Source organism: Rutidosis leptorrhynchoides, chromosome 1, assembly GCF_046630445.1.
Source record: "Rutidosis leptorrhynchoides isolate AG116_Rl617_1_P2 chromosome 1, CSIRO_AGI_Rlap_v1, whole genome shotgun sequence".
NCBI classification, from domain to species: domain Eukaryota; kingdom Viridiplantae; phylum Streptophyta; class Magnoliopsida; order Asterales; family Asteraceae; genus Rutidosis; species Rutidosis leptorrhynchoides.
The window spans coordinates 540,807,536-540,879,624 of record NC_092333.1 but is presented as its reverse complement, the minus strand read 5'-3'; the positions used below and the strand labels follow the sequence as shown (position 1 = coordinate 540,879,624).

The 72,089-nt window shown below is 33.2% G+C and overlaps 2 protein-coding genes and 1 pseudogene across 2 annotated transcripts; 2 read left to right on the top strand and 1 right to left on the bottom strand.

Annotated features, from left to right (window-relative positions):
* The first annotated feature begins 35,090 nt into the window (after positions 1-35,090).
* Positions 35,091-39,337, top strand: LOC139842931 (protein ALP1-like; annotated as a pseudogene).
* Positions 39,338-45,479: 6,142 nt separating this feature from the next.
* Positions 45,480-50,912, top strand: LOC139878215 (uncharacterized). The gene is made up of 15 exons (XM_071865356.1): positions 45,480-45,818; positions 47,213-47,470; positions 47,561-47,685; positions 47,780-47,996; positions 48,085-48,210; positions 48,299-48,555; positions 48,725-48,832; positions 48,932-49,073; positions 49,185-49,347; positions 49,440-49,597; positions 49,674-49,997; positions 50,083-50,157; positions 50,247-50,316; positions 50,400-50,557; positions 50,636-50,912. Exons 1-15 carry the CDS (start codon positions 45,537-45,539, stop codon positions 50,783-50,785), a joined length of 2,613 nt encoding a protein of 870 aa, XP_071721457.1. The 5' UTR covers positions 45,480-45,536; the 3' UTR covers positions 50,786-50,912.
* LOC139878231 (protein FIP1-like) lies at positions 50,871-56,108 on the bottom strand. The gene is made up of 14 exons (XM_071865358.1): positions 55,787-56,108; positions 55,562-55,653; positions 55,361-55,465; positions 55,187-55,236; positions 54,733-54,799; positions 53,928-54,000; positions 53,709-53,764; positions 53,494-53,590; positions 52,703-52,787; positions 52,496-52,558; positions 51,839-51,898; positions 51,559-51,651; positions 51,175-51,237; positions 50,871-51,096 (listed from the first exon to the last, which is right to left on the bottom strand). The coding sequence occupies exons 1-14, from the start codon at positions 55,840-55,842 to the stop codon at positions 51,007-51,009; spliced, it is 1,050 nt and encodes a 349-aa protein (XP_071721459.1). The 5' UTR covers positions 55,843-56,108; the 3' UTR covers positions 50,871-51,006.
* Positions 56,109-72,089: the final 15,981 nt, after the last annotated feature.

Here is a 72,089-nt window from a genome sequence, read left to right as displayed (position 1 = left end):
TAACTACGTCATCGGTTAAAACGATTCAATATTTACTCATTTCACTCTTTTGCGATAGCTTCGCTTATACTCTTCGCGTTATCAAATTATTTTATCTACATTACTCATTGATGATAAAACTCCATTATCACCTCATATTCGTCATGAAAACATTCTTATTGTTATTCATAACGACCTCTATCAAATTTCGGGGACGAAATTTCTTTAACGGGTAGGTACTGTAATGACCCGGAAATTTTCGACCAAATTTAAACTATAATCTTTATATGTTTCCGACACGATAAGCAAAATTTGAAATGTTGAGTCTCGAAGGTTTTGAAATCTATATTCATGTAATCAATTACCCTTTGACTATGCTCGACGATTTATGAACAGTTGTTGTAAATAATAAAATATATATATATATATATATATATATATATATATATATATATATATATATATATATATATATATATATATATATATATAAATATTAATTATTCAAATATGTTATTTTATAGAAAAAAAAGTATTACATAAGTAATGAAATGTAAAGTTAAAATATTATTTATTACAAGTTAGAATATAAATAATATATCAATATTATTATCATTACTTTCATTATTATTACTAATGTTAATATTAAATATTAATATCTATAATGTTAATATTATCAAAAATTATATAAAAGGTTGTTACATTATTATTGTAAGTGTTATTATGATTATTGAATATTATATAAGTAAAAATATATATGTAAATATATATATATATATATATATATATATATATATATATATATATATATAACTGTTATAATTACTTTCATTATTATTATCATTAAATACAATGATACTTATTAATATTAGTTAAATTTATTAAACAGATAATATAACTACTAATATACATATATATATATAAATACATATAATATATAAAATACAGATTATGCAAGTATAATCAGATATAGATAATTATATAAATAAATATACAGACATATACGTAAATACTGATTATCAAATATAAATACAGATACTGATTATTTACACATGCGAATTCAGTTTCAATCACCATCACACTGTTTTGCTAATTTATTCTGATCTCTAATTCTGTAGAAATATTCGAAAACAAATTCAGTAAATCCAAATTCTGATACAGGTCGACATCTGATTTTTTTTTTATTTATTTCCTTCGTACTGATGAACTATACTTGTCGATCCCTTTTTCTATAAATCCAAGCAGTTATTCTGTGTTATTAATAAAAAAACATCTAATCCTTCACTACCATTATCAATTACACACACCATTTTACAGCTTATATTTGATTTAAATCAAACAGAAAGGTCACGAACTCTGTTGTGAGCACTTTTTAATCAAAATTCGATTCTTTAACAAATTTCGAAATCCTTTAATGCAGTTCTGTTTTAAACCTTTCATGTAAACTATCTGTAAAAGCTCAAGTATCAATTTTATCTATCGAGTACTAATTTTCGAGTCAAAGCTTTTGTTTAAAAAGTCAAACAGTATGAATTTGGGTCGAATTCGAATTATCTGTTAAGATTTAGGTCCAATTGATAATTTTCAAAGATTCTGAGAAGGATTTACTACATACTTCGTGTAGAAATCATAACCTAAAACTGCTTGAATTTTAAAATCGAATTATTGGTTCTTCATGTTCTTCGTGAGGTTTCAGATGTCATTTAATTATTTTCTATTTTCTTTCGATCGAAACCACTCAACCAGTTGCTTTCTACTTCACTTAAAGACCCAAATAAAAATTTAAATTTGCTTTTATGAAGATGATTAGTCTCTGGTTGAAATATTCAGTGAAGAAGAAGAAGATAAATTAAATTGAATAATAATAGGATAAATATAAACGAGCTCAATATTAAAACAGAAAGAAAGAAGCAGACGGACGGTTAAGTGGTGTTTCGGGTTTACGAGAGGTCGCTGGTTCGAGTCCCGTCTCGGGCAGTTTTACTCTTTTTAATGCTACAAAGGTATAACCTTATAATACTAGGATTTCTATTATTATTATTATTATTATTATTATTATTATTATTATTATTATTATTATTATTATTATTATTATTATTATCAATATTACTATTATTATTATAAATATTAATGTAGATATTATTATTAATATTATTAAAAACTTTCATCTTTAAGGTTATCATTACTAATAACTATATTTTTATCATTTGTTAAAACTATCATTATTATTATTAACATTATTATTATTATTTTTGTATTATTATCATTACTATTACTATTATAAAAATTATTATTATTATTACTTTTATGAATATAATTATTATTATTATTATTATCATCATTATTATTTCTTTTAACATTAAAGTTAGTATTTTTAACGTTATTATTATTATTACCATTAATTGTATTATTAATATTACTACTAGTATTACTATTATTGTTAGTACCACAAAATATTTTTATGTAACATAAATGTCACCAATATTACAAACTACCATGTTTTAATATATTAACTAATATATCATTAATTAAATTATATATTATGAATATATAAAATAACCTATTATAAGTATTAATGTAATATAAGGATATTAATCATAATACATTATGAAATTTATAAACTTAGTTGATTAATATTATGTGTTAATATATATAATTAATATAGGTTCGTGAATCTGAGGCCAATCTTACACTTGTTCGATGATGTTATATGTATTTTTACTACAAAATACAGTATGGTGAGTATATAGTCCCACTTTTAAACTTTAAATATTTCGGGATGAGAATACATGCATTTTATGATTTACGTTATAGACACAAGTGACTAAAAATATATTCTACGTTGAGTTGTACCACTGGCATATTTCCCTGAGCTTGGTAACTGCTATTTACATGGGGTAGTGTAAACGCGAATCCTGTTGATAGATCTATCGGGCCTGACAACCCCAACCGGACTGGACGACCAGTATTCAACGGTTGCACAGTACTTCGTTTCGGTGACTACACTTGGTACGGTGTAGGGAGATTTCATAATAAAGGGAATATGCGATGTTGATTAAATGTTAAGTATGGTTACCAAGTGCTCAACAACTTAGAATATTTTTATTAAAATGTTTATGAATATGAAATCTTGTGGTCTATAGTTATAACGCTGCTAGCATCAAACCTATATCTCACCAACTTTATGTTGACGTTTTAAAGCATGTTATTCTCAGGAATTAAAGAAAATCTTCCGCTGTGCATTAACTCATATTAAGGATATTACTTGGAGTCATTCATGCCATATTTTAAAAGACGTTGCATTCGAGTCATTGAAGTTCATTAGAGATTATTATTGAGTAAATAGCAGATTATGTGAAGACCCGTCCTAATCCATCCGGACGAAGTCCATATCGATTATAAACGATTCACAACAGTTGATTACATCGCGAGGTACTTGACCTCTATATGATACATTTTACAAACATTGCATTCGTTTTTGAAAAGATAAACTTTCATTACATAGAAAGTTGACAGGCATGCATACCATTTCATAATATATCCAACTATAATTGACTTGATAATAATCTTGATGAACTCGACGACTCGAATGCAACGTCTTTTGAAATATGCCATGAATGACTCCAAGTAATATCTATAAAATGAGCAAATACACAGCGGAAGATTTCTTTCGTACCTGAGAATAAACATGCTTTAAAGTGTCAACCAAAAGGTTGATGAGTTCATTAGTTTAACTTAAACAATCGTTTCCATCATTTTAATAGACCACAAGATTTCAGATTTCCATTTCTCATAAACATACATCCCATGCATAGAGACAAAAATATCATTCATATGGATTGAACACCTGGTAACCGACATTAACAATATGCATATATAAGAATATCCCCATCATTCCGGGATCCTCCTTCGGACATGATATAAATTTCGAAGTACTAAAACATCCGGTACTTTGGATGGGGCTTGTTGGGCCCGATAGATCTATCTTTAGGATTCGCGTCAATTAGGGTGTCTGTTCCCTAATTCTTAGATTACCAGACTTAATAAAAAAGGGCATATTCGACTTCGATAATCCAACCATAGAATGTAGTTTCACGTACTTGTGTCAATTTCGTAAAACAATTATAAAAGTTGCGCATGTATTCTCAGCCCAAAAATATAAAGGGTAAAAAGGCAAATGAAACTCACCATACTGTATTTTGTAGTAAAAATACATATAACATCATTGAACAAGTGTAAGGTTGGCCTTTGATTCACGAACCTAAATATATTTATATATTTATGTATTTGTCAATATTTGTCTAATTCATTAAGTTAAGTCATAGTGTACCACAATCCTAATGCTCGAGTCTAATATGCAAAGGTCGACAAAAATTAGTTTGACTCAAAATGATTTCCATTAAAAATGATTATTATATGATTTTAAATATCGTTGTTTTATATTTTTAAAAATATTTTAAAAGAATTAATAGAGTAAATAATATAATTCATTTATTAATAGATCGAATTTTATATTAAAATATACTTTTACATATCTTAAGTAATAAAATTTATAAAGTGCATTTAATATCATAAAAATATTGTGATAGATTCTATTGAGGTAATTATATACTTTGTATTACATTTTTATTTGATAAACTAGTATTGATAATAATAATAAGTAACAGTCGTGTTATTTTGTAATAATAATTATTACTATTTTATTAATAAAAATCAATATTTATATTTACTAAAAATGATATTATGGTAAAATGATAATTGTAATTATGATATCTTTAATATTTACGATACTTTTTAATATTAACTTTAAAGTAATAATTTTCATTTAAAATGATAATAATAATGATATTTTATAATAACAATTCTTAATGATAATACTTTTATTGATAGTAATAATAATAATAATAATAATAATAATAATAATAATAATAATAATAATAATAATAATAATAATAATAATAATAAAAATAATAATAATAATAATAATAATAATAATGATAATGATAATGATGTTAATAATAATAATTATAATATTAATAATAATATTAACAATTAGATAAAAATTAGAACAATGATATTAACGACGATAATAATAATCATTTTTACGAAATTTCAATTGGCTATAACTTCTAATCCGTCCATCAGATCCCTTTGGCACCTAAAGGTAAAGTTATTAATTTTTCACTAGCTTTCCAATGACATGCATATCTTACACCTTATTTCATCCCTAGTATAACAACCTTTAAGATTCAACATAACCTATTTAAGGGCAATATCAAATATACAAGCATGCACAATCCTATATTCTCGAGCACTAGTCAGGGATACACTATTAGTAAATAAAAGTTAAGTTATGAGTGCTCACGTATCAATATTGAGGTTCAATATTGTAGGAAAGGTACGAAGACGCGACGTAGATGACAAACACTAGATTGACCTCACGAACACACCCATGAACCATACCCATCACCTCCATGGCTATAACCCATAATTTCCTTAGCCATATCCTACTCGCAAAACTTGTCTTGAAATGACCCGCTCATGACCTCGTCGTAATATTTTATGTACATTAATACTAATAATAATACTCCTAACTATAAGATTAATAATAATATTAATCTTAATATTAATAATAATAATAATAATAATAATAATAATAATAATAATAATAATAATAATAATAATAATAAATATGTTAATATGTGTGTGTATGCGAGAGAGATAGAAAGTTAAATGAATCAGAAAATAGAACACGCTCGATTTATAAGCTTTGTGACCACCTACCCTCCTTTCCATTCATGGGGTCGCATGACCACAAATTCCAGCACATACGCACTAGTTGAATCATGCCGACACTCTTGTTACATCTCAAAAATGCACGAGTATAATGTTTATATAAATATTATTTAATATATAATATATTTAATTCTTAAGATTAATTAAATATTATATTATATTTATGCTCATGGTAAAAATATAATTTTTACAAAAATGACACGGTCGTGGTCTCACGACTCATGTACCACTTTCGGTTTTTCGGGCGCACTTTCGTACGTTTAGAAAACTAGCCTTTTACGTTACGTGACGTGTACCTTTTACAAAATTTAGACTTACTCAACAATAAATTACCTTTATAAAAATATAACTTATAAAATTGAGTGTTGTGGTCATTTCCTTCTATAAATTAAAGTCTCGTTATTTGTCAAAATATTTTATTTTAAATTAAACATTTTGTGACACGTACCTTTATTAATAACTAGACTTAAATTAATTAAAAACTAACCCACTCAGAGTGTAACTTAATATTTTGAGTGTTTTGGTCATTTACTTTTATAATTCATACCCTCGTTAGTTATCGAAGTATATTTAATAACATTAACTTAAACCAAGACGTCTTTTGACTAAATTAAAATATATTTATAGGTTTGAAATACTTTAATAAAATATTTAGATTTTAATTATATTTCAAAGTATATTTGAAGATCGTTTATAATATTATATCCTATAACGTTTATATTTTAAAAAAATATATAATTTCCTTATGCGTCAACATTTAGTTTGTTTTCCTTAAACTTTCTAAATAATATAACTATATTCCCAAAGTTTCACTTTCACTCTAAATAATAGGAAGGTTAACTAGTTAACGTTTATATAGAAAGTCGAACAGAAAACTCCACTAACATTTGGCTAGTTCCCGTTAATTGACACATTTGTCTTCACTTATAACTCACTTTACCATTTTCCGAATACGGTTAATAATAAGGGTTACCTAATTCAAAGTGGACCTCATAACAGATACCCTTAATCATAATTCAATGTATCTGATAATTCAATCATTTGATATTATCTTTTAATCTCATCGATAAACTTACATCGAACAAATACATTCATGTAAAGTATTATCTATTCAATACCTTGATAGTATTTCCAGGTTCATAAAATAGATCTCATAGCTTATAATCATATCCACTAATCAGTTCGATGTTTTATATAATATATCTCAATTTAATAAACACACATATGTATATGTATATATAATTGTTCGTGAATCGCTAGGCATGGTCAAAGGGTAGTTGATTATATGAATATAGTTTTCAAAACTTTCGAGACTCAACATTACACATTTTTTCTCATCGTGTCGGGAACATATAAAGATTAAAGTTTAAATTTGATCGGAAATTTCCGGGTCATCACAGTACCTACCCGTTAAAAGAAATTTCGTCCCGAAATTTGATAGAGGTCGTCATGGCTAACAATAAGAATGTTATTATGACGAATGTAAACTGATACATAGAATTTTATCATCATTGAGTAATATAGATAACCCAATTTGATTATGCGAAGAGTATAAGTGAAGCTATCGCAAAAGAGTGAAAAATGAATAAATGCAGGTTTGACTTAACCGGCGGCGTGTTCAAGATTGCTTTCCGGAATTTAAGGAATTTAGAAGAAATCTTCATAATAAGATTTGATTCTTCGGTAATTAAGGAGATTTAGAACTTCTTTGGTTGAACGCGATAATCTGCTTCAATTGTCCTGTCGGATATTTCCCTATAAATCCGCGTTCTCCATTTCCTTACGACTCACACCCTCTATTCTTTCTTCCTCAATTCATACTTTGAAACATTCGTTAATATGCTCCATCCCATCCTGATCCTTGATATCCTCTTAACGTTCATATCCGTCATTCTTCTTTTTAATCTGCCACCAGAAGAATCTATTTACTTTTACTATACCCTAGGGTTTATAGTGTTTTTAGTTCTCCCGTGTCTTTACGTTGCTATATGCATCGATATATACGGTTTGTAATTTTTCGGGTTGTTGCTAGATTTTTATATCTTCCCTGATATTTCGATGTCCCTGCTTCTGTCTTCTATAATCATCATCATCCATAGTTAATGCTCTCTTCTATTTGCTGCGGTTTATACCCCACATTTCCATTTCGAAGCTTTGTCCTTTCGTTTCTTCTTCTTGCGATTAAATAGCTCTTGTAATGGTCCGGAATTCATATGTATGGATTTAAGAAGGGATATAGTAATTGTTCTAAGAAGGAAAGGGTAATGGTAAATCATGAATTGTTAAATTACCAGAATACCCTGAAAAGACCGAATCATCAAGAAATATTTTCTTGATATGTTTAGAGATTAGATAGAATGTCAGAGTCGTGTAAATGACACATGATGACGGTATGTTCTGTGAATCATCACGTTCCATTAGAAACTCAACATGAATTACTGCAATATAATGACGTTGATCAAGTGTCATTATATTATACTAACCCATGCATCAGTTCCCAACACTACTTCAAAACAATCATATTTAAATTTTTCAGAATTTAGAAACTAACACAGTTTCTTTTATGTTGCAGGTATTACGGAGAGATAGATGATCTCAGATAATAATCGTTGTGATAATATCTCCAGAAATATGGAGAATATGTATAATGAAAGATACGAAGATATCTTATAATATTTAGAGTGAGATGATGATGAAGAATATCTGTCTGTGAAGGTTTAGAATAAGAAGTAAGGTGTTTGCTAACGAGTTCAGCAGGCACTGAATTATTTGGATTCTTTGAAGGCAGATTTAGTCTTTGTGATTTGTCCACTGCTTCCTTCATACTTTGCTCAATTCGTTTTTTCAGTACCAAATCCTTTCTTTTTCTGAGCTTTACTAACTCACTATCTTTTATCATCAAACTTTTGACCGTTTAAACCATCTACCATTTTTATGTTTCCTCTGCATTTAATGCTAATATTTGAATCTTTGGTTAGCAATCCGAGGTGGGTTCAGAAGAATCGTATTTTAGATGATTAAACGCTGGTGGTAATAGGGTGGAATATGAAAGATTTCCCAGTAATAATGACGAAAGGGCAACGTATCTATCAGGGTTATAATAAGACTGGTCCGACTGAAAAATCGAAGTTGACTTGCTGGAGCTGTGACAAAATTGGCTACTTTGAAAAGGAATCGAAATGTTGTTTTTGCTAATAAATGATAAAGAATTCGACGCAGGTACATGTTAGATTATGACTTTGGTTTCGAGAGTTTTTCAGGTACAAAACTTCGGATAACGTGTGGTTGGATCATTATCTCAATTGTTTATTATTTGAAGTGTCTTCTAGAATTTCGAAGGGTTTTAATTGCAGATTGTCATAGTCAATATCCAAATGATGAAATCGTCCTAAATCCCGAATGATTTTTCATATCCAACTTGCGTGTTACGATTAAAAGTGATGTTCTATCACAGTTTTGAAGTCAAAGTATAGCTTTGAAAAATGTAAAGATCTAAGAGTGATGATTTTGGTTGTATCTCGAGTTGAATTCTGAAATTCCCAAAATCTGAATATGTAATTAGCTTCGAATGAGTATGGTTGTTTTGATTTCTATAGAAGAATGTATATTGGTTTAGTTGATGATTATTGAATCAGAATTGAAGAATGTAACATATTAATTGTGATTTTATATATCTCTCGGGTATTACCTACCCGTTAAAAAAAATTTCACAAATAATCTTTTGTACAAGGAAATTTTTAATTACAATCTTTTATGAAAATATAATTACATATATATTTTCTTCAGATGTAATACCAATTTAATGAGTTAATATCATATTAAACTCATTTGGTTTTCGGCTTGAATTTCGAAATGAATAATCTCTAAAACATCAGAGATTACATAATCTTCGCAGAGTATTTTACTAATGTAATCAATACTTCAATATTTATTTTTATTGATATTCTTCAGCGAAGGATGTTGACGTTTGAAGAATTCTTGCGAACTTCGCAAGATACGAATGTTGTTTTTTAGTAAGTTCCGAGTATATCGAAGATGAAAGTGTAAAATCAAACAAGTTATTGAATTATACACTTGGTTTATTATAAACCCGGATTCATTTAATTGAAACATAGATTGTAGCTAACGATGGTTGGGTTGTTAACGAAAGATGTACATCATAGCATATTAGTAATATGAATTTATTCGAGTAGTATCTACTCTTTTTCAATTCATACTCAATGGCTTAGTACGAAAAATTTATATAGTTTCAGAATTCATATATATATAAAATATATATATAATTTCTTCAGAAGAATGAGTTAATACTTCATAACTCGTTGATACAAAATACTCGTTATTAATTCGTAATGGTTTCCACAGTGATTCTTGAACTGGCGAGACTTGTGAGGTTGGAGGTGCTGACGATTCTAACAATGTTGACAGCATTGACTGTGTTGGTGAGGCTATTGGTACCGCTGATGTTGTTTGGTAAAACATGTCTAGCTTGTAAACTGCGCACCATTCTTATCAGGGTTTCGATTCTTTTCCCTATCATCTCTGTCCACTCATCTAGTTTTTGGTTAAGGCTGAGATAAATAATCTCTAAAACTTTAGAGATTACATAATCACCACAGAATGTTTCTCTGATGAAGTTATGAATCAATACTTCATCGTTTGTTGTTGTTGGTACTCCTTGGTATCTTTGATGCGTGTGACGTTGATATCCGATATACAGATTGGGATATTGAGGAGTGTGATGCGGATGTGATTGTTGGTGGTGGTAATGATCATGTTAATGTTAATGATGGTGGTTGTTGTTGATGCCGGTGATGCTGCTGGTGCTTATGGTATTGAGACTTGTGATGTGGATGTTACTGGCGGTACTGGTTACGCTGCTGGTGCTGCTGATGGTGTTTGTAACCTTCGCACCATATTCTCCAAAGCCACCACCCGAGCACGAAGCTCGTTGACTTCTTCTATCACACCGGGATGGTCAGCAGTCCGGACGAGCGGATAGATATAATCTAGAATTTGGTGTAGTATATAATCGTGACGAGATACTCTGGAGATGAGAGAGAAGATAGTCTCTCTAACAGGTTCACCGGTAAGTGCTTCAGGTTCATCGCCAAGAGGGCAATTTGGTGGATGGAAAGGATCACCTTCTTCGTGTCGCCAATGATTGAGGAGGCTGCGAACCCATCCCCATTTCATCCAGAATAGATGATGGCTGATTGGTTGATCCATTCCGGTCACACTGTTGTCAGAGCTCGCATGAAACTCCATATCGGCATAACTGTCAGAATCGGAGGAATTCGAACTAGATGCAGAATCCATCTCGTATAATCGGGGAAATGAATTTTTTTGTATGGAATAGATTGTAGGATTTAGATTTGGTATTCTTCAATACATAGTTTACATATGTATATATATTACCAAAAACCCATAAATTAAGGAGGAATCTTTGGAAAAAAAAAAATGTCAGTCAAAGTTCACATTAACAGATATGCCGAGATAAGATTTCGTCTATACACTATTATGCAATAAATGCAGGAAAACGCGTCTAGACTTAAGAATAATAAGTAGGTAATTTCTTACGGATGATAAGTACATGATTTCCGACTAAAAATGATAAGCAAAACTTTTGACATACAGACACGGTCGAAGTCCAGACTCACTAATGTATCCTAACGACTTATCAGTTAGACACACTAATGCAGACCTGGTTCGCTAAGACCACCGCTCTGATACCAACTGTGAAGACCCGTCCTAATCCATCCGGACAAAGTCCATATCGATTATAAACGATTCACAACAGTTGATTACATCACGAGGTACTTGACCTCTATATGATACATTTTACAAACATTGCATTCGTTTTTGAAAAGATAAACTTTCATTACATAGAAAGTTGACAGGCATGCATACCATTTCATAATATATCCAACTATAATTGACTTGATAATAATCTTGATGAACTCAACGACTCGAATGCAACGTCTTTTGAAATATGCCATGAATGACTCCAAGTAATATCTATAAAATGAGCAAATACACAGCGGAAGATTTCTTTCGTACCTGAGAATAAACATGCTTTAAAGTGTCAACCAAAAGGTTGGTGAGTTCATTAGTTTAACTTAAACAATCGTTTCCATCATTTTAATAGACCACAAGATTTCAGATTTCCATTTCTCATAAACATACGTCCCATGCATAGAGACAAAAATATCATTCATATGGATTGAACACCTGGTAACCGACATTAACAATATGCATATATAAGAATATCCCCATCATTCCGGGATCCTCCTTCGGACATGATATAAATTTCGAAGTACTAAAACATCCGGTACTTTGGATGGGGCTTGTTGGGCCCGATAGATCTATCTTTAGGATTCGCGTCAATTAGGGTGTCTGTTCCCTAATTCTTAGATTACCAGACTTAATAAAAAAGGGCATATTCGACTTCGATAATCCAACCATAGAATGTAGTTTCACGTACTTGTGTCAATTTCGTAAAACAGTTATAAAAGTTGTGCATGTATTCTCAGCCCAAAAATATAAAGGGTAAAAAGGCAAATGAAACTCACCATACTGTATTTTGTAGTAAAAATACATATAACATCATTGAACAAGTGTAAGGTTGGCCTTTGATTCACGAACCTAAATATATTTATATATTTATGTATTTGTCAATATTTGTCTAATTCATTAAGTTAAGTCATAGTGTACCACAATCCTAATGCTCGAGTCTAATATGCAAAGGTCGACAAAAATTAGTTTGACTCAAAATGATTTCCATTAAAAATGATTATTATATGATTTTAAATATCGTCGTTTTATATTTTTAAAAATATTTTAAAAGAATTAATAGAGTAAATAATATAATTCATTTATTAATAGATCGAATTTTATATTAAAATATACTTTTACATATCTTAAGTAATAAAATTTATAAAGTGCATTTAATATCATAAAAATATTGTGATAGATTCTATTGAGGTAATTATATACTTTGTATTACATTTTTATTTGATAAACTAGTATTGATAATAATAATAAGTAACAGTCGTGTTATTTTGTAATAATAATTATTACTATTTTATTAATAAAAATCAATATTTATATTTACTAAAAATGATATTATGGTAAAATGATAATTGTAATTATGATATCTTTAATATTTACGATACTTTTTAATATTAACTTTAAAGTAATAATTTTCATTTAAAATGATAATAATAATGATATTTTATAATAACAATTCTTAATGATAATACTTTTATTGATAGTAGTAATAATAATAATAATAATAATAATAAAAATAATAATAATAATAATAATAATAATAATAATGATAATGATAATGATGTTAATAATAATAATTATAATATTAATAATAATATTAACAATTAGATAAAAAATTAGAACAACGATATTAACGACGATAATAATAATCATTTTTACGAAATTTCAATTGGCTATAACTTCTAATCCGTCCATCAGATCCCTTTGGCACCTAAAGGTAAAGTTATTAATTTTTCACTAGCTTTCCAATGACATGCATATCTTACACCTTATTTCATCCCTAGTATAACAACCTTTAAGATTCAACATAACCTATTTAAGGGCAATATCAAATATACAAGCATGCACAATCCTATATTCTCGAGCACTAGTCAGGGATACACTATTAGTAAATAAAAGTTAAGTTATGAGTGCTCACGTATCAATATTGAGGTTCAATATTGTAGGAAAGGTACGAAGACGCGACGTAGATGACAAACACTAGATTGACCTCACGAACACACCCATGAACCATACCCATCACCTCCATGGCTATAACCCATAATTTCCTTAGCCCTATCCTACTCGCAAAACTTGTCTTGAAATGACCCGCTCATGACCTCGTCGTAATATTTTATGTACATTAATACTAATAATAATACTCCTAACTATAAGATTAATAATAATATTAATCTTAATATTAATAATAATAATAATAATAATAATAATAATAATAATAATAATAATAATAATAATAATAATAATAATAATAATAAATATGTTAATATGTGTGTGTATGCGAGAGAGATAGAAAGTTAAATGAATCAGAAAATAGAACACGCTCGATTTATAAGCTTTGTGACCACCTACCCTCCTTTCCATTCATGGGGTCGCATGACCACAAATTCCAGCACATACGCACTAATTGAATCATGCCGACACTCTTGTTACATCTCAAAAATGCACGAGTATAATGTTTATATAAATATTATTTAATATATAATATATTTAATTCTTAAGATTAATTAAATATTATATTATATTTATGCTCATGGTAAAAATATAATTTTTACAAAAATGACACGGTCGTGGTCTCACGACTCATGTACCACTTTCGGTTTTTCGGGAGCACTTTCGTACGTTTAGAAAACTAGCCTTTTACGTTACGTGACGTGTACCTTTTACAAAATTTAGACTTACTCAACAATAAATTACCTTTATAAAAATATAACTTATAAAATTGAGTGTTGTGGTCATTTCCTTCTATAAATTAAAGTCTCGTTATTTGTCAAAATATTTTATTTTAAATTAAATATTTTGTGACACGTACCTTTATTAATAACTAGACTTAAATTAATTAAAAACTAACCCACTCAGAGTGTAACTTAATATTTTGAGTGTTTTGGTCATTTACTTTTATAATTCATACCCTCGTTAGTTATCGAAGTATATTTAATAACATTAACTTAAACCAAGACGTCTTTTGACTAAATTAAAATATATTTATAGGTTTGAAATACTTCAATAAAATATTTAGATTTTAATTATATTTCAAAGTATATTTGAAGATCATTTATAATATTATATCCTATAACGTTTATATTTTAAAAAAATATATAATTTCCTTATGCGTCAACATTTAGTTTGTTTTCCTTAAACTTTCTAAATAATATAACTATATTCCCAAAGTTTCACTTTCACTCTAAATAATAGGAAGGTTAACTAGTTAACGTTTATATAGAAAGTCGAACAGAAAACTCCACTAACATTTGGCTAGTTCCCATTAATTGACACATTTGTCTTCACTTATAACTCACTTTACCATTTTCCGAATACGGTTAATAATAAGGGTTACCTAATTCAAAGTGGACCTCATAACAGATACCCTTAATCATAATTCAATGTATCTGATAATTCAATCATTTGATATTATCTTTTAATCTCATCGATAAACTTACATCGAACAAATACATTCATGTAAAGTATTATCTATTCAATACCTTGATAGTATTTCCAGGTTCATAAAATAGATCTCATAGCTTATAATCATATCCACTAATCCGTTCGATGTTTTATATAATATATCTCAATTTAATAAACACACATATGTATATGTATATATAATTGTTCGTGAATCGCTAGGCATGGTCAAAGGGTAGTTGATTATATGAATATAGTTTTCAAAACTTTCGAGACTCAACATTACACATTTTTGCTCATCGTGTCGGGAACATATAAAGATTAAAGTTTAAATTTGATCGGAAATTTCCGGGTCATCACAGATTAGACTATTTGGAGGTTATGAAATGATAGGCGTACATGTCAACTCTTGATGTAATGAAAGGTTGTCTTTTAAGAATAAATGCAACGTTTGTAAAATGTATCATATAGAGGTTAAGTACCTCGCGATGTAATCATATGTTATTGTATTCGTCCCTATGGATTGGGTCGGGTCATCTCACATTGAGAACTAGACAAAGGATAGTGGAAGACTGAATCTCATAGAGACTCGATTGATCTATTTAGTTTCAAACGTACAAAAACGTTTTCAGTTTAAAAAGAACTTTATTATTAAAACGTATATAACTTTTATAAATATCTAGAACCACTTTTGACAACTCATTACTTAACTAGTATGATAAAGATAACGATATTTATATTTTATTTTATTAAATATATATAACGATTTAAATTAATATTATATATATTTATACGCGTATTATACGTACATAGTTTTATACTTTTACTATACTTAAACTTTACCTTTACTTTATTTTTACTTTACTTTAACTTTAATAATTCATACTTTAATAATTCACTTTAATAATTCATACTTTAATAATTCTCTTTAATAATTCATACTTTAATAATTCACTTTAATAATTCATACTTTAATAATTCACTTTAATAATTAAAAAATCTATTATAAATAGAATTCAATATGTTTCATTATTTCATAGAAACTTGAAAATATTTTTCTCTAAACTTTCTCAATCGATTTACATATATATATTTACTCCGTATTAGTTCAAGATATTATTAGTATACATAAAATATTACGACAGAGTGCTGTCCGAGTGGTTTCGAAATTGTTTTTCGAGTAGGATAGGATTAAGGAAATTATGGGTTATAGCTATGGAGGTGATTGAGTATGGTTCATGGGTATGCTCGTGAGGTCAATATAGTGTTTATCATTTCCGTTGCGTCTACGTACCTTTCCTGCAATATTGAATCTCAATATTGATACGTGAGTATTCATAATTTAACTTTTACATACTAATAGTATATCCATGACTAGTGCTCGAGTATTTGGATTATGCATGCTTGTACTTTTGATATTGCCCTTAGACATGTTAGGTTGAATCTTGAATTAGTTACACTTGCGGTTGAGATAAGGTATAAGATATGCATGTCCTTGGAAAGCTAGCGAAAAATTAAGAACTTTTCCTTTAGATATCGAATGGTTTCGATGAACGGATTAGAAGTTATAATCAATTGAATTTTTGATATTTTTATTAAAAATGATTATTATTATCGTCGTTTTTATCGTTGTTCTAGTTTTATCTTATTATTATGATTATTATTATCTTTATCAATAAAAGGGATTTATCATTAAAAATTGTTATTTTTTTATTATTACTATCGTTATTATCGTTAAAGTTATAATTAGTATTATTATTATTATCCAATTATTATTATTATTATTATTATTATTATTATTATTATTAGTATTATTATTATTATTATTATTATTATCATTATTAATATATATATCATTATTTAAAAATGGTTATTGTTATTGTTATTATTATTATTACTATATTATCATTAAGATAATTATTAGTATTATCGTTAATAATGTTATAGTAACTATCATTATTAATATTAGTGTAATTAAAACAAATATTTGTAACACCTAATTATTTTGATTACTATTATTATCATTATTATGAACACGATATAAAAGACGATTAAAAGCTATTAAACAAAACGATTAGGAAATAATGAGTAAGAGTATCATGATGAAATTAAAATATTATAAGATATTGATTTAGATAAAATTATCGTTCTTATTATTTTTATCATTACTATTATTATTAAAAGTATCGTTAGTATTAAAACTATCATTTTAACAAAAATTATCATTTTAATAGAAATGTCATTGTTACTATAAAATATCATTATTATTATTATTTTAAATAGAATTATTATTTTAAAGATGATATTAAAAATTATCGTAAATATTAAAGTTATCATAATTAGAATTGTCGTTTTATCATAATGTCATCTTAGTGATTATAAATATTGATATTTTTATAATAATAATTATTATTACAAAATAATACAACTTTTACTTACTATCATTATAGATATTATTTTATCAAATAAATATGTGATACAAACATACTTTACTACGTGTAATAACTTACTTTAATAATACCTATCATATTATCTTTCTGATATTAAATGAACCCTATAAATTTTATTACTTAATATATATAAAAGTATATTTTATTATATAAATTTAATATAAAATTTTATTTATTAATAAATCAATTATATTATTTACTCTAATAAATCTTTTAAAAAATATTTAAAAATATAAAACGACGATATTTAAACTATATATTAATCATGTATAGATTTTTGGAAATTATTTTGAGTCAAATTTACTTTTGTTGACTTTTGCATATTAGTCTCGAGCATTAGGATTGTGGTACACTATGACTTGACCTAATTTGTTAAACAAATATTGACCAACACATAAATATATATAATTAATTTAGGTTCGTGAATCCGAGGCCAACCTTGCACTTGTTCAATGACGTTATATGTATTTTTACTACGAAATACAGTATGGTGAGTTTCATTTGCCTTTTTACCCTTTATATTTTTGGGACTGAGAATACATGCGCTTTTATAAATGTTTGATGAAATAGACACAAGTAATTGAAACTACATTCTATGGTTGAATTATCGAAATCGAATATGCCCCTTTTTATTAAAGTCTGGTAATCTAAGAATTAGGGAACAGACACTCTAATTGACGCGAATCCTAAAGATAGATCTATTGGGCCTAACAAACCCCATCCAAAGTACCGGATGCTTTAGTACTTCGAAATTTATATCATGTCCGAAGGAGGATCCCGGAATGATAGGGGATATTCTTATATGTATCTAGTTAATGTCGGTTACCAGGTGTTCACCATATGAATGATTATTTTTGTCTCTATGCATGGGACGTATATTTATGAGAACTGAAAATGAAATTCTTGTGGTCTATTAAAATGATGGAAATAAATATTATGATAAACTAATGAACTCACCAACCTTTTGGTTGACACTTTAAAGCATGTTTATTCTCAGGTGTTAAAGAAATCTTCTGCTGTGCATTTGCTCATTTTAAAGATATTACTTGGAGTCTTTCATAGCATATTTCGAAGAACGTTGCATTCGAGTCATTGAGTTCATCAAAGATTATTATTAAATCAATTTATAGTTGGATAGTGGATATTATGAAATGGTATGCATGCCTGTCAATTTTCGATGTAAAGAAAGTTTGTCTTTTAAAAACGAATGCAATGTTTATAAAATTATCATATAGAGGTCAAATACCTCGCAATATAATCAACTATTGTGAATCGTTTATAATGTATATGAATGGGTCCTTTCACCAAAGGCACTATATTACACAGCCTTACATACCTATATAATAAAGGTATCCATAGCTATACATAGCTATTCACTAATGATATCAATAGCTTTACACAGCTATTCACTCTCATAGCACTAACGGCTATACATAGCGCTAACGGCTATAAAACCCCAAGAGGATCGTTGACCCTGCCAGGTCTGCAACTACTAGCTGATCAAGCTAGAGCCGTACCGATAGCTCCAGTTATTGTCCCACAGTATACCTCTCCTGACATTTACATACGTCAATTGCAGTATACTGCCCGTACAATAACCCCCGAGTGCAACACTTATATACACGGTTGACCTCTTCTGTCCCTTCTATACACGGACGGTACTGACCCTTCTATACACGGCCAGTTCCCTAATGTGCACATAACCCACCTACAATCTCACTGTAGGTAACATCACTAATAACCACAAGGCAATTTAATCAGGCATTCTACTATTTCAATCTAAGCGGAAACCTGATAACAGTAGTATAACCTACTACTTATCATTACAATAATAATTAACATGCATACATATATTATCATAATCTATATTAACCAAATAGCGGGTAGTAACTACACTTGTTACTGAATACCAATATCCATAAGGATAGTCCCACTCGCCAATTACCAGCAAGAACTCAGTGGTCTAATGTTACTGAGTCTTCTCCGTTCCTTTATCACCTGAGAGTGATACAATCCGAGTCAGTAATCATAACTTGATAACAACCCGACAATAAGAAAACAACACCAAAACCAACACTTAATCACTTTACAAGTAGTCTATCAATCGTACGAGTAACAACATCACACGCACGTTTGATAGCACTCAACCGTGCGGTTGACAACTCACTCGTACGTTTGGTCTATGACCAAACATCCTACAATGAATCACATGATCCGTACGGTTCATCACACGAGTGACTAGTAACTCGTATGAGTCACGTATCATCCGTATGTATTATCACAATCAAAACATAAGTTGCTCATCACCACTCACTCGCACGGTTCACCACACGGTTGACTACCTCAACCGTACGAGTGAATGCTCACTCGTGCGAGTAATGAAGAACAGTGGTAACATTCAACGAATAATCAATATCATACCATCAAATCATGCTATTAAGTTACTCGAATAAGTTTATGATCCATTATGGGCAAGTTCACCCAAAATCCCTATCAATAACAACTCCCGTATGAGCGTAAAATGGAGCATACACGCTTCCGAATAACTTTGACCCAAAATAAACTTTGAGTTATTATTTTAAAACCTTACCATTAGAAAGTAAACTTCAAGATGATTCCAATGATAGTTTATTCGTCAAAAACGGAGTTACGGTTTGAAAGTTATGACCGAAACAAGTTTCCACAAATCTGACCGGTGCTCACACGCGTGGTTGAGGCCTCACTCGTGTGAGTGAGTCCTCACACATGTGGTTGACCCTAAAAGTGTGGTCACTCGTATGGGTGACCTGTCACTCGTGTGGGAGCTGAAGAACAACTCCAGCACGCTGTTTTTCGCATTTTTGACCCAAAAACTCGATTTTTGCAAGTTCTAACACCAAAACCCCTTCAAATACATCATATAAACTACATAGCAAATATTTCTAACAACAATTAACACTTACAAACACAAAACATGAAGATTCATGCTCATATTCATCAAAAACCCATTTTGCACCCAAAACCCAATTCTTAAGAATTAAACCACGAATTCAAGCATGCTAACCTGGATAGATGCTTACAAAGATGATATTATTCAGTTCCTAAAGCTTCACAAATCAATTTCAAGCTTGGATCAATTTAGGGTTTCAAGGTGAAAGAGTTTAGGTACGTTCTTGTTTGGGAATGTTCAAGAAAAAGGATAAAAGAAGCTGATACATACACTCTTATGTGTTAAAATATAATACCCCATTACACACGGGTATTTACCAGTTATCTAATATCTTTCGTACTTAATTAGGCGGCCCTAACGGAGTCCAATTCACATAACGAAACATGTTCTGTGACCCTTGTCACAAAGCGCACTTTATCCCATACACCACTAATTATGAAAACATAATTATTAAAATCACTAATATTAATAAATTAATATTAACTAAGGATAAAAAGGTCATTTACTACTAAGCCCAGTTTGAGGGTGTTACAAATCTACCCCCTTAAGAAGATTTCGTCCTCGGAATCTGGTCCGTCATTATCACAAAAGTCACAGGTTCATCACCACCTCTAATTTCTAATTTATATTCAAGTCCAAACGAACATACTCAATTATTCTAACTTACTTAATTGGTCATCATTATCAGCGAATCTTGAATCAACGGATTACACATACTCACTTACCAAGGTCAATCCTAAAATCCAACCCCTTTGTTATTCTAAACTTATCATTGATAGTGTTCCAAATGAACATATATTTAGTAGCAATATCGTTCCAATATGTAAAGTTTTTAAATGTGATTTCCTTATTTTTAGTTGTAATAGTTAAATAAATAAGTGCGAAGACGAAAGACGCAAATCGCTCGAAAATGAAGATTTAAAGACAAAAACGAAGATTTGAAAGACCAAAACGTCCAAAAAGCTCAAATGTACAAGATACAATTCAAAAGGTTCAATTTATTGATGAAGAACGTCTAAAAATGACAAGAGTACAAGTTACAAAACGCAAAGTACAAGATATAAAATTGTACGAAAGGACGTTCGAAAATCCGGAACTGGGACATGAACCAACTCTCAACGCTCGACGCAACGGTGTAAAAATTACAAGTCAACTATGCACAAGAATAAAATATAATATTTAAATAATTCATAATAAGAATAATATTAAATAATAAAAAGTTGTTAATTGAGCATAGTTCAGGGGTCGTAAATGAAAATTTGAATTCTAATTTCCCTATAAAACGAACGATATGTTCGATGAATTAGGGAGAGAACTTTTTTTTTCCGATCTTTTTTTTTCTTCTTCTATTTTTTTCTTATTTTTCTATCTATCAAATATCAATATCTATATTTATAATTCTCTATCATAATGTTAATGTAATCAGATATAACAATAATCTTAATTTTAATTTTAAATTATGATAATAATAAGATTTATGATAGAGATCGTTTGAGTGTGTAAGTCGAAATTCTGTCCGTGTAACGCTACGCTATTTTTAATCATTGTAAGTTATGTTCAACCTTTTTACATTAATGTCTCGTAGCTAAGTCGTTATTATGCTTATTTAAAATGAAGTAATCATGATGTTGGGCTAATTACTAAAATTGGGTAATTGGGCTTTGTACCATAATTAAGGTTTGGGCAAAAGACCGACACTTGTGGAAATTGGACTATTGACTTTTAATAGATGGGGGGTATTGTCTAATTGAGTGACAACTCATTGGAGTCTGTCGAACCTATCTTCAAATTAATTAACCTAATAATTAATAATGATTATGGTTGTCCTATTTAGTGATGTTCATATGGAATCTGTTATAATCATTTAATTAATCAATTAGGTTGGGTAATTGATTATTCATTCTGATCAAGTGGATGAATTAATATTCATAAACTAATTAAAACAGGGGTGGATTACATACAGTGATAACTGGTGTAATTGTTGACAGAAGTGATAACTGCGTCACAGTTTAAATCCTTAATCAGTTGGAATATTTGACTTCGGGTATAAGGGTAATTTGACGAGGATACTCGCACTTTATATTTATGACCGATGGACTATTATGGACAAAAACCAGATAGACGTATCAAATAAACCAGGACAAAGGACAATTAACCCATGGTAATAAATTAAAATCAACAAACATCATGATTACGGAAGTTTAAATAAGCATAATTCTTTTATTATATTTCTCATCGTATCTTTATTTACTGTCATTTTATTACTCGCAATTTTATTTTTCTGTCATTTTATTTATCGCAATTTATTTTACGCACTTTAATTTTTGTCATTTATTTTTACGCTTAAAATCGACAAACCGGTCATTAAACGGTAAAACCCCCATTTTATAATAATACTACTACTTATTTATATATATATTTTTACAAATAAACTTAATAATATAGCGTTAACTTCACCAGCTCCCTGTGGAACGAACCGGACTTACTAAAAACTACACTACTCTACGATTAGGTACACTGCCTATAGTGTTGTAGCAAGGTTTAGGTATATCCCATCCATAAATTAATAAAACTTGTGTCATATTTTGTAGTATTTTGTATTAACAATAATACTATTTCGTACCCTCACGCTACATCATCAAGTTTTTGGCGCCGCTGCCGGGGAGCGCTAAAACGCTATATTTTTAATTATAATAATATTGAAATAGAATATAATAATATAATAATATTGAAATAGAATATAATAATATAAAAATATTTAAGAATCTTTACGTAAATTTTTAAAAAAAAAAGTCGTATTTATTAAATACTTCAGGGGTATATTATGTAACTTATAATTAATAATTGCTATCATGTCGCTTTCATGTGAATAGTAAATTAATTAATTTATTTTCATTTACTATTCATGAATAGTAAATGAATTAAAAAAAAAAAAAAGTTTTTAAAAAAAATTATAATTATAAAAAAAATTATTAATTTGTAAAAAAAAAAATCGTTTTTAAAAAAAAAAAAAAAAAAAAAAATCGTTTTTTTTTAAAAAAAAAAAAAAAAAAAAAAAAAAAAAAAAAAAAGAGTAAAAAAAAAAAAAAAAAAAAAAAACGTAAAAAAAAACGTTTTAAAAAAAAAAAAAAAACGTTTTAAAAAAAAAAAAAAAAAAAAAAAAAAAAACGTAAAAAAAAAAAATTCTGTAAAAAAAAAACGTTTTTTTAAAAAAAAATATATATATTTTTAAGATTTTGTCTATAAAATTTTTTTTTTTTTAGTTTTATTACCTTTAGATTTTTAGACTATATTCGCAACTTTTAGTATTAAGTTTAGTTTTGCCATAGTTATTTTTACTTCTAGAATTTTTAGTATTGCCGTAAAATCCCTTAAGTACTTTTTCTTTAGATTAAAATTTAGGTGCCTTAAAATTTTGCGACGCCATTTTTCGTGCTATTTTCTTATTTTTTTTTTTTTTTCGACGCCTTTTACCTATGTATCAATTACAATTCCAATTAGTAATCTCTATTTGTAGTTTTAATTTTAAGATAGTGATAGTTATAAGGTTGGATTAATCGCGTGTTTTTTTAAAGTCTTATAAGCCACTCTTCGCCTTTTTCGTTTTTCGACACTTTTCGACGCGCACTCTTTTTCTCTCTTATTTCTCGCCATTCTAGTTTTTAGGACTTAGAATTTTTTCTACTTCTTCTCTAAATTTCTTAAAATTACGAAAATTTATTTTAAGTGGTTAAATTGATAGACATCAAAATTTTCTGGTTCGTAGTAATAGTTGGATTTGTACGTGGACCGGGTTATTGGAGCCAAACAGTCCTCAATTATATTGAGACCAAACGAATCCTGCCCCTCTGCTGCATCTTTTGGCTATTCGAAACGTGGGCAAAATCAGAAAAGTCTATTGGTTGGATAACTTATTATAATTTTTCTTTCCTTTTTAAAACTAATAGGATATTCAGTGAATGCACCGAGCAAGACGTTCACCACCTGTAACTCGATCAAGACATCGTTTAAACAAATATAGCTGCCGTTGATTTTTCTTTAGACTCGTCATCAAGTCGACCGAGTACTTCAACTCAAATTTCCGATAATCCAGTTTTTGAAACCAATATCACAATTGAGAATCCGGAGAATACTCAGGGACAATTCCGAGACCCTGATCCATTAATTATTCCTCCGGAACCACCAATCATTCAAACAGAGATTGTTGAGGAAGAAACCATTAAATCAGAAACCTCTAGTGATTCAGATACAACACTTCCAATCATGGAAAATCTAGAACCTCTAAGTATGGAAGATCGAATGAGGGCTAAACGCACGGGCCAAGGTCATGCCATTATTAAACCAGAAGTTAATGCGTCAGATTATGAAATCAAAGGACAAATTCTACACATGGTAACTAACCAATGCCAATTCAGTGGTGCACCGAATGAAGATCCTAACGAACACCTTCGTACGTTTAAAAGAATTTGTACACTATTCAAAATCCGAGAAGTGGAAGATGAGCAGATCTATCTCATGTTGTTTCCCTGGACTTTAAAGGGAGAAGCCAAAGATTGGTTAGAATCGTTACCTGAAGGGGCGATTGACACATGGGATGTTTTAGTTGAAAAATTTCTTAAACGATTCTTTCCGGCATCCAAAGCCGTGAGACTTCAAGGAGAAATTGTTACGTTCACGCAAAAGCCAAATGAAACATTATATGAGGCGTGGACAAGATTCGGAAGGATGTTGAGAGGATGTCCTCAACACGGATTAGATACTTTTCAAATAGTACAAATCTTCTATAAAGGCGTAGACATCGCCACACGAAAAGACATCGACATAACCGCTGGTGGTTCCATTATGAAGAAAACCGCAACTGAAGCTTACAAAATTATTGATAACACAGCCTCCCACTCGCATGAGTGGCACCAAGAAAAAGATATTGTTCGTTCATCTAAAGCGGCTAGAGCCGATTCTAGCCATGACTTTGATTCCGTTTCAGCAAAAATAGATGCTTTCGAAAGACGAATGGAAAAGATGAATAAAGATATTCACGCAATACGAATCAGTTGTGAGCAATGCGGTGGACCACACTTATTGAAAGATTGTCACATTGAACCAACGATGGAACAACGAGAGAATGTTTCCTATATGAACCAAAGGCCTGGAAATAATTATCAAAATAATTATCAACCGCCAAAGCTAAACTTCAATCGAAATCAAAACATTCTTTACAATCCAAAAGGACCCGAAAATAACTGGTATAACCAACAAGGTCCGAATAACCAACCAACTCAAAACAACACTTTCAATCAACAAAGACCTGGCTTATATAAACCACAACAACAAACTGAAGAGAAAAAGTCAAATATGGAAGACGTGGTATTCAAGCTGATTGAATCTCAAACACAATTCATTACATCTCAAACCCAAACGAACGAGAGGTTTGATCAGTCATTAAGAACTCAACAAGCTTCCATTTTGAATCTTGAAAAACACGTAGGTACTCTTGCTAGCATGATGAGTGAGAGGGAACAAGGAAAGCTACCGAGTAATACTGAAGTAAATCCTCGGAATGAGAATGTTAACATGGTTTCAACAAATTCTGAAAAACCAGCTCTGGAAGATGGGAAGGTTTTAGATGAGAATAAAAATGAAGAAGTTACACCACCACCACCAGAGTATGTAAAGCCAGTGGTGGCACCATATAAACCACCCATCCCGTTTCCAAGAAAAAGAGTTGAGTATGAGCAAGTAATAGGTAATAAAGATTGTGATGCCTCTGGAAAGAAGAAGAAGAAAAAGAATAAGAAAGTACAAGAAACAAAAGCCGTAGAAGTAAACCCGGTGAAGACAGTTCCACCAAAACCTCCTCCTAGAATAGGTGATCCGGGTGAATTTATTGTTCCTTGTCTACTTAGTGATTGTGTCATGTATGATGCACTAGCAGATTTAGGTGCAAGTGTAAGTGTTATGCCTCTTTCCTTATATAAGAGATTAGGTGTAGGTAAGTTAAGTCCAACGGATATGAGTGTTCGACTCTTTGATCAAACCATTAAACACCCAGTTGGAATTGTTGACAACCTACCCGTTCAAGTAGGCAATTTAACCTTTCTAGTCGAATTCATTGTCATTAACATAGAAGAGGACCCAAACATTCCTCTAATTTTAGGTCGACCATTCTTAGCGTCCACCAAGGCGTTATTTGATGTAGGAAATGGAAGAATGACACTTAAAAGTGGTGACAAATCGATCACCTTTATGATTCGAAAATCTAAACCTCCACCAACCAAAACCGTTGAACCAATAAAAACGATTGGTAAGAACCATGTTGTTTTACCAACTCCAACGGTAGTGCTTAATAATAATAAAACGCCTAAGTGTGGGAAAAATGAAGTAACACCTAATGACGACCCAATAACAAATAACCCCGTTGTTGATACGAAATTAAATGATCCCGTTATTAACAGTTCAATGAAGAAACTTTATAAACGGGCTATTGATGCTAAAAGTAAGGGGAACTTTAAGTTATGTAACCGGTTAGTATCCAATCTGTCGCCTAAAGAAAAGGCGAAGCTAGTTGAATTATGGGATATTACGGAAGAAGCCGGGCACTGGCTTAAAGAAAAAGTCACAGATATGCAAGTTGATTATGGACCAAGAGAAATTGACGATGAAGCTAATCACAATTTCGACACCACAGCTACCTAAGTGTGGGGAGATTCAAATGTTCTAAAAGGAAAATGTTGTCGAGAGTTAGTTGTTCTGTTCTCGTGTAGTTCCGAGAATGGAATCTGATTGGTCTTTTCCGCTAGCAGACACTAAAGAACTAGTTTTCTCCCCCCATTCTGAATTTTTTTTTTTTTTTTAGGTTTTATATGAAATTAATATGCTTTTAAGTTTTGTGTGATATTTAAAAACAAAATTTACTTTAATTCATTAAGTTGAAAAAATGATTTCTAAAATTCGTCGTGAGTTGAAGACTAGGTCATTAAGCCGAAATTGCTTTACCCGAGGGTGGGACGGAAAATTTTGTTATCATTATTTTTAATTTTATTGATCTAAAGTATGCCAAAAAGATATTAGACTTTATAAATTTTTGAACGTGGGGTAATATACCCAACTTCAAAAATATGTATATATATGTTTGTATTTTATATTATGTACAAAACAGGGTAGAACAACGCACTTTCAAAGACTAACATTAAGTTCAGCAATAGCTACTGATTTTGACGACAAGAAGCAAAATATCAAATGTGATGTAAAATAATATGCTTACAAACTGGGTATTTTTAATCACTTTTCTACACTAATCACCCTCATGAATTTATAATTATAGTCTGATTTCATGCAAATGAGGGCATTGCATGATCTCAAGTGTGGGGAAGGGTTATAAATTCTCTCGGGTTTGCACTTAGTTTATTTGCCAAATTTTGTGAAAATTTGAAAAATTTTCAACTAAATGAATTTAAAATCATGTTTATACATATTTATGAACGGTGAAAACTAGGTGATAATACCGAAATTATCGTTACCTCGAAAAGGACATAAATTGAGAAACACCCTAAAACGCTTGAATTCATTTAAAATGGAATAAATGAGAATAAAAAGGCAAAGAAAGAAACTAAGTGTGGGGAGAATGTACCAAGTTATTCAATTAAAAATTATCTATCACATATCTTTGTACAAGATTATTGTAGGTACTTTTGTTTTGGATGATACTAATCAGTTTTACCCGGTTTACTGTAATATATTTGAAAGAAAGATGGATCTACACGATGAATCAATTCCATCATTAAAAGGAAGTAAAGTCTTCCTAAAAAGACACGCGCTTCTTGATTTAGGTCAAGAAGTTGTCGTCCAGACCAGCTGTAGGTTGACGAAAAATCTAGAAAAGTCATCTCTAAAATCAGCAGGAAATCCACGGACCTCAGCATCAAACAGGGTCGCCAAGTGGTCAGATTTATCCTAACCATGAGAAGGATTTATCTCGTACAATGGGGAGGCACCGTGCAAATTAGCTTGATAAGACTAATGAATCAGATCCCCAGAAAGGATAATCTCCTTAAAGATTAAAAATCAGCTTTTAAGACTGATATTACTCAATCCTAGAGATTGACCTTAAAGATTGAGAATTCAAACTCATGGAATTCAATGATATCTAAACTCGAGCTTGAACGAGAAAATATTTTGATCAAAAATACAAACCGATTTGTTTTCTGAAAACCCATTTTCAATGCGTTCATTACCATTGAACGTAAAATCCTGAGAATTCATCAGAATTCATTAGGTCACCTGAACCAAATCGGGTGTCAACCGTAAGAACGGTGGTTGCATAGCATGGTCGGAGACAGGACCTTGTGCCAGACCGAAAAATTATAGGATGATCTTTACTATCGCTCCTACCAAGGATAGTTCTAGCATCCGACACGTTAATAAGACCATAATCATCTGCATGTCACGGGACATTGCCTTAACAGTTTATTGTTCATCGCTTTCCTTTACAACCGGACGGTAGTTTACCGAAAGGTAATATACGGAACAAGTAAACTGGATGTGTGCTTTCCGATACCGGGATAGCAGTGGAATACACGAGCCTAAAAGTTTTAGCCAAAATAATGATCCACAAATATATTTTGCAACACCAATGATGGATCAAATCAGAAAACTTGTCTAGGGTAAAAGCTAGATTAAATTTTTAAAAAGATCAAATGTTTTCATAAAGATCCAATTTCCTTAAGGATCTACATTTTCATAGTCATGTGGGACTGTAAACCACCTTTCAAATGTGCACTTTGCTTTGGAAACCGAAAGTAAATCGGCTATTTGATTGCAAGTGTCGTTGACCTAAACCCGAGGCAACTGTGGATGACACACCCACCTTTAACCATCATTACTGTCATTGTTTATACCGCTATATCAAAATCACTGATGTACAAAGTGCGATGAATAAAAAAGTGATTCATGTATGTTTTTATTTCAAGTTCTGTATTGCTTGAGGACAAGCAACGCTCAAGTGTGGGGATATTTGATAGTGTTCCAAATGAACATATATTTAGTAGCAATATCGTTCCAATATGTAAAGTTTTTAAATGTGATTTCCTTATTTTTAGTTGTAATAGTTAAATAAATAAGTGCGAAGACGAAAGACGCAAATCGCTCGAAAATGAAGATTTAAAGACAAAAACGAAGATTTGAAAGACCAAAACGTCCAAAAAGCTCAAATGTACAAGATACAATTCAAAAGGTTCAATTTATTGATGAAGAACGTCTAAAAATGACAAGAGTACAAGTTACAAAACGCAAAGTACAAGATATAAAATTGTACGAAAGGACGTTCGAAAATCCGGAACTGGGACATGAACCAACTCTCAACGCTCGACGCAACGGTGTAAAAATTACAAGTCAACTATGCACAAGAATAAAATATAATATTTAAATAATTCATAATAAGAATAATATTAAATAATAAAAAGTTGTTAATTGAGCATAGTTCAGGGGTCGTAAATGAAAATTTGAATTCTAATTTCCCTATAAAACGAACGATATGTTCGATGAATTAGGGAGAGAACTTTTTTTTTCCGATCTTTTTTTTTCTTCTTCTATTTTTTTCTTATTTTTCTATCTATCAAATATCAATATCTATATTTATAATTCTCTATCATAATGTTAATGTAATCAGATATAACAATAATCTTAATTTTAATTTTAAATTATGATAATAATAAGATTTATGATAGAGATCGTTTGAGTGTGTAAGTCGAAATTCTGTCCGTGTAACGCTACGCTATTTTTAATCATTGTAAGTTATGTTCAACCTTTTTACATTAATGTCTCGTAGCTAAGTCGTTGTTATGCTTATTTAAAATGAAGTAATCATGATGTTGGGCTAATTACTAAAATTGGGTAATTGGGCTTTGTACCATAATTAAGGTTTGGGCAAAAGACCGACACTTGTGGAAATTGGACTATTGACTTTTAATAGATGGGGGGTATTGTCTAATTGAGTGACAACTCATTGGAGTCTGTCGAACCTATCTTCAAATTAATTAACCTAATAATTAATAATGATTATGGTTGTCCTATTTAGTGATGTTCATATGGAATCTGTTATAATCATTTAATTAATCAATTAGGTTGGGTAATTGATTATTCATTCTGATCAAGTGGATGAATTAATATTCATAAACTAATTAAAACAGGGGTGGATTACATACAGTGATAACTGGTGTAATTGTTGACAGAAGTGATAACTGCGTCACAGTTTAAATCCTTAATCAGTTGGAATATTTGACTTCGGGTATAAGGGTAATTTGACGAGGATACTCGCACTTTATATTTATGACCGATGGACTATTATGGACAAAAACCAGATAGACGTATCAAATAAACCAGGACAAAGGACAATTAACCCATGGTAATAAATTAAAATCAACAAACATCATGATTACGGAAGTTTAAATAAGCATAATTCTTTTATTATATTTCTCATCGTATCTTTATTTACTGTCATTTTATTACTCGCAATTTTATTTTTCTGTCATTTTATTTATCGCAATTTATTTTACGCACTTTAATTTTTGTCATTTATTTTTACGCTTAAAATCGACAAACCGGTCATTAAACGGTAAAACCCCCATTTTATAATAATACTACTACTTATTTATATATATATTTTTATAAATAAACTTAATAATATAGCGTTAACTTCACCAGCTCCCTGTGGAACGAACCGGACTTACTAAAAACTACACTACTCTACGATTAGGTACACTGCCTATAGTGTTGTAGCAAGGTTTAGGTATATCCCATCCATAAATTAATAAAACTTGTGTCATATTTTGTAGTATTTTGTATTAACAATAATACTATTTCGTACCCTCACGCTACATCATCAATCATCATTCCCGTCAAAATGCAAAGGATAGTCAATTTTTAGAACCAATCATCGTCCAAAACAATGACATTCACTCCCAACGCCGTTCTACTAACTACCAATGACCATATATTGCCACGGTAAACTCATGAGTTAAGGTCAAAATTCTATCAGTATACCACTTGTACCATCAAATTCACCCCAAAATTATCACCAGGTTTAACTCTTTATCCCGTTAAATTTCCTCAAATTTCGAAGCAAAGGCAATTGAATTTCATTTATTCCACTAAAATCTGTACATATGTTCACAAAATATGTCTTTAATCTACCAAAATTATTCAGGTTAGTCATTTCATACTCATATAATTCATTGTTCAGCAGTCAATCCACTGTCCATGCACAGTTCGAGTCTTCTATATTTCCTTCAGGTTCTCAGAATTCCTGTATGATTCACCACAATATACTTTCGTTGGCCAGACGCTAGTATATTCTTCTAAATCATACTTTCTTTCTGAGTCACTTGATAAGGAAAATCCTATATGATTCACACCTTGGTCAAGACACACAATTTCCTGTCAAGCATCGGAGTTAAGGAAATTTACTTTACCACTGGCCAACAAGTCTTATCAGTCTTAAATCATTAATCATCACGAATTCTTCACACATGGATATCTAACTAAATCCGATCTAGTCATCATTTACAACATATCACAATAGTCCAAGTTCAGTTTATGGAAGTTACACCGTTTGTAAATCAATAACAGTCCATGTGTCATCAATCTAATTCCCGAAGGTTACAACTGTTATATACAATATCACATGACCATCCAAGCATAGGAATTTATCAATTCATGCCATTCTATCTTAATGATACACTAGTCACAATTCTAAACACTGTCCAACACTTAGCTCTTTCTTCCAGTACTAATACACACTCAGTATCAATAACCACTCAGGTCAAGGGTTTCCCTATCTTTTAAAAGACCACTCAGGGAACACTACCTATAATTCCTTTCTAAAGGTTGCCACAATTCACGCAAGTCTAAGGAAAGAAAAACAATTCCTTAAGGCTTCACTACTATCTCACGCATTTTAATCTAAACATGTATTGTAAGCAATACAGTAGGGCTAACATCCTACATAATGTACAAATCACATACACCTGGGGGCTATATACAGGGTTTAAGTACTTTATCTATATACAATGGGACTACTACCCTATTCCAATCCTTACGGGCCACTACATGTGTCCCGTCAGTCCGAGGTAAAAGCACAAATCACATAAGCCCTACGTAGTCTTATCAGGTCATACATAACGTTATAGCAAGAGTTGCATAATAGTCAAGTCATTAAAAGTAGGGCAACTAATCAAAAGGGAATAAAATCCCAATAATGTCAATGGTAGTTCCAGACACAACTTATGTAACACGAGTCATCAAACCATTGACTACTTTTACTTTAGGGCGAAAAGCAATCACTTCACATGCACATAATCATGCAGCAGAGCAAACACATTACAAAAGGCCGGAGAAACAATCTATAAATATCACACAGACATGTCATAGAGACTAAGTTTCCTAAATCTCCAAAAGTACTTCCAGTCACAATCATTGTGGTTGGAACCACTAAACCTTTGATTACTTCGGCCCTTAGGGAGGAAGTAATTGTATCATAAATAATCTCAGTGAATCCCCACTGACTACAAGCATAGTCAAGTAGTTGTTCACAATCAACAGTACACTTATATGTATAACAATTAATCAAGAACATACCTTATAGATTCAAGAGGATTTCTTCCTCTTCTGCCCCATCACTAAAACTGATGATCCTCCCGTCGAACCCCCAGTTGATCCTGACCTTGCCCCAGAACTTGATTCAGAATATAACTTTCTCACGGATGGACACTGATCAGATCGATGACCTTCATTCTGACAATTCCAACATACATTATCCTTAAATGAACAAGACTGGACATCATGTCCTATTAAACCACATCGGTAACATCGGCGCGTTCTTTCAGAGCAATCTCCACCGTGACTTGCTCTACAATGAACACACCACGTTTTAAATTTCGACTTAGATACACTCTGAGTCTGTTTCCTTTTCATATTGTTCCAAAAAGATTTCTTTGACTTTAAACTAGGTTCACTTATTGTTTGACTTTGCTGCTGAAGACTTACCACTCTCTTTTTTACGGTTTATTGCAGCTTTAATATCACCCTCAACCATTTTTGCCATAACAAAAGCTTGAGATAACGTGGTGGCAGTTCTTGCCAAAGTTCGATATTCTGGTAATCACATTTCCACAAAATGATCAATTTTAGATCGTTCATCTGGAACCCATTGATGTGCAAACCTTAGTTTGTCAGTATATTGATCAATCACATCATCTACGGACATTTGTTCGGTCATTTTCAATTCCATAAACACTCTCCTTAACTTTCCTATCTCGTACGGGGTGCAATACCGTTCGCACACTTTTTCACAAAATTGCTCCCAAGTGATTTGACCAAATTGTTTCTTTGTTATATGGGTAATGACAGAATCCCACCATACCATAGCTTTATTCTTCAATAACCGACAAGCAAAAGTAACTCCGAGTTCTGGTTCACATTGACACGCTTCAAATGCCCGATCCACTTCTCTCAGCCAATTTAATGTGTCATTCGGGTTAGTACTGCCCGAATACGTAGGAGGATTACAATTTAAGAACTGTTTATAGGTACACTTTTTCTTGGTTTTAATTGAGGATTGTTGAAAGATCTGATACGGATACAACGTCTGTGCTGGATTTGAATAATTAGACTGGAGTGGAATTTGAGATTGTGGTTGCGATTAATGTGGCAATGCGCCTCTAATAGGCATAGAAGTACTTTGCGAAGTTACATATTCTGGAGGTGTACCTGGAATAGTTGTGAATGGAGCAATAGTAGTAATATCTGCTTGCGATTTTTGTTGTTCCAACTCTTGTATTGTATCCCTCATTTCATTCAGTTGATTTTGTAATTGAAAATTATACTTTTGTTAATCATCTTCTGCACTAAGCTCCTCTGAGGACGCTCTTGTTAGTCTGGGGGTCAAGGGGGTATCGACGTCCTGAATTTGATCAGCCATACATGTCTTATCACAACATCTCACAAAAACTTAGTGGATAATCGGTTAGTACCTATCAACTAACACGTATTCCACCCATATTCACTTTCCCTTCCCCCACTAGTATGTTTGACACAACTCCAAACTAGATTTGGGAACATGACATTAATCACAATGTACATGCAGCCAAACCTATGCTCTGATACCAAGTTGTAACACCGTACCTTTTTTTTTTTTAAATTACACAGCGGAATATCAGTTTATCAAATCGTGGTTATAAGCATATATTAAACATATATGATACTATTCATTACAGTTCAACTGGTGTTACTTTTCGAAACAGTGAAGCATAGTTAATTCAAACATCAGAGTTCTTCATTGTGTCAAACATAACCAAAGTACAAATATCTTCTCCCGTCTTTAGCATGCAAACAATATAACCTGCAGGGGAGAAAATGTGGGGGATTAGCACAACGCTAAGTGAGTGAGATATCCCAATAGATACTAATACAAAGTACCAAGACTAGCTTTTAGGGATCATGCATTAGGTCAAGGGTATAAGGACATAGCATTACACAGCAATCACATAATATAGCACTACTCAACTATATCATACAGAGCTAGGCAGTGATTCAATTAACAGAGTAGCAATAACATCAACAAGCTATTCAGTAAAGGCACCAAAGGCAATATATTACACAGCCTTACATACCTATATAATAAAGGTATCCATAGCTATACATAGCTACTCACTAATGATATCAATAGCTTTACACAGCTATTCACTCTCATAGCACTAATGGCTATACATAGCGCTAACGGCTATAAAACCCCAAAAGGATCGTTGACCCTGTCAGGTCTACAACTACTAGCTGATCAAGCTAGAGCCGTACCGATAGCTCCAGTTATTTTCCCACAGTATACCTCTCCTGACGTTTACATACGTCAATTGCAGTATACTGCCCGTACAATAACCCCCGAGCGCAACCCTTCTATACACGGTTGACCTCTTCCATCCCTTCTATACACGGACGGTACTGACCCTTCTATACACGGCCAGTTCCCTAATGTGCACATAACCCACCTACAATCTCACCGTAGCTAACATCACTAATAATCACAAGGCAATCTAATCAGGCATTCTACTATTTCAATCTAAGCGGAAACCTGATAACAGTAGTATAACCTACTACTTATCATTACAATAATAATTAACATGCATACATAGATTATCATAATCTATATTAACCAAACAGCGGGTAGTTACTGAATACCAATATCCATAAGGATAGTTACACTCACCAATTACCAGCAAGAACTCAGTGGTCTAATGTTACTGAGTCTTCTTCGTTCCTTTATCATCTGAGAATGATACAATCCGAATCAGTAATCATATCTTGATAACAACCCGACAATAAGAAAACAATACCAAAACCAACACTTAATCACTTTACAAGTGGTCTGTCAACGGTACGAGTAACACCATCACACGCACGTTTGAGAACACTCAATCGTGCGGTTGACAACTCACTCGTACGTTTGGTCTATGACCAAACATCCTACAATGAATCACATGATCTGTACGGTTCATCACACGAGTGACTAGTGACTCGTATGAGTCACGTATCATCCGTACATATCATCACAATCAAAACATAAGTTTCTCATCACCACTCACTCGCACGGTTCACCACACGGTTGACTACCTCAACCGTACGAGTGAATGCTCACTCGTGCGAGTGATGAAGAACAGTAATAACATTCAATGAATAATCGATATCATACCATCAAATCATTCTATTAAGTTACTCAAATAAGTTTATGATCCATTATGGGCAAGTTTACCTAAAATCCCTATCAATAACAACTCCCGTATGAGCGTAAAATGGAGCATACACGCTTCCGAATAACTTTGACCCAAAATAAAGTTTGAATTATTATTTTAAAACATTACCATTAGAAATTAAACTTCAAGACGATTCCAACGATAGTTTATTCGTCGAAAACGGAGTTACGGTTTGAAAGTTATGACCGAAACAATTTTCCACAAATCTGACCGGTGCTCACACGCGTGGCTGAGGCCTCACTCGTGCCAGTGAGTCCTCACACGTGTGGTTGACCCTCAAAAGTGTGGTCACTCGTGCGGGTGACCTGTCACTCGTGTGAGAGCTGAAGAACAGCTCCAGCACGCTGTTTTTCGCGTTTTTGACCCAAAAACTCGATTTTTGCAAGTTCTAACACCAAAACCACTTCAAATACATCATATAAACTATATAGCAACTATTTCTAACAACAATTAACACTTACAAACACAAAACATGAAGATTCAAGCTCATATTCATCAAAAACCCATTTTACACCCAAAACCCAATTCTTAAGAATTAAACCACGAATTCAAGTATGCTAACCTGGATAGATGCTTACAAAGATGATATAATTCAGTTCCTAAAGCTTCACAAATCAATTTCAAGCTTGGATCAATTTAGGGTTTCAAGGTGAAAGAGTTTAGGTACGTTCTTGTTTGAGAATGTTCAAGAAAAAGGATAAAAGAAGCTGATACATACACTCTTATGTGTTAAAATATAATACCCCATTACACACGGGTATTTACCAGTTATCTAATATCTTCCGTACTTAATTAGGCGGCCCTAACGGAGTCCAATTCACATAACGAAACTTGTTCTGTGAACCATGTCACAAAGCGCACTTTATCCCATACACCACTAATTATGAAAACATAATTATTAAAATCACTAATATTAATAAATTAATATTAACTAAGGATAAAAAGGTCATTTACTAATAAGCTCAGTTTCAGTTATATTCAAGTAGATAGTTGAATCTACATTGTCAAACAGACTTGTGTAGTTTGTATTGATTGTACTCGATCTTTGATTCGTACTATTTTAATTCATGTTTATTAAAAACGGAGATATATAAAAAATAATTGAAAAACGATAAGATGAACGTTAGTATCGAAATTCAACAAAGTGACGTGGGAGGGGAATGATGGCGTGACAAAGTATTTATCCTAAGACCACTTGTAACGAGCCCCTGGTCAGGGCGTGGGTGATGAGGTGGTAGCAGGCGCTGCCCCCTTCCTTCTGTATCAGGGCGTGGGTGATGGTGTGAGTGAGTGTGTGCGTGAGTCTGCAACGCAAGAAGTCATGGGCGTGTTCAATTTTTTTAATTTTTTTATTAACTTAAAATATTATTTTATACCCCTTATTAATATTTAACCCAATTATATTTTAACACATCATTATAATACTCTCAATCCACACCAAAAACCCACACCACCACTACTCCATAAAAACAACTCACACGTCCTAGTCATCAAAAAGGTACAAAAAGCAACTCACGCCCCCAACCGTTACGAATGGTCTAACGGAGTGGGGAACACGGCGTGGGGGATGAGGTGGCATCCGGCCACATGGTTGCAGGGTCTGTATTGGGGCGTGGGAGAGGGGCGGGGGAGGTGGCGTGGCGGTGGTGCGTGGGATGGAGACGGAGAAGCCAACGGGTGTGGGGGTTGGTGATTGGGACACTTGGCACATTTTCATTTATTGGGGAATATATCCATTGCAAAATTTCGGGGTTTATTAAAAAAAAAAATTAATCCAATGTTATTTATCCTATATATACACATCTATTTTACTCATTCTAAATACATTTCTTTCCTCCAATAATACTTTTCCTTTCATATTTACAAACACTATAAAATTTCATAATGGATAAAACATTCAAAATGCTCGAATTTATTATTGATGACGATTCAGATGATGAAAAAATATATAATTTTGTTAGTAGTTTGGCGGACGAAGATGTCGAGGGAGAAGCTACAAGTTCACGAGTCCCTCGTCCCCCGTACCTATATTCCAAGGGATCGTGAAGATGCGGCAGTGAGGTTATACAGCGATTATTTTTCTGAAACTCCAAATTATACGAAAAAGAACTTTAAACGACATTATCGAATGAGTCGTGAATTATTTCTCCGTATCATCGAAGGTATATCAAACTTTAATAGTAGCGATATTCCCGATTATTTTATGTTTTTTAGGGAACGTCCCGATGCTACTGGTCGTCAAAGTTAGACGATACTTCAAAAATGCACGGCGGCCATACGTCAAATGGCTTATGGAACTACACCTGATTTACATGACGAATACATAAAAATTGGTGAGAAAACAGCTGCTTTATGTTTAGATAATTTTTGTAGATGCGTGTTTCATTTGTTTGCTAGACAGTACTTGAGAAAACCAAAAGCCGAAGATATTGCTCGGCTTTATAGTTTTCATGCCCAAAAACATGGTTTACCGGGTATGCTTGGTAGTATTGATTGTATGCATTGGGAGTGGAAGAATTGTCCAATTGCGTGGCAAGGTCAATATACTAGAGGTGATAAAAAAAGGTCTGTCCATTATGCTAGAAGCAGTCGCCTCGCAAGATTTGTGGATATGGCATGCATTCTTTGGTATGGCAGGTGCAAACAACGACATTAACGTTTTAAATTATTCACCATTGTTCAACACTATTAAAAAAGGAACTGCTCCACCTTCACCATTCGATGCTAACGGGCATCACTACGAAAGAGGTTATTACCTAGGTGATGGTATATACCCCGATTGGGCAATGTTGGTCAAAGCTCCCCATTCTCCAACTGACGAACCGCGAAAAAAATTTAAAAGGTTTCAAAAAAGTGCAAGGAAAGATATTGAGCGTGCATTTGAAGTATTACAGGGTAGATTTCAAATGTTAAAAACTCCGGCGAGAGCTATGGACTTCAACAAAATAAGGAGACATATGTATGCGTGTATCGTATTACATAACATGATTCAAGAAAATAACGGGTTTGTTATTGGGAAGAAAGAAGAAAGAATGATACAACGGAACCCACCACGACGGTTACACAGGGATTTGAAGGATCGAGATGCAATGGTTAAGGAAATAAGAGATAAGCAAGTTCAAAAACAGTTAGAGGCAGATTTAACCGAGCACGTTTGGAACTTATCACCTTACTTTCGTACCGCTAATATTATTGAGTAATTTGTTATGTATTTCTAGTTTCGGTTAAGATTTTTAAATTATGTAATTTTTAATTTCAGTAATTTAAATTAATGTTCTTCGTGTTTACTTATTGAGTAATGTAATATTATTTTTAAACATCACTTTTATTCAACACACAAACGGTTACATTTTTTAAACAAGAACTAAATTAAACTGAAATACAACATAAGATCTTAAAACACAACACAAACATCGATGAATTCAGTAGAGTTCATAAAAAAAACGACCATCTGTGTCGTACTCTGAAGCCACCGGTTCATCTTTTTCTTCTTCGGCTGCTTCATCGATGTAACGCCAACCCAACGTTTCTTCATCTTCAAGAACCACATACAGAGTAATGCGGTTACCACGATCTTCAATGGTATCTTTTATCCCGTACCATTGATCATAGGTACGGAGATAGCTTGCCTCCATCTCATCATCATAATCATCTTCAAAAAACAACACATCCGTGTATTCACACGGTACATTTGTCTTCAGAAAGGCTAGCAGATCGTCTAAACCAACGTCACGGATATCGATTCCTTCGAATGAAATTTTTTAGCCAGACTTGTAGACCTTCATATGATTACGAAAATCACCCCCGTAATGAACATCGTATGCAACAATCATTGGGGAAATTGTTTTCATTTTCACTGATTGGAAGTGTTTTGATTTTGAGTTGAGAAGTGAAGTGTGTGAAATGAATTGGGGTAGTGGGTGTATTTATAGGTGAAAAAGTATCCGTTTTTGAAAAGAAAAAAAAATAGCGGGCGGATTTTAAATTCGTTTATTTTTTAATTTTAAAAAATAAATTTGAAAAAATTAATAATAAATTCAATAAAGCAATAAATAAAACAGAAAAATTAAAAATAAAATGTCACATCAGCTTTCCACTAACCCACACCACTAAACCACACCACAAACCCACACCACCACTACTTCACTCAAACCACCCACACGTCCTAGTCATCAAAAAGCAACTCATGCCCCCAACTCACGCCCCCTACCATTACGAATGGTGTAACTAGGAAAAGAATTTTGATTAAACGAGAACTAGAAACCTGAGATGGTGGGACCACTAGTTCTTAGTCATGATCTTATTGAAGTCTCGGATTGATTACTATATTTAGTACTTGACTATTGTTATCGTTCACTTCACATTTATTATTATAAAGATAATGCTTAATTAAAATGTGCGAATTTTTTATTTTTTTTTGAATTTTTAATTTTTTTTAAAGGCAAACACACACACCACCTAATACTAGCACGAATATATACACCGCAAAATGTAATAAGCAAGACTCGAACCCTCACCATGATGTGCGAATTTTAAATAATTAGGATTGTATACCTTGGAAATAAGTGAAAATCCCACCAAATTCAATGAACATTCATTGACGTGTTGACTGCCATTTAGAACCTAAATTGAATTCCAGACATAATTTAAAATTCATGAAAATTGGTTTCTACCATTTTCACAGTGTCTCAATTTTATTTTACTTTTTAAAAAAAAAAATGTTATACTTGTTGGCCAGAGATTCACTCGGAAGCAATCTCTTTATCCATCGAATAGAGAGATTGATGACTTTCTTTACTTTTGAGAGTGTTTAACTCTGAGTGTAGAAATGACTTGTTTTTATTCTCGAATAGGAAAAAGATTGTCTACATCTCACCTCCCACTACACCACTCATGTGGTACTTCATTTTGTTGTTGTTGTTGTCAATGAACATTCATCCGATTTATCCGTTTTATGGTGAATATAGATGATTTAAATAAACAGTGTATATGTATGTATATGTGAATTATTAGTGAATACAATACAAATGAGAATTTAAATTCGTGAACATACATACAAATATAAATATATGCATATTAATTTTATATGTGCACATAGATATATACCAAATGTATTAAATTGTTATCAAACGTATTTATAATTGAAACATATTGGTAATTTTTTTTTTTTTTTTGGCAAAAATAACGAAAACTATATAAAACAAGATCTTCATCGAAAAATGAAGATCTAAACCGATACAAACAAAGACAAACCGGACGGGCTCGAACCTAGAAAACGTCACATAACGACGTTAACTCCAACCGAGCCACATCCAAACCTTTCCCCAAATACATACAGAAACAAAAGAACAAACATCCAAGACAATACAAGAACCATACAAGCTATAAAAACAAACGCGTACAGGTAAAAATACAAAAGCAAAATTAAGCGCGCTTATTACCGTTCCTTTCGTCCGGCCGATTTGTGAACCCGTTAATTGTGTTGATGTGAACATATTGGTAACTTGACAACTATAAAGTGGTTGTAATAAATTTGGAAAACCAAAATAAAGATGTATGTGTAAATATTATAGAGTTCTCTTTGTATTTTTTAACATAAGTTTGTTGAATTACAAATTACACATTAAATAATTCTTCTCTCGTCCCTGACCCAACTCAAACATAGCTCCGCCTATGAGTTGTCTGATTTTTTATCTGTCTCAATTTAATAGTCATGAGTTAGATTTTATTCATAACTTTGACTGTAAATATGTTTTTTGTATAATATAATTTTTGATGAAATTTATACCAAATGAAAGACAATATAAAAATTATTCATATAAAGTTCAACATGCATTATATAAGACCACTCTTATCTATAACACCCGTCATAGAATCACACTGGCGCCATCTCAGCACCTTTTTTCAACCACATTCCCAACCACAATCATTAACATCCATCACACTCACCATATTGACCTCACTTCCAATATTATATATTATTATTATTATTATTATTATTATTATTATTATTATTATTATTATTATTATTATTAGACCATCCCCTATCGTTAGTTAACCGTCCGTTACCCGCACATTACCCGTCATTACCCGTAACTTACCATAGGCACGGGCTCATTACCCGCTTTAGTTACCCGCATTCACCATGGATTTAACGGAAGTTTTAAGTTTAGTTATAGGAATTGTGGGTCCAGTGGCTTTTTATTGTTGGACTTGATGCTTTATTGCTTGTACGTTGTATATTAAGAGGAGTATTGTTTTAGCCATTATAGGGAGTGTTTAATTATGAGTTAGTTATAGGATATTGGTGTTGATGTGGCGCTGATGTGGAAGATTAAGAGGATGAATAGTTTAGTTACGATAGGGAGTGGCCCTATGTTTTCAACTTTTTTGTAGCAAATTTAATACTAAAATAGAAATTTTCATTAAAAAAACACACATTACATTAAAAAAGGTACAATTAAAAATAAAAACAATACAAAAATTTTGATACATGGTTTGGTTCGGGTTTCCGAAACCGCCAAAACCGCCGCCTTGTGGCTGTCCGTACCCACTAAAACCTCCAAAACCGCCGCCTTGAGGTCCGTATCCACCGAAATTTTGAGGGCCTCCGAAACAAAAATTTTGAGGACCTCCAAAACCGAAATTTTGTAGACCTCCAAAACCGCCTCGTGGATGAGTGAAATGTTGGTTCGGGATAGAAGATGTTTGGGGTCTCGGGACAGTAATATTGTGTTTTCCGTATCTTGTAAAAGTGAACACCACATATCCCGATCCACACTCGATGAATTTTGTTCGGGTGTTTGTTTTTGTTTGGACTTTTTTTGGATGGAGACATTTTGATGAAGTGATGTAGATAGTGTTTGAAGTGTTTGAATTGTTGTGAGGTGGAGTATGGTTTGAAGTGTTTGAATGTGTGTTTATATAGAAGTGTTTGTACTGTAAAGGTTTGAAATAAAAAAAAAAAAAAAAAAAAAACCCGTTGCAAATTAACGGCTATATTCATTTAATTATATATTTTTTTTATTCAATCCGGCCCCACCCCCGTGCTCCCGAATGTCGTTGCAGCGCAATTTGTACCACAGTGACTACAACCGCGGCCACTAACATCGGCGCCGTACAACGGCAGGCTCAACGGCGGGCCAACGGCTAGCCGATGTGAGTGGTCTAACACAAAAAAAAATATTTAAAATCAAAGATAAGATTAATTAACTCACACTATTAAATTGAGACATATAGTGTAGTATAGAGAAGCTAAAATATAACGTCAAGTATGTATAAATTACAAATTCACTCATCCTATCTACGAGTACATTTCAATTATCAATGAAAACAATCGAAAGTTTGTAACCAAGGATGTCAGATTTATAAATTCAATATATAAATTAAAAAGGTCAAATCATAAAAATTAAGCATATAGAATTATAAGTAAGCCATCTTATTCATACACCACTAAAATTGCTTAGGGGTTGTATGGTACAACATTATAATACATGTTTAGACCGATTTTAACGCTAGCGTGTTGGGTCATGTGTTGGCCAACATGCCTGGTAACCATGGTGTGCTCCTCCATGTGCTAGCGGCGTGTGTGTTCCAGGCACAGGAGAAACATTGTTGGTGCTGAATTGTAATTGGTTGTGTTTGTTATTTTTATTTTATTTTATCCTCTTTTTTGTTGAGATTCACTTATACAAGACTCAATCACCAAGTCTTCCTATTATTAATTATGTTCTATTTAGAATTGTTCACAATTAGGAGTTTTAGTTTGTTTACGATTAAGAGTACTAGTTTCCTAATATATAGAAACTAGATGGTTATAAATAGCCCTCTTTGTAATTCAATTAATCAATAATAAACTTGAGTATTCAACTCAATTATAGTTTCATCAAATTTTATATTTTTCACTCAACTTCCAATCAGATTTTAACACATCACTCAGCACGTCATTTAACACTCCACCCAATTATTTACCAGTTTACTAGCACGCTCATCAAGCACCCCACCCCCACCCAGCAACACGCCAAAACGCCCTTAAGGGATAAAGATGGTCTTAGTGATGTATGAATAATTTTGGTGGTATACAATCTACATATCATCATTCAGACATATAATATGCTAAATCAGAAAAATCATAGACAACCAGGGACTTTTGACCTAATCGGTATATACCTTGTTAGCAACTAGCAAGTGTCGTTATAGTATTTCGTCTCCTATTTCTTAAATAAAATGATTGATTTTGGTTGATGCTTAGAGCTTAACTAGATAAAGTGAAGAAATGTACTAAGATAACGAATAATAATGATACGCTATTCGGTTCGCGTACAGAAAAATACATTTTAAAGAAGAACCGAACACCATAAACGTGAACAAAAGCATCAAAAAATAATCAAAAGTACATTAGCGGACTGCGAATAAAGAAGACGGATAACGAATAAAGATGAAATCAAGATTCCGAAGAATAAGGGTTGACCCACCAATCAGAATACGACGCGTAGAAGAACCTTTGACTTTTTTGCCTATAAATAGGCCACCTGGACTTCATTGATAGACAGAGTACATCACTTTGTCAGAGCATAACTTTACCTCTCTATATGAGAACTTTCTCTCTCTAAAGTAGTTGACCAAGTTTGATCGTGACTGGATTCGCAGTTTGACTTTGGATCCGGTAATCATTGTTATTTCGTAGATCTACCAAGGACTTAAACCGCTCACCGTTAACGTGATTGTGATTTGCACTCGTATCCTATCCACGATCCGGATTTGGTACGATCAAATAGCTATCCTATTATCCAAATAATTATATACACTTTATTTTGTTTATTGTTAAAATCGTCTTTTCAAGATGATTCGTTTTTTTAGCAACAAGTCTACAATCTAATACGCGTAGTCGCATATTATAGACAAGTCATCGCGAATATTAATAATTCACTTTAACTTTGAACTCTCAACCTTTAAATTTAAGGATTTATTTCATACATATGTACGAATGGTTATTTGAAACTATTTCGCAATTAAGATTAAGAATAACAACGATTGAAACTTTATATTCCAAGAAGGATGTTTCTAATGAAACTATTTCGCAACTAGTTGAACCGCCATGTCATCCACCTCCTAAGTTCATAACACATTGATTCAACTATTTTTGTTTTTTCATTTTTAGTGTGAATAGAATCTCATATTAATATTAATGGGGTTGTATAATAATAGTAGTGAAGTTGTTAGATATAATCAATAATATTGAAAAATAGATATTTGGGCTTTATGTCATGAGAGGCCCAAACGTATAAACCTTAGGTAGCCCAAAAAATAATCGAATAACTTTACATTAACCTGTCGGAAAAACCCTGTTGTTAAACCCTCGCCGGCAACTGCCAACACAAAACGCAACCGCTCACTCTAATGGCCACCGGCGCCGGAAGAATCCGAACGTTTGAAGATTTCGTCAAGGTTCACGGCCTGCTACTTGCAGCTTCCGGCATACCTCCGTCACTCTACCGGAAACTGTTCGAGAAACTGTCAACTGAAACTTTTGATGGCGGTAATTACTTTCAGGTGGAGCCCGTTGACGATGGGCGGCAACGGCGTCTGGTTCTTACGTCATCGGATTCCATGAAGAAAGAATCAAATATATTTTTAGTTGATCATGCTCTATCATTTCGCCTTTCAGATGCCCCTAAACAGGTTAACTAATTGGCTTTATCAATTTTGTGTATCTTTTATTTATTTATTTATTTATTTTTTGATAAATACTGACTGTGTTTGTCTAATAATAAATTATCTATTAATTAGATGCTGGCATATATTTATGAAGTTCTAACTTTGAAAGTTTAATGAAGTACAACAAGAATCAGAAAACGTTGAATTTTGTTAGATACAGTGAAACACTAATGCATAATAATATGAGTACTGCAATAATACAATATCACAAGTATGGATGATGTTTTGATCTACCATTGCCAATGTTTAATGCTGTTTCATTTGGTGGCAAAAACACAAGCAATATATTGTTGTGTTATTAATAAAGGTCTTTTAAAAGACGGGTCTAAGTTGATTTGTTAGCAACTTTTTCCCTTTTATCCTTGTTTAGTGGCAAATACGGTGCTTTCAAAAGATTGGTGGCAAACCAATTTTATTATACATTTTGTATTGCAAACTTTGCTCGTTTTTTCGTTAAGCTTTAGTATTGTTTTCCGCATGAAATGGCTAGATAGAAAGAAAGAAAAAACCCAAGGGTACTTATTTCTAGTTTTCGGTTCCCATTATTCGTGGTTCAATCCATGTAAATTGCGCTGGGAAATTAAGAATTAGTTGAAACTGAATAGTTTTTTCTTTGTTTCATTTAATTCAAAAAAAAAAATAACTTGAGTTGTTTGGTAACAAGACACCCGGACCAGTTTTTTCAAAAGTTCCCTAATGTGGGATATGGTTCTTTCTACTTGTAGAAAACTTGGTATGAAAGAAAATTCTAGTTTTATAAATTTTCAATTTTGATGGAACTCAGATAAGGTTTACGAGTACTACTACTTATGAAAAGTGAAATTAGCTTGAATGTTACTTCCTCCGTCTCAATTTTATTGTCACCGGACAAGAATCACATAGTTTAATAAAAAATGACCGTCACTGTTCGTTAACTTTCCAGTTTTATCCTTTACTTTTTACATAACTTTTTGTCCTACATGCATAAATTAAGGGCAAAAGAGAACTTATCCTAATTATCCTTATCTATTAATTAAAGTGGCCAATTAATTTGGGACATCCTAAAATGGAATAGTGGACAATAAAATAGGGACAGAGGGAGTACATCCTAAAATGGAATTATGTAGTATTATTTTCTTATTGTGTGAACTAAATCATGAATGCTGCTGGTGCCTGGTTGGTTATGTTGACTTGCATTGTCTAAATTGTATATCTAGATATCAGTCTGAATTAATTCTACAGTATAATTGAATTGATATGTATTTGAGTATATTGTGTTGTTAACATACATTTTGGTACATCACACTTCATTGTGTATGTTTACTGATCATTTTTTATCTATATATGTCGTTCTTGAAAAATATGTAAATTTTTAACAGCTGCAAGAAGTTCCAGGATTGGTTGAGAGAATGGCTTCGTTGATGTGTGTAGATATTGATTTAAATTCAGATGATGATGAGACCGATAATGTAGGTTCCGAATTGGATACCAACAAATTAGGTCATATCCAAATTGTAGAGAACGAATATCAAAAGGTGAAAAATGAGGGCCCTGGTGCAGTGGTGTGGTTGGAGCTTGAGGATCTTGATATCGATGATGATGCGTTTCTGTCTCTTGATTTGCCTAACAAGTTCCCTGTATGTAATCATTTTTATTATTCTATTTTGTTAACTGCGACTATAGATAACGAGGCAATGGTTTAACTATATGTTAGTTATTTTGTATAGGAATTAATTGCTCTGAGTCTTTGTTACAACAAGATTAAGGATGCCGAGACTATTATTAAGGAAGTTGTGAAGTTTAAACACCTTAAAGCTCTTTGGCTAAACAATAATCCCGTCATACAGAACTGGTATGTTCGTCTGGTTCAGTGGTACACGTAAAATTCTTTTTAACTCGTATCTATTTGTTTGACGGAGGTAAAACTGAAGTACTCTTGTTGCTAGTGATGATCATTTCACAGATGTTATTATTCAAAGTTGCCCGAAACTGGAAATATTGAACTCGTGTTTTACACGTAAATATACGGGATGGGCTTTGGGTTTCTGCGGAGGAATTTATGACAAAGATAGTCCAGGCTGTGGACATGAAGATGATCACTCCTTGCAGGGTTTGACTTCTCTTGACCTTTCAAATAGGCGTATTCAAAGCTTACATAATAAGGTAAAATAATGTTCTTGTTTACACGTATTCTAATGTATGAAGTGGTTACTAACATACTGCGCACTTTTGTTTTGCAATATCTTTTCAGGGTTTTACACCTGATGCTTTGCCGTCGCTTTCCTGTTTGAATCTTCGAGGAAATCCTTTAAATGACGATTCCAGCTCTGACTTACTGGAACTTTTAAAAGCATTTACTAGTTTACAGTCATTGGAGGTATTTTAATTTTTTAAATTTCTCTTTTAATTATAAAACCAAACAGAGACTTGTTGTCTTGTTGATACTGGATGTATATGTAAAACAGGTGGATATACCTGGTCCGCTTGGAGACAACGCAGTTGAAATTGCCGAATCTCTTCCTAATCTTTTGCTACTAAACGGTGTAGATACAACACGGGTTCTAGAATCCGGAAATAGTGTGATTGATTCGATGCTTCTTCCACGTCTTCCTGAATGGACTTCTGGTGAACCCTTAGTTGATCGTGTATTGAATGCCATGTGGTTGTACCTCATGTCGTATAGATTAGCTGACGACGAGAAGATTGATGAGACATCTATATGGTATGCTATCAGCTCAACACCCTAAAAGTAAAAAAAAAAAAAAAAAAAAAAAAAAAAAAGTTAATTGCTTTCTAGATGATGTTAAAAGTTGAATCTTCACTGAAACTTATATAATTGTTATTATATATTCTTTTGAATGGTTTATTGTATTGTATTGAATTTTGTATAGGTATGTGATGGACGAGTTGGGTTCCGCGCTGCGACATAGTGATGAGCCTAATTTCAGAGTATCACCATTCCTATACATGCCTGAGGGAAACCTGGAGTCAGCTGTGAGGTCCTCTGTTTAACATTTTTTTTTAGAAAAGGAAATGTATCTATATCTTTGTTTGTGATTGGCTTTTGATATATAATGTTTATTGGGTTACAATTTCAGCTTTACACTTCTTTGGCCTACAAAAGATGTCGAATATGGTGATGAATGCACCCGCGATTATTTATTTGGCATCGGCGAGGAGAAACAACGTTCTGCCAGGCTTACCGCTTGGTTTCATACCCCACAGAAGTACTTCATTAAAGTACGCACACTCTAGCTTAATAATACCTATATAATAACTATCATGTAGGAGTATCATGTATTAGTGTCAAAACGACGGTCTTTATTTTGTATTTACACGCCAACTGTACAGGAATATGAAAACTTCTGGCAGAATTTTAGATCCAAAAATTCTTCCACTGTTACTAAGGCATCTACAACGAGAAGCCTGGCACGTAGTGACGGACTTCCGCTGCGTGTTTATACTGATATTCCACCAGTGGGAGAATTTCTGACTCACCCAGGATTTGTAATCAGTATGTGCTGTTTTTGGAATTTATAAATGAGATTCTTCTAGAAGGTTCTTTGAGCTTATTAAAGTATATGTTTTTGATTCCGTATGTTACAGCAACTGACCCAAAGGAAGCAGATATAATATGGACAAGTATGCAAGTGGATGACGAAACAAAGAAGGCTATAGGATTAAATGATCAACAGTGCATGAATCAATTTCCTTTTGAAGCTTGTCTTGTCATGAAACACCATTTGGCAGAGACCGTACAGAAGGTTACGATTGTTTCCGTTATCTAACTTTTGTGCGTTTCTCTTAACTTTTGCTTACATGGAATTTGTACGTTTACAGGCATTTGGTTCTTGCGATTGGTTTCAGCCTACTTATAATCTTGAAACACAACTGAGACAATTTATTGGCGATTATTATGTACGTGAGAATGAGAAGGCTGATAATTTATGGATTTTGAAGCCTTGGAACATGGCTAGAACTATAGATACAACTGTTACTGGCAATTTAACTGCCATTATACGTCTCATGGAAACTGGTCCAAAAATATGTCAAAAGTATATTGAGCAGCCAGCTTTATTTAAGGGAAAGAAGTTTGATCTTCGGTACATCGTTCTTGTTCGCAGTATGAATCCATTGGAGCTGTTCATCACCGACATTTTCTGGGTATGTAGAATTGTAAAAGAAAACGTCTTGTTAAATAAATTTTGTATTTTCAAAATTTTAATGCTTTAAGTATGTATCCTTTCAGGTTAGACTGGCAAATAATACATACACTCTGGATAAGAAAAGCTTGTTTGAGTACGAGACCCATTTCACTGTTATGGTAATCTTAATACTTTTTACTTTTTTAGAGACACTAGTTTATATCTAATGGTGAATCTGTATCGAGTTACTGACTGCTACTACTATCAGAATTACAGGGGAAAATTGAATCATATGAACACACCTGAGTTTGTTAACGAGTTTGAGCAGGAACACCAAGGTTTGATTGTTTACGCTTTTATCTAATTTGTTCCTTTTCTCACCTACTTGGTCCCTTATGGTGATCTTATTTGAAAACTGCAGTTAAATGGTTGGATATCCACTCGAGAGTGAAACAAATGATTCGAAAGGTTTTTGAGGCAGCAGCACTAGTTCATCCAGAGATGCATAGTCCGATGTCTAGGGCTATGTACGGTGTTGATGTGATGCTCGATGGCTCTTTCAAACCCAAGTTACTAGAGGTGCTTAACTCTACTGTAACTTTGTTGTTGATCTGTGTATGATTATATGAACATGTATAATGCTTTATGTAATTGCAGGTTACCTACTGTCCAGATTGTACTAGAGCTTGTAAATACGACATGGAATCTATAATGGGTGGAGGAGAGACTATTCAAGCTAAAGAGTTTTACAATTATGTGTTTGGTTGTTTGTTTCTGAATGAAATTAATCATGTGTCGCCATTGTAAGATGATCATTCTTATAATTTCCATGTTCATGTATTTGTTTGTGTATGAAGAACACATGTTCAATGATTGAATGAGATTTTTGCAGTTTTGTTAAACAAACGCAACGACATTGATATCTTTCTTTCGAACATTCTGTAAGCATTATACAAAGTTGTTTTTGCAGTGTTTGACATTTTGCGCTTTTTGTGCTTTCTATACACATGGTAGTATCTCTTTTGCATTTAGGAACTCGGATGTTGACTTTTTATGGTTGACATCTTCTTGTGCAATTCCAGTTTTGACATCCGCTCAGCCTCGAGTGCTCGTTCAAGCTGTAAGGCACACCACAAATGTTACAAAAGTGCACAAAGTCTATACGTATTCACACGTGTTGCAGATAGAATTGATACCTTTGCTGCTCTGGTGCTCCATTCTCCAAGTATGGCTCTCAGCCTTTCATTTTCCTCCATATACTATTCATCATTACAAAAAGGCTTTAGAAAATGAGACTTGTGTATGGGTTTTTTTCCCATTAATGCTACACAATAATGTAAAATTGGCAACATGTGTAATTTCGATATACAAATCTAATGGGTTCAAGTCTAAGGATGGACACTATGTATATATTCGTAGAAAAATCCGTTTCCGTGTTGGGTGTGTGAGTGGCCTTTTCTAAAGAAAAATCTAATGATAACATGCATACACGATATATATATTCAATAAAAGACAGCCGCATTAATGCTGATAAGCATTTTACACATGCAAAATTTTGGACATTATGGAGATCACCATACCTGATTGTTTGTATTGCGCACACCTTGGATTTCTGCCTCTTTCTCAGCAACCAGAGATCGAGCAAGTCTTAATTCAGATTGTAGTTGATTCATCTGAAGAAATGGAGGCATTAGACAAACTGATTGCATGCATAAGTTTTTAATCGTTCATTAGAAAAGTTGTCATTCGGAGGCAGAACATATTGAAACATAATTTTCCAAAACTTTTAAATGCGTCTGAAAACTGGTCAGTGGTTAAGGACTAGTGACCAGAAATAAAACCAGCTGACATAAGCGTTACCTCAGCTGAAAGTGTTCTTATCTCCTGATCCCGAGCTGCTAACAGATGAGCAAGATCCACCTACAGAAGGCAGTTAAAATCCTTTTCATTCTATTATATTAGTATTTAAATACTTTCAAAAATACAAAAAGAAAAGAAAAAAAAAAAACCATGTCAGCTTAATTTCCAGGAGGAATACCAAATCAGCTGAGTTTCAAGCATGGAAGCAGTTAAATAAGAAGATAACACATTACTATGGCAGATAAAATTACTATGACAAATAAAAGTAATAGAGTTGAAATAATGGGAATATCTGATTCAGTTCCCGTACACTTAAAAAACATTGTCTTCTATACAATCGGAACAAATAAAAAGGTAGAAGGTTTTCCCTGTTCGGGCTACCAACAGGGCTACCCGGGAGGGTGAGTAATCCGACCACATACTCCGATGTACGCATCGGATTACTCTGTTTCCAACCCATCCACGACCACCTCTAAATATTTGTCCTATGGGAACTCAGGTCCCCCAACCACCGGCCTATCTTGTGATGGTTACAATCAGAACAAATAGAAAGGAAATTCGAAAACAATCAAATGGTGAATCTATATATCCATGAATAGGAAAATAAAAATGCCACAAAGGTATAATGAATGCACATTATAAAACGAGCTTTACTACCTGAGGTGTCATCCCATCACCTGATCTCTCATACTTGCTTAAGCATTCTTTCAATCGAAGAATCTGCAACAATACACATTACAGTATGAAACTTGAGAAGCTGGTAGCCTGCTAGCCTAACATGTTGCACTAACTTTCCTAATTTCGGAACTAATTTCAAAGCAACTGTAACCTAGGACAAAATGTAGATTGGGATTAACTATTTACCTCATCGCTCAGAAAGTTTAGGTTCTCTCTCTGATACTGTAGCAAAGCCATTTGTTGATCAGATAGCCGGCCACCATCATGATATCTGTGATGCATAATTGCATAGCAGCTATCAGTAATCATTAGATTCATAAAAATTACGGAGTAAAACATTGTGAAGTACGAGTATCATTTAAGTTCCACTACATATAAGTACAATAATTACAAGTTTCCTATCATCAAACAACGTCAGGATCTACCATGTCATACAGTGTCTCTCTCTCTTAGTTGTTGACTTGGAGGTAATTTCCTAAGTGATCATGTTCATGATTTTTCTTTGAATTTTTTCATTCTCCATCGGATACACTTTACAAGTAAGTTAATTCATTATTTCATTTACAATTTATAACAAGTGTGTCCCAAAGTCTTTAGGAGCGACCTAATCCATTCCCTAATATGTGACTGGAGGAATCCATGCTAGAGTTCCACCATCAATAGGTTCATTTGTTCATGTTACTAATATGATGGCAACTAAACCTTCTGGTTTTGAGCTTTTCTTTATCAAATCACCCAACTCTACTGATAGTCAAGACAAACTATATTTCTCAAATTCTAAAAGCTAACCAACTAAAATGGCTTGACCTAGCTCAAATCAACCTTTTATTACGAGTCATTCCATTAAAACATAGGATTTTTTACTCTCCTTTTATATTGCTAATTTAGACAGGAAAATGAGGCAAAACTATTCAGATTAGATACAATCGAATACATCAAGCAGCATTAGAGAGTCGTTATAAAAAAGGAGTCAGCACCTCAATCCTTCTAGAGAGCTTGACGGTTGAAGGGGAGAATACAAAGACTTCAAAACATCTGGTTGGGAGTCCAATGTATTGTACTGGTGTACATTACCTACAGGTGTTAACTACTTGATTAATCATAACAAGAGGAAACATTTCTATTAAGTAATAAGCACCACCACTACTTCCTTATTAGGCATGCAATACAGTAATAGCAGTATAGAACTGACCAATATAGACACTCATGAAAAAGCCAGCAAGGATAGCTTCAAGCACCATGATAATCCTGATAATATTAGGGAGCAAAGAAAATTATCTTATAAAAAAATTATTCGACTTAAGCATCGGATTTTTAGGTGTGTAATTGTCAAATCCAGGCATAAAACGTGATTAACAACGGACTGACATACATATTATGTGTCAGTTCCCTAGATTGGAAGAAGAGTTACCTAAGTATCATAGGAATAGGAAGTATTCTTATATTTGGCTCCCAAACCATGATAAGTAGCATAGCTCCGGTACCTGGAGTAAAAACAAAATAGCTGATTCAGATATACTAAACACACATAATTCCATTATATCTATGCTACATTTCATCCGAAGGAGTCAACAATACAGAGTTTTGGACGTCAAACGTAACATCGCCAAATTTGGAAAATTGACATATCTTTTGTTAATGGTCAACAAGTAGAAGTCTTCAATCGTAAGTAAATTTAATTTAGTATCACTTTCTTTTCTGAAGTCTTATCCCCAGTTAGGAGCAATATTCAAGTAAAAACCCCATAATAACTTATATGCTCATCATGCCACACTATTTTGAACTAGCCCCTACACATGAGATTATTTGTTTTGACGCATATCTGCACTTTCTGGAACCACTTGGGAGGAAGCGTCATATTTGTGTTGCAAATACATAGAGCGATACGATAGTGAGTAGAAACAGACTAGTCTATCAGATGAAATAAGTATATTGTGTATAGGATAGTCATTTTCTTGTTTCAAATAACTAAAAAAGAAAGATCTACTATCGTAGTCACCTTTTTCAGAATACCAACAAAAAAATAAGATTAACTACAAAAAAGCATAAGATACTGAAAGGTGTATTCTAGGGGATTACTGCAGCAGAACTATCGGTACACGCAATCCAACAGATAGGGGTTTTCTCTCTTTGAATAATATTTTCGGAGTACACAAGTAACACAAAAAGAAACATCATAAAAAAGATGATCAACGCTGTAAGGACGATATACATACCGTATGACGTACAGGCAAAGGGCAGGCGAACAATATGCTTCAGCTTTTGACTGAAAATATAGTAACCCTACATAATGGAAACCAGTTGAATGATTACATCCTATAAGAACATTATCTATAATTCATACCAGTGAAGAACATACATTCCAGCTCTCAAAGAGAAATTTAGTTACCAAAGTGAATTATCTATTTGTATCCAAAAATAGTTGATATAATGGTAAAATCTATCTATATGCTTTCCAAATGTTTACATTTCTATATTTCAATACGAAAGACATAATTGTTCAGAGTCATCTAATTTCAAGACTATGTTTTCGCATAAACTCCATAAGTAAATAAACATAAAAGGGGAACATAATGCATGCAATATGTAACAAGACTTGCATTCGTGATAACAAGTTGTTAGGTTATCAGAGTAGCCTTTTATTCTATACTAAAGACTGTAAAGTTCTACCTGTAATCTTATTTTCTGGACTTGATAAACCATATATTGTTGGAAGACACCTGCAAAACAAATAAACTTTGTCATGTACTAACTGTAACTACTCTAATATCCGTAATACATGCTATAAAACTCAATGCGCATACCATTATAAATGGAAATAGATCATAAAATATAACAGAGTACCAGTGATGATCAATAAAACGACGTCACATGTGCAAAGTATCTGTAATGTCAAATATTTCTCAGGCTTCAACACCCATGGAGCTCCAATAGCCAATGTAGCATAAACTGACTACAATCATGAACAATCAAACTAAGTCTAAATAAGTGACGGTCTTCGAAATTACTATAAAAAGTAAATTGTAATAAATTAAGAAATGACACTTGCCAAAAGTATACAATACAAAATGCTACCAATGATGCTTGCACGTTTTCTGTGTCCACATAATGGTGCTTCAGTTGATACATCAATAAATCTATACAACATAACAGATATAACTAATCATAATTCATAATTTCGTTAAATAACATAGTAATACGCAATCCTAAATATATAATCATCATAGCAATAGCAATAGCAATATAAATGTATGTATAGATACGACTTACAGGTAATTATCATCAGGAGATGCAGAGTTGGAAGGAGCATGACGGTCTGAAGACATGTTGATTCGAAATTAAAAATTAGGGTTTCGAGATTCAATTAGATCGATTTTAAGGTATAATCACAGTGTGATGATGAGGTGTTTTCAGTTATAAGAGTGGGAACGAAGGATCAGTTGATCGTGAAATGAAAAAACAGAAACGAAACCCTTAAGAAATCAAAAGATGATGTAATTAAGCGTTTGATTTTATGAGTTCCTATTTCCTACTGATCCCCGTTGGAACCGATGGATCAGTTACCTCAATTCCCTTACAAAAATGTATTTCGGGGTTGTCTGGGTTTATGCCAAAAAGGTAATTCGAAGATCTATTTCTATTTATTTATTTTTTATTTTATTTTATATATTTGTTTATATTTCTATTTTATATTTTATTACTCGGTATTTTTTAATTTATTAGTTATTTTTATTTTATTAGAGCGTTCCCAATGGTCTACGCCCAGGTCCGCCCAGCTCGTCGCCCACGAGGGCCTTGATGGCACGAACGCGCCCAGGCAGGCGCCCAGGGGTTCGCCCAGGCCATCACCCTCTCTTCTGTCCATTTACAAAATGTTCGAGGACGTGAAATTTGATCCAAAAATCCAATTTTACCGTTGCAAAATAAAAAATAAAAAAAAGTCCAACGACTACATACATAACGGCTACATGCCATATTTTTTTTTTTATTATTTTATACATTTTACTCCTATTTAAACCCCACCTATTTCCTTCATTTTACACACCCAAATTTCATATTTTCTTTCATTTTCACCTATTTTATATACTCCATCTCTCAATTTATTTAACAAAAAAAAATGAGTTCCAAAAAATTACCCAACAAAGGCAAAGCGAAACAACGTTCCGTCGCTCAAGAATCAAATGCGGTTAGTCAAGACATGATGCAAAATTTACTCGACAACACGCAACAAAACGTCGGGTTTTCTCGATACGCAAATACTAATCCATTTGCGGGTATGTTCGGGCAAAATCAACACCAAAGTCAACAATCTCCACCAACACCATTTTACCCGAACCAACAACAAACTCAACCAACACCATTATACCCGAACCAACAACAATCTCAACCAACACCTTATTATCCAAATGTAAGTCTCCGTGACGAATCGTCCGACGAAGAAGTTCCCGAAACACCACCCGAGCCCGCGCCTGAAACCGAACGTGATCCGAAAAAAGGAAAAGCAAAGAAAGTGAAGTGTCCGAAGACTCCGTGGACCGACACGGAGACACGTATTTTAGCGGAGCGTTTTGTGTATGTTTCCGAACATCCGAACGTCGGAAACGACCAAAACTATAATTCATTTTGGGGTGAAGTCCGAAGGCAATATAATTCGTTGGTTACGGTGCAAAGACGTCCGGATCAAGTTAGTGGAAAATGGTCTAAAATTCAAAGGGATGTGAAGATATTTATTGCTATTTATAGTAAGTACGATAAAATGTGGGAAAGTGGTTGTAGTAACGACGACATTATGACCGCGGCCCGAACCGCGTTCCATGCGCAAACGAAAAGGCACTTTGTGTTCGAGCAAGCGTGGTGAGTGTTAAAGGAGTGCCCGAAGTTTATTGAAGGTGAAAGTATTACGACTGCCAACAAACGGAAAGAACCCGATGATATACCAATTAATGTTCCAACCGAGGGAAGTTCGAACCCGAACACGAGCATGCATCCCGACCCAACCCAAATGGAAAATTTGTTAAAAGATACTGACCCAATCCGACGTCCTCCAAGTCGAGCTAAAAGTCAAAGGGACTCTTTCTCATCCGATGCCGCGAGCCGTTTATCTTCCGATGAAGTTCGCCTAAAAATTGCTCAACGAGCAGAAACTTCACAAGATGTGGCGGATCTAACAATGAAAAATCTACAAAAAGATAGCAAAATGCGTACGATGTTTAAAGGGTTGAAGCTTCTTTCGAAACCCGTGTCGATCGATTTGGCTCCCGATGAATACGATATGCTAATGCGGGCTTGAGAAAAAATTAAGAAAAAATACGCGAAGCAATTGGAAAACATGGACGACGACGACGACGACGAGTAGTTTGATTTTTTAGTTTTCTAGTATTTTTAGTTTAATTGTCGTAATCTTTTAATTTTTAATTGTCGTAATGTTTTAATTTTTAATTATTGTAATTTTTTATTTTTAATGAAATGGTAGTTTTATGTTTTTTATTTAAAATGTATTTTATAAGTATTAATAATTATTTGATAATATAAAAAATAAAAAAATAATAATAAAAAAATGGAAGGAGGAGTGTCATGGTTGGCAGTGGTTAGTCCAGGTTTAGTCCTGGAAAAGGAGGTAAGAAGGAGGTGCTGATGTGGCGCTGAATGATTGGTTAGTCCTGGAGGAAGTATTGTCTTTGTTGGGAGCGCTCTTAGTTATAGTTATAATTCGTCAATTTGTGAAATTAATATTTTTTATTATTATCTTTTTTGAATGGTGGGTTATCGGCATCATCCATGGGAGTTAACTACCTTCGCGATCATTTGTCACGCACACACGCACTTCCGAGAGGAAACCCGAATCGCACTGCGAGAACTTGATTCTTAAACCATCTCGAGTGGGAGGCAGACCGGGTTTAAACCTGAATTGATCCAAGAGAAAACCCCCTCAGGGTCAATCTGAAGCACCATATTTCAGGCAGATTAATTAAGAGGGTGAACTGCGAGGCTCGAACTCACGACCTCAACCCGAGCCCCAAACACAAGGAATGAGGATACCACTCGATTATAAGCACGGTGGTAATTAATATTAATATTGTATAATATTTATTAAACTAATACTGTAGGCTTACAATTATAATTTATAATATAATTATTAACCATACATACTAATTGTGGTCAGAATTTTGGTCGTAGTGGCCATTTCCAGCTTTTCAAACGACATAAAAAAAATAAAAAATTCGCCCCCTAAACAAACTTCATTCAATATTTTAACGTGCCGTATCTTCCCGCTCGCCACGATTTAAATTTTTCTGACACCACCGTTCAACTCAAAATAATTTTACAAACACAAAACAACTAACTATACGCGAAACGGACGTTTTTAAAAAAATGCTAAACATTTCGGGTTATCTTTCATATATATATATATATATATATATATATATATATATATATATATATATATATATATATATATATATTACTCAAACTAACTACATCATATCGATGGTTTCGTCCCCTTTTTTTACTCGATTTTTTCCTGACGTTAAAAACGCGTAGGCCATTAGGTACATTAGGTACTAACCACGTGCATTCAAACACACCCGCATCAATGTGTATTTAGTTATGTAAATATACATAACGCTACGTTAAATATGAATATGTAACTCAAAAAACCCCGCCGCATCGCGCGGGCATATCATACTAGTATATAATAATAACAGAAAGTAAAGATTTTCTGTTGACCACTCTTAAGAATTAGCAGCGAAGCCAAAATTTTAAATCGATGGTGTCCCGACACGTTAATCTTGAGGTCTTACTTTTTACTCCCGACAATAACTTGGTTGACAATGTCTTGTTTGCAAATAAAATTTCTTAGTTTTGTTAATTTGATTAGGTAACAATCTGATATTCATTTTCAATTTTATAAAAAATCGTTTATATAATAAGAATTGACATCAACTGAGTGGAGCTAAATTTTTTAAAATTTGTTAAAAGTATCCGCACTTGAAAATAGAGTACTCTATATGTGTGATTTATATTGTCCACAAACTAAAAACACAATTTAATAATTTTGTAAATATTATAAATTTACCCTCCTCAAATTTACCTACTTGTTTATCCTACATGCATAAAGTATGGGAAAAAATAACCTAACCATTTATATATACGAAGTATTTATGAAAATTGATAATTAAGTTTGAACATTTCAAAATGAAATAGTGAATAATTAAATACAAATAAAGCGGGTAATTTATCTCTTTACATACTAAATATCGTGAGAATGTTGGTCGTCCCCTCAAGGCCAAAACGACAAGAGTCCCTCCCCCTCTTTTCACACTTCTATTTTCATTCTTCCCCCTCACCTATACATGTAGTGACCCGAACTTTTCCATGTTTATATATATTAATTGAGATTGATATTTACATGATTAAATGTTTCCAACATGTTAAGCAATCAAACTTGTTAAGACTTGATTAATTGAAATATGTTTCATATAGACAATTGACCACCCAAGTTGACCGGTGATTCACAAACGTTAAAACTTGTAAAAACTATATGATGACATATATATGGATATATATATATATATAGTTAACATGATACTATGATAAGTAAACATATCATTAAGTATATTAACAATGAACTACATATGTAAAAACAAGACTACTAACTTAATAATTTTTAAACAAGACATATATGTAACGATTATCGTTGTAAAGACATTTAATGTATATATATCATATTAAGAGATATTCATACATGATAATATCATGATAATATAATAATTTAAAATCTCATTTGATATTATAAACATTGGGTTAACAACATTTAACAAGATCGTTAACCTAAAGGTTTCAAAACAACACTTACATGTAACGACTAACGATGACTTAACGACTCAGTTAAAATTTATATACATGTAGTGTTTTAATATGTATTTATACACTTTTGAAAGACTTCAATACACTTATCAAAATACTTCTACTTAACAAAAATGCTTACAATTACATCCTCGTTCAGTTTCATCAACAATTCTACTCGTATGCACCCGTATTCGTACTCGTACAATACACAACTTTTAGATGTATGTACTATTGGTATATACACTCCAATGATCAGCTCTTAGCAGCCCATTTGAGTTACCTAACACATGTGGGAACCATCATTTGGCAACTAGCATGAAATATCTCATAAAATTACAAAAATATGAGTAATCATTCATGACTTATTTACATGAAAACAAAATTACATATCCTTTATATCTAATCCATACACCAACGACCAAAAACACCTACAAACACTTTCATTCTTCAATTTTCTTCATCTAATTGATCTCTCTCAAGTTCTATCTTCAAGTTCTAAGTGTTCTTCATATATTCTACAAGTTCTAGTTACATAAAATCAAGAATACTTTCAAGTTTGCTAGCTCACTTCCAATCTTGTAAGGTGATCATCCAACCTCAAGAAATCTTTGTTTCTTACAGTAGGTTATCATTCTAATACAAGGCAATAATCATATTCAAACTTTGGTTCAATTTCTATAACTATAACAATCTTATTTCAAGTGATGATCTTACTTGAACTTGTTTTCGTGTCATGATTCTGCTTCAAGAACTTCGAGCCATCCAAGGATCCGTTGAAGCTAGATCCATTTTTCTCTTTTCCAGTAGGTTTATCCAAGGAACTTAAGGTAGTAATGATGTTCATAACATCATTCGATTCATATATATAAAGCTATCTTATTCGAAGGTTTAAACTTGTAATCACTAGAACATAGTTTAGTTAATTCTAAACTTGTTCGCAAACAAAAGTTAATCCTTCTAACTTGACTTTTAAAATCAACTAAACACATGTTCTATATCTATATGATATGCTAACTTAATGATTTAAAACCTGGAAACACGAAAAACACCGTAAAACCGGATTTACGCCGTCGTAGTAACACCGCGGGCTGTTTTGGGTTAGTTAATTAAAAACTATGATAAACTTTGATTTAAAAGTTGTTATTCTGAGAAAATGATTTTTATTATGAACATGAAACTATATCCAAAAATTATGGTTAAACTCAAAGTGGAAGTATGTTTTCTAAAATGATCATCTAGACGTCGTTCTTTCGACTGAAATGACTACCTTTACAAAAATGACTTGTAACTTATTTTTCCGACTATAAACCTATACTTTTTCTGTTTAGATTCATAAAATAGAGTTCAATATGAAACCATAGCAATTTGATTCACTCAAAACGGATTTAAAATGAAGAAGTTATGGGTAAAACAAGATTGGATAATTTTTCTCATTTTAGCTACATGAAAATTGGTAACAAATCTATTCCAACCATAACTTAATCAACTTGTATTGTATATTATGTAATCTTGAGATACCATAGACACGTATACAATGTTTCGACCTATCATGTCGACACATCTATATATATTTCGGAACAACCATAGACACTCTATATGTGAATGTTGGAGTTAGCTATACAGGGTTGAGGTTGATTCCAAAATATATATAGTTTGAGTTGTGATCAATACTGAGATACGTATACACTGGGTCGTGGATTGATTCAAGATAATATATATCGATTTATTTCTGTACATCTAACTGTGGACAACTAGTTGTAGGTTACTAACGAGGACAGCTGACTTAATAAACTTAAAACATCAAAATATATTAAAAGTGGTGTAAATATATTTTGAACATACTTTGATATATATGTATATATTGTTATAGGTTCGTGAATCAACCAGTGGCCAAGTCTTACTTCCCGACGAAGTAAAAATCTGTGAAAGTGAGTTATAGTCCCACTTTTTAAAATCTAATATTTTTGGGATGAGAATACATGCAGGTTTTATAAATGATTTACAAAATAGACACAAGTACGTGAAACTACATTCTATGGTTGAATTATTGAAATCGAATATGCCCCTTTTTATTAAGTTTGGTAATCTAAGAATTAGGGAACAGACACCCTAATTGACGCGAATCCTAAAGATAGATCTACTGGGCCTAACAAACCTCATCCAAAGTACCGGATGCTTTAGTACTTCGAAATTTATATCATATCCGAAGGGTGTCCCGGAATGATGGGGATATTCTTATATATGCATCTTGTTAATGTCGGTTACCAGGTGTTCACCATATGAATGATTTTTATCTCTATGTATGGGATGTGTATTGAAATATGAAATCTTGTGGTCTATTATTATGATTTGATATATGTAGGTTAAACCTATAACTCACCAACATTTTTGTTGACGTTTTAAGCATGTTTATTCTCAGGTGATTATTAAGAGCTTCCGCTATCGCATACTTAAATAAGGACGAGATTTGGAGTCCATGCTTGTATGATATTGTGTAAAAACTGCATTCAAGAAACTTATTTTGTTGTAACATATTTGTATTGTAAACCATTATGTAATGGTCGTGTATAAACAGGATATTTTAGATTATCATTATTTGATAATCTACGTAAAGCTTTTTAAACTTTTATTTATGAAATAAAGGTTATGGTTTGTTTTTAAAATGAATGCAGTCTTTGAAAAACGTCTCATATAGAGGTCAAAAACCTCGCAACGAAATCAATTAATATGAAACGTTTTTAATCAATAAGAAGGGACATTTCAGTTGGTATCAGAGCGTTGGTCTTAGAGAACCAGAATTTTGCATTAGTGTGTCTTATCGAGTTTGTTATGATGCATTAGTGAGTCTGGACTTCGACCGTGTTTACTTGAAAAATGATTGCTTAACAAATTTTGTTGGAAACTATATATTTTTAACATGTGAATATTATGTGATATATTAATCTATTAACGCGTTTGATATTATGTGATAGATGTCTACCTCTAGAACAAGTCCCATTGACTCACCTAATAATAATGAAGAGTCAGATGTAAATTGGAATGATTCGTGGACTGATTCACAAGTTCCCGAAGAGGAACCGGAAGAAGAGTCGGAACCGGAAGAAGAATCGGAACCGGATGAAGAAATAGAACCGGTGGGGGAAATAATAAAACGGTTAAGTAAAAGAAAATCCTCAACCAACCGACCAAGGTTAATTATTGTAACATCCCGCGTTTTTCCGTTAAATTTATTTTCAACACTATCTTTTTTTTTTTTTTTTAATAATACCTTTCGTGATTTAAATGCGTGGTTTCCATTGACTAACGTTCATAATATTCCCGTTATTTAATTATAACATCACTCGTTTACTCGAGCGTTTTTAAAATATTCGTTTGGTTAATTCCCGCACCCGCTTTGAAACTTGAGGGACCAAAGTTGGCTAGTGGGCAAACTAGTTGACTAGGTCAACTAGTCAACCCACCACTACCACCACACATTCAATCCCACCTTCTTCCTCTTTTCTCTCTACTTCCCTTTTATGAACACAAAACCCTCAAACACAAATTCATCATCTAAAACCGAATCATGGAGCAAACATCAAAACAAATTGTACTTTTGGAATCCTCGTTTCATCCTCTTCGATTTGATACTAGTCTCATGGCATGGGGTAAGAATTTCTCATGAAACCCTAACTTGTTAAATACGTTTTTAAACTTGTCAAGTGGTTAATTAGTGTCTATGGCTCGTAGGGATGTCGTGTATGTAATTTGTATGCTCGTTCTTCGTGTTTTAAAAATATGACATGAACACCCAAATGGGTCTAGCTTAATCTTGAGTTTTGGTTGCTCAAATGATGTTATAAGATAAAGTGTATGTGTTAAAAGTGTTAGTTACCTCATTAGCTTCGTTTTGATATGTTGGATGATGAAAAACTAGCTCAATAACATGAAATGTGTTTTTGGTGAATCGATTATCGTTTTGGTAGGAACTTGATGCGGTTGAATGCTAGTTGAGACACTTGTTTGAATGTATGCTAGTTAACTAGTTAAATTGTATGCGTAAATAGCTTCGAAATGGTGTGATGTATGCTAGCGTTTGATTAGTGAATCATAAGTCTCATTGTGTCGAAATTGATTTTGAAACGATAACGTGACTAGTGATTTTGACGTAGTAAATGTTTATTGAAACTTGGAATATGCGTCTAGTTGCAATGTATGCGTTATTACCTTCAAAACGGCATATCGTATGTGTAAATTGGATTCCCGAATCATAAAATACGTTTTACGAACTTGAAACTTTGAAAAAAAACCTTTCTTGATCAATTGACGAGTTTCCGGTTATTGTAAATGATGTTTTTGCTTGATGAAAAGTGGTTAGTTGTATTCCTCGTCAAAATACCTTTTCGACGATATATGATAGGCATTATAAGTGTTTGCGGGTCAAGAGTTGGGTTGGAAAATGTTTTGGTTCGTGCATACTTTGAAAAACTGACCAGAAATCTCTGCCCAGATGGTGGCGCGGCGCGCCCCATCCCCGCGCGGCGCGCGGATTGGCCTGGCCAGATTCTGCTTTGTTTGGCGCCTTTCACGCGAAATGTTTGACTAGCTATCGACCTCCGATTCACATGAAACTTGTTTTAATATACTTATATATGAATAAAAACCTCAGAAAAATAGTTCGGGACCCGACCCGAACGCGTTGACTTTTTCGTTGACTTTGACCAAGTTTGACTTTTAGTCAAACTTAACCAAACTTTTATACAATCATTCTAACATGCTTTTATACTTGTTTCTTGTATGAAACTTGACAACGTGATTCACATGCTATACTTAATCGAGTCGTAACGAGCCATAGGACTAATTGAACACATTTCACCCGACCTTGTGTCGTAACCGGTTAATTGATACAACTTACTTGTTTAGGTCAAGGCTAAGCAACTTTCATGCATACGTTACTTTGTGAAGTACTTTTATACTCGTGCACTCGAGGTGAGATCATAGTCCCACCTTTTCAACAACTTTTTATACTTTTAAATTGTGGGCTGAGAAACATATACTTTGTTACATTTTGTACTACTTACTTTTATACTTTGAACACAAGTACAAGGAAAACAAACATTCCACAGCGAGTTAGAACAAAAATCCTCAATTCGATTATCATTAGTTACACTTGCAGGGTGTAAGCGAGAACTTATATTGTGTGGCCATACGGGTTTGACAAACCCTCATTACGGACGGTTCGCTACCGTCTACGGATGAAATATATTTTCGAGAATCAGTGTTTGTTCTAGCACTATGGATGGGGTATACAATGGAGGAAACGTTAAGTCTTGATAATTGGGTGCTCGCGAACAATACTTTTGGAATGCAAACGATTTTGATAATCAACTATGGGAATACTAAATCTTGTGGTTCAAAAACAACGTTTACAAACACCTATGATTTCACCAACGTTTTTCGTTGACAGTTTTCTATATGTTTCTCAGGTTCATACTCGGCTATTTGATACATGCTTCCGCACACTTTGATTTCTTGCTTGAGGTCAAGCATACATGCATACGCTAGTGATAGCACCTTTGGATTCAAACATTTGTTTACATACTTACGCTATTTATAGCAACCGTGACTTTCAACTTATATTATGTCGCAAGTTTATTTCATTTATACATTATACTTTTGTAAACTTAAACTTGTTGTCGATCCGTTTGGTAAACTAAACTTTGTAAGTCTTGTACTTTTCAAATGAATGCGACATAATTTTGGTCAAACGAGTCTCATATAGGGACTACGACCACGCAACGGGACCTAAGTAGCGGCGCCGTCAATGACGATTTTGTCGGGTCGCTACAGATGGTATCAGAGCGTTGGTTGTAGGGAACTAGGACGTGCATTAGTGTGTCTAACAGAGTCGTTAGGACGCATTAGTGAGTCTAGACTACAACCGGATGGTTAGCATTTGCATTCTGACATACATTTGCTATAGATAGCACTTACTTGACTACTTGTGCATTATACTTGAATCATTCTTAGGCAAACTTTTTAATGGTACCCAACCTTCATCATACGAACTCGTATTCCGCCACTTTTTGGTAACACACGTGAATTCAAGGTTTATACGCGTACGGATGACCACGACTTCGTTAGTCACTCTAGTTCGGGAATTCTGACTCCTTGGTTGTTATCCACCCCGTCTCAGCTTACTATCCACAAGTGTTGTAAAGTTACCACCACTACTCTAGATGAGTATCGTCATCACTATTTATCACTACGGTTGCGTACTACTCGTTATCATGACTCGTTACTCTTTTCATACCTAAGTACATTTTTGTCTGACTCGAATCGCATTGACGTGAATAATCATTTATACACTTCTCTCGGGGAACGCTTCCTTAGAGTTGCAGAAATTCTTTCGATTTAATACGAGTCACGTTTGAGACATCGTTACATTTTGTTCATTTTAGATCTTCACGGTTACACGAACTTGATTCTATGGAGTGATGTGAGAATGGAAGTATGAGTTAGCGTAATATAACGACACTCGATCAACGTGGTTATATTACGGTAAGACATACCAAAGTTCTAGTGACACGTGATGGTGGTTAGACTCGATCAACCTAAACACCACCATGTGCCATGTACATGACTTCATTTTTCTTGTTTGAACATCCGACAACCCCGAGAATACTGATAACAACCATACCCGGGACACATCTTCGATTATTGTCGAACCATATTGATGCTTCCGAATGAATGACAAATTCTTCCGACTTCAAACATATGTTACACGTGTGTACTATCTCGTTTTCTTATAGTTTTTATAGACGAACTACAAAATGCTTGGTATGCTCACATCGAGGCGAAAACTTCTCTCGCCTTACACTCGTACTTCCATTTAAGGAAATCTTTTATTTTAAATTCTCAATGGAGAGAGACTCTTCACGTTATACTAGTATTCGCCTCGAGGGTGAATAGTCTCGACGAACGTATTTGGAAACCGATAAATCTTCCGCGACGCGAATTTTCTTGAGAAACTTGTCCTAGCTAACGTTTTCAATTCCTAGCAAACTTGTTCAAATATACCTTACGGAATGTACTCCGTTTCGGACCGAGATCCTCGTTTCACTTCTAGATTTTGGAGTGCCTCACAAAAAGTCTCGGGACCACGTTTAGACATGAGTACCGCGTACCATCCAAAACCCGACGGACCGAGCAAACATACGATTCAAACCTTGGAAACCGTAATACGAATTTGTGTTATCAACTTCAAATTTACTTGAGAAAAGTTTTTGCCTTTAACCAAATTCTCTTACAACGATGGTTATCATTCAAGTCTTAACGTCACACTTTTCGAGGACCCGTATAGCCGTAATCGTCGTTTTCTTAAATTGTTGAACCGAAGTAGGTGACAAGCGAACCACCGGACCCGAAATCATTCATGAAACAACCGGAAAATTTTTCAATTCCAAGAAAGGCTCAAGGCGGATCGTAGTCGCCAAAAGAACTATGCCGATGTTAGACGTAAACATTTCAAATTCCACGTGGGAAAACGCGTCACGTTAAGAGTCGCACCTTGGAAGGTGCAATCCGTTTCGGGAAACGTAGGAAGCTAAATCCGCTATATTTCGATCCTTTTTGAAATCTTGGGGCGTTTTGGACCCGTTGCTAGCCGTTTAGATTTTCCGACTCATTTTGAGTCTCCGTTTATCCTACATTCGATGAATCAACTTAAAGACGTGTTTTGCGAAACAAGAACTTGTTATCTCCTTTGATGAGCTTACTATCGACGATAAACTTCACTTCCTAGGAGAACCGGTTGAAACCATGAATCGTGAAACAAAAACCTTCAAACAACATACGACCCCGACCTTCAAGTTCGTTGAAATGCCCAAAGACGTACCTTCACTTATTCGTAAATTTTTACAACGCAAGACCTCGAGGAAGATTCAACAACTACTACTTCCAACTAAATTTCGGGACGAAATTTCTTTTGAGGTGTGGATAATGTAACATCCCGCGTTTTTCCGTTAAATTTATTTTCAACACTATCTTTTTTTTTTTTTTTAATAATACCTTTCGTGATTTAAATGCGTGGTTTCCATTGACTAACGTTCATAATATTCCCGTTATTTAATTATAACATCACTCGTTTACTCGAGCGTTTTTAAAATATTCGTTTGGTTAATTCCCGCACCCGCTTTGAAACTTGAGGGACCAAAGTTGGCTAGTGGGCAAACTAGTTGACTAGGTCAACTAGTCAACCCACCACTACCACCACACATTCAATCCCACCTTCTTCCTCTTTTCTCTCTACTTCCCTTTTATGAACACAAAACCCTCAAACACAAATTCATCATCTAAAACCGAATCATGGAGCAAACATCAAAACAAATTGTACTTTTGGAATCCTCGTTTCATCCTCTTCGATTTGATACTAGTCTCATGGCATGGGGTAAGAATTTCTCATGAAACCCTAACTTGTTAAATTCGTTTTTAGACTTGTCAAGTGGTTAATTAGTGTCTATGGCTCGTAGGGATGTCGTGTATGTAATTTGTATGCTCGTTCTTCGTGTTTTAAAAATATGACATGAACACCCAAATGGGTCTAGCTTAATCTTGAGTTTTGGTTGCTCAAATGATGTTATAAGATAAAGTGTATGTGTTAAAAGTGTTAGTTACCTCATTAGCTTCGTTTTGATATGTTGGATGATGAAAAACTAGCTCAATAACATGAAATGTGTTTTTGGTGAATCGATTATCGTTTTGGTAGGAACTTGATGCGGTTGAATGCTAGTTGAGACACTTGTTTGAATGTATGCTAGTTAACTAGTTAAATTGTATGCGTAAATAGCTTCGAAATGGTGTGATGTATGCTAGCGTTTGATTAGTGAATCATAAGTCTCATTGTGTCGAAATTGATTTTGAAACGATAACGTGACTAGTGATTTTGACGTAGTAAATGTTTATTGAAACTTGGAATATGCGTCTAGTTGCAATGTATGCGTTATTACCTTCAAAACGGCATATCGTATGTGTAAATTGGATTCCCGAATCATAAAATACGTTTTACGAACTTGAAACTTTGAAAATAAACCTTTCTTGATCAATTGACGAGTTTCCGGTTATTGTAAATGATGTTTTTGCTTGATGAAAAGTGGTTAGTTGTATTCCTCGTCAAAATACCTTTTCGACGATATATGATAGGCATTATAAGTGTTTGCGGGTCAAGAGTTGGGTTGGAAAATGTTTTGGTTCGTGCATACTTTGAAAAACTGACCAGAAATCTCTGCCCAGATGGTGGCGCGGCGCGCCCCATCCCCGCGCGGCGCGCGGATTGGCCTGGCCAGATTCTGCTTTGTTTGGCGCCTTTCACGCGAAATGTTTGACTAGCTATCGACCTCCGATTCACATGAAACTTGTTTTAATATACTTATATATGAATAAAAACCTCAGAAAAATAGTTCGGGACCCGACCCGAACGCGTTGACTTTTTCGTTGACTTTGACCAAGTTTGACTTTTAGTCAAACTTAACCAAACTTTTATACAATCATTCTAACATGCTTTTATACTTGTTTCTTGTATGAAACTTGACAACGTGATTCACATGCTATACTTAATCGAGTCGTAACGAGCCATAGGACTAATTGAACACATTTCACCCGACCTTGTGTCGTAACCGGTTAATTGATACAACTTACTTGTTTAGGTCAAGGCTAAGCAACTTTCATGCATACGTTACTTTGTGAAGTACTTTTATACTCGTGCACTCGAGGTGAGATCATAGTCCCACCTTTTCAACAACTTTTTATACTTTTAAATTGTGGGCTGAGAAACATATACTTTGTTACATTTTGTACTACTTACTTTTATACTTTGAACACAAGTACAAGGAAAACAAACATTCCACAGCGAGTTAGAACAAAAATCCTCAATTCGATTATCATTAGTTACACTTGCAGGGTGTAAGCGAGAACTTATATTGTGTGGCCATACGGGTTTGACAAACCCTCATTACGGACGGTTCGCTACCGTCTACGGATGAAATATATTTTCGAGAATCAGTGTTTGTTCTAGCACTATGGATGGGGTATACAATGGAGGAAATGTTAAGTCTTGATAATTGGGTGCTCGCGAACAATACTTTTGGAATGCAAACGATTTTGATAATCAACTATGGGAATACTAAATCTTGTGGTTCAAAAACAACGTTTACAAACACCTATGATTTTACCAACGTTTTTCGTTGACAGTTTTCTATATGTTTCTCAGGTTCATACTCGGCTATTTGATACATGCTTCCGCACACTTTGATTTCTTGCTTGAGGTCAAGCATACATGCATACGCTAGTGATAGCACCTTTGGATTCAAACATTTGTTTACATACTTACGCTATTTATAGCAACCGTGACTTTCAACTTATATTATGTCGCAAGTTTATTTCATTTATACATTATACTTTTGTAAACTTAAACTTGTTGTCGATCCGTTTGGTAAACTAAACTTTGTAAGTCTTGTACTTTTCAAATGAATGCGACATAATTTTGGTCAAACGAGTCTCATATAGGGACTACGACCACGCAACGGGACCTAAGTAGCGGCGCCGTCAATGACGATTTTGTCGGGTCGCTACAATTATGGTCAATGGTGTTTCCGCCAAGGAAGCAAAATATTGGGAGGATTACCAATTCTCCGATGAATCGGATTCCGACGAGAATTCCGATGATGTTATAGAAATTAACCCAACTGAATTTAAAAAGGCAAAAGAAAATAATAAGGGAAAGGGCATAAAAATAGAGAAATCTAATTCCAACCCCGATGAACTTTATATGTATCGTCAACCCCCGAAGTCCTTAAGTTGTAACAATGACCCGGGAACCTCTAAACCACCAGGTTTTTCTAAACCAATGTGGAAAATGACGGCTCGTATTAGGGGAACATCATATATCCCTAGAAACTTGGCAAAACGAACCAAAACTGAAGAAGAAGAAACAAGCGAGTCGGAATAAGATAGTTGTATTCGTGTGGTGTAAATATGTAATATAGTGTGCTTATGCTTTATGATATATGTAAAAATTGCTTGTATTAATAAGTATTTTTTTTTATGAATCTAACTCTTGTCTATTTTACAGTATAAAAACACAAAATGGATAGACAACCCAATATTTTAAGAGACCTACCCGGAGACATGATTGATGAAATCTTGTCTAGAGTCGGTCAGAATTCTTCGGCACAACTATTTAAGGCGAGATCAGTTTGTAAGACATTCGAAGAACGTTCCAAGAATGCCTTGGTTTATAAAAGGCTTTCGTTCGAAAGATGGGGGATATCACATTGGGAAATCCATAAGTTACGATGTGTTTACTTTGACGCATATATTGCGGGGAACCCAAATGCTATTTTACGCAATGGGTTAAGAAATTATTTTGACTCAATATATCCGAATATTGGACTTTGTGATTTAGAAAAAGCGGCTAACATGCAACATAAAGAAGCATGTTATGCTTACGGATTAGTAACGTTCGCTTCTCACCAAAGTGAGAACAAGAACATCGGGCTACAACTATTAAACAAAACGTTCCCACAAGTGACGGAGTCGGTAATTGGGGTAAGAAATGAGGTTTTTAGATTGTTACGGGACTGTTGGACATTACGTAACCCTCGTCCCTTTGACGACGTTACAACACGCTGTCTTATCAACGGCCATAACGGTTATGTTCCACAAGACCAAGGATGGGAAGTAATCC

Coding starts and splice junctions, on each gene's coding strand:
- LOC139878215 (XM_071865356.1), top strand. CDS start 45,537: ATGGCCACCGGCGCCGGAAGAATCCGAACGTTTGAAGATTTCGTCAAG. Junction 47,471..47,560: donor ATTTGCCTAACAAGTTCCCT/GTATGTAATCAT, acceptor TATTTTGTATAG/GAATTAATTGCTCTGAGTCT. Junction 48,556..48,724: donor ATTGATGAGACATCTATATG/GTATGCTATCAG, acceptor AATTTTGTATAG/GTATGTGATGGACGAGTTGG.
- LOC139878231 (XM_071865358.1), bottom strand. CDS start 55,842: ATGTCTTCAGACCGTCATGCTCCTTCCAACTCTGCATCTCCTGATGAT. Junction 54,001..54,732: donor CTTTGCCTGTACGTCATACG/GTATGTATATCG, acceptor TTTTTACTCCAG/GTACCGGAGCTATGCTACTT. Junction 52,559..52,702: donor TAAACTTTCTGAGCGATGAG/GTAAATAGTTAA, acceptor GTATTGTTGCAG/ATTCTTCGATTGAAAGAATG.